This window comes from Corvus moneduloides, chromosome 9 (genome assembly GCF_009650955.1).
Source record: "Corvus moneduloides isolate bCorMon1 chromosome 9, bCorMon1.pri, whole genome shotgun sequence".
In the NCBI taxonomy this organism is placed as follows: domain Eukaryota; kingdom Metazoa; phylum Chordata; class Aves; order Passeriformes; family Corvidae; genus Corvus; species Corvus moneduloides.
The window spans coordinates 3,102,233-3,174,321 of NC_045484.1; the positions used below are offsets into that span (position 1 = coordinate 3,102,233).

At 44.3% G+C, this 72,089-nt stretch overlaps 1 long non-coding RNA gene across 1 annotated transcript; it reads right to left on the bottom strand.

The window, feature by feature from the left end:
- Positions 1-21,932: 21,932 nt before the first annotated feature.
- On the bottom strand, positions 21,933-37,464 carry LOC116448384. The gene is made up of 3 exons (XR_004241919.1): positions 36,924-37,464; positions 34,044-34,190; positions 21,933-25,143 (listed from the first exon to the last, which is right to left on the bottom strand). It is a non-coding gene; the product is annotated as an uncharacterized LOC116448384 (long non-coding RNA).
- Positions 37,465-72,089: the final 34,625 nt, after the last annotated feature.

Consider the following 72,089-nt stretch of genomic DNA (forward strand, 5'->3'; position numbering starts at 1 on the left):
TTTCTTACCTGTTCCAGCGCTTTTCTGGAAATTTCTTCCCTTTTTTCTCCATGTCATCGGTAAGTATTTCTTTACATCTCAACAGCCCCTGTCAGGACTCAAGTAAAGACCAAGTAGACAAAATTCTGCTGAAAAGCTTCAAAATCACTGAAATCACTGTTTATTACTTGATATCACCCAGCTGTGAATTGAACTCAAAGTGCCATTAGAAATTTTGTACTAGTATCTGCCTTGCTTTGGGGCAGAACAAAGGACTATCCCTAAAATAAGTAAAAAATCCCCATTATCCCTTGGGGTTGCATGTTTATCCTTTCACCCTCCTTTTCAATCCAAATAAATTAACTTGTGAAACACAACCAAGACACCACAGACACCCTTCTGTCCTGGCTGCCTGGAAATACAACCCTTGACAGGCTGGAATTTTTAACACATGACATCTAAAGCCGAGTAATACCATGGATTATGTCAAAGAGGAGAGTTAAGCAGGAATAGACATTAGACCTGGAGTGGCTGCTGTTAAGAAAAAAGCCTGCAATGGATAACTGAGGAAATAATAACAACATATCTTCAATTAAAATATGTGGGCTGAATTGAGCATTTTGATGTTAATTCATTGTCACAAAAGAGTGGTTTCTGCTTCTTAAAAAATCGCCATCAAAGGTATTGGCAAAAAGCAGATTTTAATGGAGTTCAGTGGCAAGGTTCACTCTACTACTGACTACATCAAGGAAGTGTATATAGGAAAATGGGATTGGAGTCAATTTAGAGTGATTTACAAGGTGACTGGAGGTGGAAAAGGGTCAGAGGGCAAAGGATACAGATACAAAAGAGTGCAAGAGGATTTAGCAGCCCTTAATCATGCACCATTTAAGATTAAAAAAGAGTGATGCACCATCACACTCAACTGACTTTATTAAAAAAAAAAATAAAGAATAAATAAAAATACAATAAAGAATTGATACTGCTTTTAATGTTGAAGATGTTTTTTACATTAGCCAACATCTGGCACTTGTTTTTCTGCAAAATGAAGGCATTTAGCAAATTTAAATGTTTATTTACAGACATATTTCTAAAGCATAAAGAATGGCAGGGGGCTGGAGTGAGATGATCTGAAAGATCCCTTGGAACCCAAACCATTCCATGTTTTTTGAGTAACAGGCATTTGCAGGTTTTCAAACTCTAATATAAAACTTAGATGAAGGTACAGATGGGTGGAAGACAACACTGAATGTGAGGAAAGTAGCACTGGGTGCTATTTTCCTGTTCATTAGAAAATGCTACTGATTTTTGCCAGGTCATGGAATGAGATAAAGGAATTCTCTAATACACCCACTTTATTTTTTTTTCCTAGTAAATACTTAGGATTTTTTTTTTTTTTTTGTGGGATATAGGGAGGGAGAAATTCAAGCCCATCTTTTCAAGAGATCTGGGGTAAAAGACTGTGCTACAAAGTTCTTATTGAGCATTTAACAACATGAGACAGGTCTAACCCTGTACTTTCATGAAAAATACCTAATTCTGGTGTCAGAGGGTGAAAATAAACTTCCTGCCAGCCAAACTGGATGCTGTCTCTAATTCTCATTTCTCCAGTGAACTTTGTAGATGTGAAGGTGAAGGATTTCCTGGGGTGCTGCACAACCTGCTCAGGCCAAGGAGGGAGTTTTCATGGTTCTCGTAAAATGGAGCCTGCTGGAAGTTTCTCAGTCTGCACAAACCAAGTCTTGAAAACCTTGAAAAAACTGTGGGGCCGTTGGAATTTCCTTTCCCATGTTGAGCACACACTAGGAATCCAACAGGAATGCCATCGGTGTAAATCGCCCCAATGAATCATTCCATTTGCAGTGGGGATTGATCTTTTGCTCTTTACAATTCTAAATCAAAACCCCTCAGGGGTCTGGTGGGGAAGAAAATCACCACAGACTCGAAGGACAACCCCACATCCATCACCATCTTTATTTTATCCAGGTCAGACCTCAGATAAATACAAGATATGAAGGACTTTAGGAAGGCAGGTGGAAGGTATATCTGCAAGGAGATGCATAGGGTATAAAGGATATTGGGAAGGAATTGTTCCCTGTGAGGGTGGGCAGGCCCTGGCACAGGTTGCCCAGAGAAGCTGTGGCTGCCCCTGGATCCCTGGAAGTGTCCAAGGCCAGGTTGGATGGGCTTGGAGCCACCTGGGCTAGTGGAAGGTGTCCCTGGGGTAGCACTGGATGGACTTTAAGGTTCCTTCCAAACAAAACATTCCACATGTCTGTGATAAAGGATAAGAGGTAGATAAACTGTATATGCAGGGGACAGTTGGCTAAATCTGTCTAACCTATATGTAAAGATTTTAAGGTCTCTCGGGCATACAAATGTTAACTATGATTTCAGTGTTCCCATTTAAAACAGTGAAAGTGAACTTCTCTTTCCTGTTCTAGCTGTGTACAGGGAAGTGGGGCTAATTCCTTTAATTTTTTATTTGTTTCTGTTGTTTTTATCAAGTAGATGAGTAATGATGCAGCCTTTCTATTTCTTACAGACCTCCAGAGAAGTGTATATGTCATTACTGGTTCATACTCTTTGTTTTCCTGTAACTGGGAATAATTACAGTTTAATCCTTTCTTGTCGATACAGCCAAAACCAATGGTAGAATCCTCACAGGAAAACTCTTTGGAAAACAATTTGCAATTAAACAGAAGTAGAAACAAGGCAGGTGGTTAAAATGAGAAATAACAAAAATAGAGTGTAATGACCCTAAGAAGATGAGACTGTGGAAGAATAAATTCATTGTAATGACGATATCTAAATTGGGGGGCGGGGGGGGGGGGGTTTGGTTTATTTATTTAATTTTGAATAAAAGGAGCAGACCTTCAGTCACTGTAAGGCTTCGTTGACTTCAGTATCAGCTAATATACAGATACCACTCAACATTGTATCTGGCATTAATCCAGTCAAGAAACTCCTCAGATAAAAGATATTTTCTAGCCATTTAGGAGGAATGTCACAAGGAACTTCTTCATTCTGACATTCAGGTTCATTTACAGGCAGCATTTTTTCAGAGCCTGACAAGTTTTGTCCAGGAGCGAACGTTCTCTTGTGGTATAGTAGATCTGGTTTGAGAGCTGGGTGAGTTTCTACTTTTATTGGCAAGTTTGCCCCTATTAGAACATAACTTGCCAAGCCATGTTTCCTTGAATTCAGAGGGAAAACCAAGAACTAAATCTCCTGTCAGGTTATGGCTGGACAAGCCTAGTGAAGGTGAGGAATGTTGAAAGGAACCCAGAAAGCTCCACGCGTTTGAAGACAGGATGCAGAAATATTAAAGTGGGAGTTCTGAGATGTTTTTCGCACTGAGGGAAATCTCCATTTCCATTTGGATCTTAGTGGTCCTGACTCAACTCTTGTTGATAATAAAACAGCAACAAACATGTTTGACAAGATTTTTAAAGGTTTGGAGCTACGAGTTTGATGAGAAAACATTCACCGGGGTTGAAATGTGCCACTGAGATCATCCAGAAAAGCAGAATTTTACTTAAAAGTGCATTCAGAAAACACAGAGAGCAGCTTGGGGAGCTTGAGCAGACGTGTCCCTTCCAGCTGGGAAATGTGGCATCACACATTCCAGTGTCCACAGAAAGTCTCCCTTGCAGATTTTTGGAGCCACAGCTAAGGGCTCTGCACCACTGTGACCCCAAATACACCAGACACAGGGAGAAAGACAACATGTTGGAATGGGAATGCGGTGGGATTTCTGGATGTGGGATTTCTGAGCACCCTTTATCTGCAGCAGAAATGCACAAAAGAAAAAAAAGCAGGGATGCACGAAGAAACTGAGGAGGTGTATCATTCCTGCAGAACTGAACCGATCCAGACCTTTGTCTGTAGAAATTCGTATCCCATGAAAATAAGGCAGAATGCACAAAGTGCTTTGAAAAGGGAAACAGTAGGAGAGAAGTTTCTGGGATGTTCATTTTCCTTGAGATTTTGCCAGGAACAAAATGCAAGGTAGTCCTTCCCTATCAGAAACTGAGATGGAAACAAGCAAATAAATTTGTCCCAAAGAAAATGAGCACCACCAGGTGAATTCCAGCCTTTGACAGCAAATTTTTGAATCACTCTGTTGACACATCAAGAATCCACCTGTCAATTAATTAACACAACCTAATGGCTGAATATTAAAATGCCTGATTTGATCTTTCTTAATCTCTTTGAGGTTCACTCACTTCATGATGAAAATATATGGGTGTAAGCACAGCAAAACTTGTCCCACTGCAGCAATTTGGTGGATGGGCTGTGAGGCTTGTGCAGGCACCACTTTGGACAAACGTGTTTGTTCCGGTTTGGAAGGAAAACAACATTTTCACAGTAAAAACAGAAGGTGAAAATCTCCTTCAGTATCTGTCCAGAAAATGCTGAAGAGGAAAAAACAACTTCAGTTTAAATGGTATTTCTACAATATCTCACTCACCAGCGAAAAGTTCTGTAGATCATAACGTTATTAATAATGAGATTAATATGTTGCATGTATGCTATTGAACTCACTCTGACAGATAAAGAAGCATTAAATAGTGACCTTTAAATGATAATTGCTGATGTGCTAGAGGTTTTAAACTGCTTAAATGGAGTTCATGTGCACAAATCTTAAAGAAACAAAGGATGCGCTCATTTGGAATATTAAAGGAAACAATTTGCCAAAGCTTCAACTTATATTTACTGTAACAGTTTGAGGAACTAAATTTGACACTAGAAGTGTAGCAAAATAATAAAACAACATTATTAGATGTCCAAAGGTCAAATTTCTGAAGCCAAAGCCACCACCACATGTAAAAAGCCCAGTTGTTTGAAAGGTGTTGAAGATATTTAAAGCACCTTCCCATGGCCAAATGTTAACTGTAGAGAAGGAATGGAAATGACACAGGCAAAAAAAGTCAGTAATGGATTTATAAGGTAGTTTCCTGTGATGGTTTTGCATGACCTGGTTTTGGGTAACAGGAGGGCCACAGAGGTGGCTTCTGTGAGAAGCTCCTGGAAGCTTCCACCATGTCCAGCAGAGCCAATCCCTGATGGCTCTGAAGATGGAAATGCTGCTGGCCAAGGCTGCGCCAATTAGATATGGTAACACCTCTGTGATAACAGATTGTCTTGGTGTGAAAGACAAGTGTCTGCCAAGGGAGGCAGGAAACTCTCTTGGAATGGAGAATATGACCCCCTTCCCTCCAAATTATTATAACTTTGAAATTAAGGGGCTTTTGGGCAAAGATATGGGAAAAGGAATAACAGTTCTCTCCTAATGTGTGTATGTAAAGGCAACCAACCAACAACAACGGCAGCAACAACAAACAGAACCAGAAAACCCAGTGAACGGTCTCCTGCCGCTCTTTAGGCCCTTTCCCCCCGGTGCAGTTGCGGTCGCGGCCGCCAGGGGCGCTGGTGGCTCCCGGCCGGGCAGGGTGGGTGCGGTGACTCCCCATCGCCTGCAGGGGGCGCTGTGGGGCGGGGCTGGCCGTCCCTCCGCGCGGTGATGGCGGACGCAGCCGGCGAACAGGGATGGAAAGGGGGCTCTCTTTACGGACCCCCAGAGGCAGCCGATCCCGGTGCGCCCTCTGGATAGCAAAGAGAGCTGCGGCAGGGACCTCGGAGGCAGCAAGCTGAGAATGCAGGAATGAGCAAAGTCCTGGAGTGGTAGATCAGATGTATCAGAAACCCGGCAGTTGTGGCTGGAACCATGCCGGCAGGGCAGGGGGCGTGAGTTACAGTGTAGCACAAAAACCGGAGCAGTGCTGAAGAAACGGTGGGGACTGGGAACCCTGAGGCACCTGAGCAGATGGTGAAAGGGTCCTTTGTTTGGTGAGGTAGGGTGATAACAAGGCCCCACTGCAACGGCCACTCTTACGAGCAGAGCTCCACTCCCGACAGAAGAAAGGCAGCAGAAGGCAGAACCCTGCAGTGGTGATGAATTCTCCCCAGAGCAACCGCAGCTTGTCTTCCCTCCGAATGCCGAGAGGGCAAAGAGAGACCTCAGAGAGCACCAAAACCCTTCCCCCAGCCCAAATCTCACAGTATATCTGCCCCTCACGAGAAAATTCTGCGTAAAAGAGAGTAGCCACCAGGACCCCTCCCATAAGCTGGGGTCACTTCTTTTGTCTCTCTTCACTACCGGTAGTTAATGTCTCCTTGCAACATGTATGGGGAAAATTCCTTAAGGGAAAAAGAAAACAGAGAATTCCTAAAATGCCAGCACATATTTAAAAAGATAATCAAAACAAAGTGGACAATTTTTTTTCTTGTAGCCAGAGAAGAGGAGGAGGTAAGAACACCTGAGTGAAACAACACGGAGGCACCGGAGTCAGTGGAGAAGGAGGGACACGAGGTGCTCCAGGCACCAGAGCCGAGATTCCTCTGCAGGCCGTGGTGAAGACCGTGGTGAAGCAGCTGTGCCACTGCAGCCCCTGGGGATCCACCGGAGATGCAGAGATCCACCCACAGCCCCTGGGGATCCACGGGGGATGCAGAGATCCACCCACAGCCCCTGGGGATCCACGGGGGAATGCAGACATACATCCGCAGCCCACGGGGGAGGTGTCCATGCCAGAGCAGGTGGATGCCTGGAGGAGGCTGTGCTCCAGTGGGAGACCCGATGGAGAGAGGGTGCCCCGCTCCCAGGCTGGAGCAGCCTGGCCTTGGAGGAGTGCACCCCGTGGAAGAGTGACCCACGCCGCAGCAGTTTTGGGAGGACTGTGTGCCCGTGGGAGGGACTCACGCTGCAGCAGGTTTGGCAGCACCGCTGCTCGTGAGAGTGGACCCACGCTGGAGAAGGTCACGGAGAACTGTCTCCCGTGGCAGGGACCCCACGGTGCAGCAGGGGAAGGGCTCCTCTCCGTGAGCAGTGGAAGAAAACCTCGTGTGGCAAACTGAGCAAACCCCCACGCCCTTTCCCCTGCGCTGTCGCTGGGAAGGAGGGAGGGCTTGGGGGAAAAAGGTGCTTTTCTTAAGGACTTCTTTTACTTCTCCTTATCCTCCTCTACTTTGTCAGCAATAAACTCACTTTGTACCTCTAAGCTGAGCCTGTTTTGCCCTTGGAGTGTTTTCTCCCGGTCCTTAACTCAACTTCATTACATTTTTCTCTCCTCTGCCCAGCTGTGGCAGGGGAGGGTCAGTGAGTGACGCTTGTGGGTGCCTGGCGTAGGGCCAGTGCCAAACCACGACAGGCACTCATGGCCCTGCTGTGCCCAGAGCCCTGCGTGGGACCTGGATTGACTCCAGGTTTATTCCAAACCCAGGGAAAGGGTTGTGTTTTCCACGGCAAAGCCCGGCCTGGAAGCATCCCACCGTGTGCAGCTCCCATTGCTCCAGGACCCCATTGAAACCCATGCCTGGGCTGGAAAACCCTTTCCAGGCATTAATTGTTGCCAGTATCCAACCTGACCCTTGCCTGGCACAGCTGGAGGCCATTCCCTCTCATCCCATCCCTCGTTCCCTGGGAGCAGAGCCCCATCCCAGCTGGCTCCAAGCTTTCCGGGTTCCAGCTGGGGACTCTCCCGCGGGCGCTGGGGCTGAGCAGTCGCTGCTCCCAGGGCACTCCCTGGGACTGAGGTGGGAAATGCATCAATGGCTCAGAGAGAGGAGAAAGGAAATCTGGAGACTCTGCTCTTGTGCCTCAAAAATTTTATTGGAAAATGGGAAAATATCTTCAGGAGTTGGAACTCTGTCCTATTCAACCTACTGTGCATTCATGTTTTTATATCCTACACTGCAATGTAAATGTACAATATGGAACAAAGAGAAAATATTTGCTAATTTTATTTATTTACTAGATTTTATCTTCATTTATGGAATTTGAAATTATTCTTCTTATTCTCCTTATTCTTTCACTATCCTGCTTCTTTCTTTAGTTCTTCTACGTATTTCTACATTCTTCTTCTACTTATACCTCTTCTTCTCCTATGGATTTTAAAATTCTTATTCCTATTACTGTCCTTCTTCTATAGATTTTTAAATTCTTATTCCTCTTCTTCCAGAGATACTTAAATTGCTATTCTTATTCCTCTTCTGCTATGTATTGCTTAATTCTTATTCCTATTCTTACTCTTCTATGTATCTTTAAATTATTCTTCTTCCTCTTCTTCTTTGTCGTCTGTCATCGTCTTCATCTTCTTTGTCTCCGTCTTCTTCATCGTCTTTGTTGTCTTCTTTGTCATCATCCTCTTCATCATCTTCGTCGTGGTCTTTGTCGTCGTCTTCTTCATCTTCTCTTTGTCATCTCCGTCTTCTCCATGCTTCTGCTCCCGTTGCCGTTGGTTCCCGATGCCGTGGGTTGGGAGCCCCGTGGGTGCCGCAGCCCCGCAGGGAGGGCGGCTCTGGAGCAATGGGTGCCGTGTGCTGGCTGCTGTGGGTGCCGTGTCGCTCCTACTCCTCGGGCGGTGCCGCCAGGCAGGGACAGCGGAGCAGCCCCCGCAGCGCCCACAGCGCCCGCCTGAAGCGGGAGGGACGTTTCCTGGGGGCAGCCGGCTGCTCACGGAGGGCCTGGGCTCCCAGCCGGGCAGGCGAGGGGCTGGGGAGGCTGCACGGCTCCGGGGCCGGGCCCTCAGCCCAGGCCTCACGAGGCACAGGCACTGGGAGCCCGTCTGCCGCAAAAGCCCTCTGTTTTTGCTCTTTGTCTTCCTCCAGGGGCAGCTCCAGGACGCTCAGCTCGTCCCACTCGTCCTCCTCCGGGGCCAAGGGCTTCATGCAGCTGCCAGATTCGGTGCCGACTTCCCAGGGCTCTTGCGCGAGCTCCTGGTCGCTGTCATTCTCCCAGCTGGAGTGCACGGAGGGACTGTGGCCGTTCCCTGGCGTCACGTCCTGGCCGAGGGACACTTCCTGTTGGGAAAGGGCTGTGCCAATGTGTTCTTCCCAATCGGAAACTTCTTCCCAGCTCTTGATGTCCCCCTGGGACAGCTCTTTCTCCAGGTGTTCTTCCCAGTCTGAGCGTTCCTGGGAGCTGTTGGCTTCTCCGAGGGACATCTCTTCCTCCGTGCACTCTTCCCTGTTTGACACTGCCCTGGACAGCTCCTGCTCCGAACACTCTTCCCCCTGGGACACCCTTGGGGAGCAGCTGTTCCTTTCTCCCTGGGACAGCTCTGCCTCGTGCTCACTCTCTGGGGAACAACGCTGCAGCTCCTCCTCCTCCTCCTCCTCCTCCTCCATCACTGGACTCAAGGGTGTCTTCAGAGGGTTGTGAATGACAGGGACCCAGCGGGAACACATGTTGGACGCCGGTGTGAAATAAGGCTGCGGCACCACATCCCCCTCCATCTCTGGGCTCGAGCCTCTGTCCTCAGGGCTGAAGGTGACACCAAACTGAGACAGGTCTTCGTCGTCTGTGTCACATTCCCCCTGGGACAGGTCTGTGTCGCTGCTGGAGTCCCAGGCCCTGTCCCAGTCCAAGGTTTCCTCATCGCCGCCTTCCTCTGACCACGTGGCTGACCCTTCCTGCTGCTCCCTGAGGGCTTCCAGCTGGGCGGGCAAGGGCCTGGAGGGTCTCACCAGGTCCGGCACCGGGCTCTGCTCCCTTTCAGCCGTGGCTGTTTCTCCCATTTCCACAGCCAGTCTTTGCTCCAGGTCCCGCAGTCCCTCTGGCTCCCACCCAGATCGCTGGATCTCCAGCGGGATGGGCCACTCATACTCACGGCTGAGGGGCCAGGCCAATTCAAGAACCAGGTTGCGGCCCGCGGGGGGGCTCCCTGGGGCAGGAACCCGGCTCTGTGCCCTTGCTGAGGGCAGCTCCCAGCTGGGCACAGGAGGCTGCGGGGCCTTTTGCTCCTGCTGGGCAGCGAGAGGCTCGCGGGGCTCCTCCTGCCCAGCAGCTCCGGCCGGGGCAGCAGCTGCCGGCTCGGCCTCCGTGGCACGGCCCGGGCCAGGAGAGGCGCAGGGCGGGGCAGGCGCTGCCTCTGCTGCCGCCGCTGTGCCCGCGGGGCTGGGGGAGCCGGGCCCCGCCGGGACACAAGGCTGGGGCCCCTCCTCCATCCCTGGGCCCAAGGCTTTGTCCCCAGTGCTGCAGGTGACATCGTCCTGCTGCTGGGACAGCTCTTGGGCTCCATCCTCTGCCCCTCGGGACAGCTCCTTGGCGCTGCTGCCCTTCACTGGGTGCACTTCTGGCCCTGTCTGCTGTTCCCGCAGGGAGATTTTGGACATCTCCTGCTTTGTCTCAGCTCCCCACCGGGAAAGCTCTTGGCCCATCTCAGCAAAGCTCCCCTCGTCCTCCCCTCGATGTGTGACAGTGGCAGGCCTGACCTGCTCCCTGCCCCTACTCACTGCCTGCTGCGGGCCTGGCCGTGCGGCCAGCTGGCTACGGGGCTGGGGCACCGGGACTCGGGGGTGGCTTCGCTGCCTCTGTCCGCGTCCGTCGCTCTCGGCCTCTGGCGCAGACGGATCCCGGGAGTTGCTTCCTCCTTCTGGAGTGGCTCTCCTGGGACTGGGCACCCCGAGCCCTGCGGTGCCCCTAGAAACCCCTCAGCCAGGGTGGGGCTCTCTGATGTCACAAAGGTCTCTGGCCACCATCATGTCCCGTGTCACAAAGGGTCCCAACAGCAGCGGGGCAGCCGGGAACGGGCCCGGAGCAGCCCCGGACCAGGGGACTGTGTTGGTTTTGCAGGGCCTGGTTTTGGGTAGCGGGGGGGCCACAGAGGTGGCTGCTGTGAGAAGCTGCTGGAAACTTTCCCCATGTCCAACAGAGCCAATCCCTGATGGCTCTGAAGATGGACAAGCTGCTGGCCAAGGCTGGGCCAATTGCAGAGGCTGGTAACACCTCTGTGATAACAGATTGAAGAAGAAAATCAGAACAGTGTGCACAGACAGTTTTTTCCTGGCCAGAGAAGAGGAGCAGGTGAGAACACCTGAGGGGCACAACACAGAGGCACCAGAGTCAGTGGAGAAGGAGGGACACGAGGTGCCCTGGGCACCGGAGCCCAGATTCCTCTGCAGGCTTTGGTGAAGATCGTGGTGAAGCAGCTGTGCCACTGCAGCCCCTGGGGATCCACCGGAGATGCAGAGATCCACCCACAGCCCCTGGGGATCCACCGGGGATGCAGAGATCCACCCACAGCCCCTGGGGATCCACGGGGGATGCAGAGATCCACCCACAGCCCCTGGGGATTCACGGGGGATGCAGAGATCCACCCACAGCCCCTGGGGATCCACGGGGGATGCAGAGATCCACCCACAGCCCCTGGGGATCCACGGGGGATGCAGAGATCCACCCACAGCCCCTGGGGATCCACGGGGGATGCAGAGATCCACCCGCAGCCCCTGGGGATCCACGGGAGAATGCAGACATACATCCGCAGCCCACGGGGGAGGTGTCCATGCCAGAGCAGGTGGATGCCTGGAGGAGGCTGTGCTCCAGTGGGAGACCCGATGGAGAGAGGGTGCCCCGCTCCCAGGCTGGAGCAGCCTGGCCTTGGAGGAGTGCACCCCGTGGAAGAGTGACCCACGCTGCAGCAGTTTTGGGAGGACTGTGTGCCCGTGGGAGGGACTCACGCTGCAGCAGGTTTGGCAGCACCGCTGCTCGTGAGAGTGGACCCACGCTGGAGAAGGTCACGGAGAGCTGTCTCCCGTGGCAGGGACCCCACGGTGCAGCAGGGGAAGGGCTCCTCTCCGTGAGCAGTGGAAGAAAACCTCGTGTGGCAAACTGAGCAAACCCCCACGCCCTTTCCCCTGCACTGTCGCTGGGAAGGAGGGAGGGCTTGGGGGAAAAAGGTGCTTTTCTTAAGGACTTCTTTTACTTCTCCTTATCCTCCTCTATTTTGTCAGCAATAAACTCACTTTGTACCTCTAAGCTGAGCCTGTTTTGCCCTTGGAGTGTTTTCTCCCGGTCCTTAACTCAACTTCATTACATTTTTCTCTCCTCTGCCCAGCTGCGGCAGGGGAGGGTCAGTGAGTGACGCTCGTGGGTGCCTGGCGTAGGGCCAGCGCCAAACCACGACAGGCACTCATGGCCCTGCTGTGCCCAGAGCCCTGCGTGGGACCTGGATTGACTCCAGGTTTATTCCAAACCCAGGGAAAGGGTTGTGTTTTCCACGGCAAAGCCCGGCCTGGAAGCATCCCACCGTGTGCAGCTCCCATTGCTCCAGGACCCCATTGAAACCCATGCCTGGGCTGGAAAACCCTTTCCAGGCATTAATTGTTGCCAGTATCCAACCTGACCCTTGCCTGGCACAGCTGGAGGCCGTTCCCTCTCATCCCATCCCTCGTTCCCTGGGAGCAGAGCCCCATCCCAGCTGGCTCCAAGCTTTCCGGGTTCCAGCTGGGGACTCTCCCGCGGGCGCTGGGGCTGAGCAGTCGCTGCTCCCAGGGCACTCCCTGGGACTGAGGTGGGAAATGCATCAATGGCTCAGAGAGAGGAGAAAGGAAATCTGGAGACTCTGCTCTTGTGCCTCAAAAATTTTATTGGAAAATGGGAAAATATCTTCAGGAGTTGGAACTCTGTCCTATTCAACCTACTGTGCATTCATGTTTTTATATCCTACACTGCAATGTAAATGTACAATATGGAACAAAGAGAAAATATTTGCTAATTTTATTTATTTACTAGATTTTATCTTCATTTATGGAATTTGAAATTATTCTTCTTATTCTCCTTATTCTTTCACTATCCTGCTTCTTTCTTTAGTTCTTCTACGTATTTCTACATTCTTCTTCTACTTATACCTCTTCTTCTCCTATGGATTTTAAAATTCTTATTCCTATTACTGTCCTTCTTCTATAGATTTTTAAATTCTTATTCCTCTTCTTCCAGAGATACTTAAATTGCTATTCTTATTCCTCTTCTGCTATGTATTGCTTAATTCTTATTCCTATTCTTACTCTTCTATGTATCTTTAAATTATTCTTCTTCCTCTTCTTCTTTGTCTTGGTCATCTTTGTCATCGTCTTCATCTTCTTCATCTCCGTCTTCTTCATCATCTTTGTTGTCTTCTTTGTCATCATCCTCTTCATCATCTTCGTCTTTGTCTCTGTCTTTGTCGTCTTCGTCGTCGTCTTTGTCGTCGTCTTCTTCATCCTCTCTTTGTCATCTCCGTCTTCTCCATGCTCCTGCTCCCGTTGCCGTTGGTTCCCGATGCCGTGGGTTGGGAGCCCCGTGGGTGCCGCAGCCCCGCAGGGAGGGCGGCTCTGGAGCAATGGGTGCCGTGTGCTGGCTGCTGTGGGTGCCGTGTCGCTCCTACTCCTCGGGCGGTGCCGCCAGGCAGGGACAGCGGAGCAGCCCCCGCAGCGCCCGCAGCGCCCGCCTGAAGCGGGAGGGACGTTTCCTGGGGGCAGCCGGCTGCTCACGGAGGGCCTGGGCTCCCAGCCGGGCAGGCGAGGGGCTGGGGAGGCTGCACGGCTCCGGGGCCGGGCCCTCAGCCCAGGCCTCACGAGGCACAGGCACTGGGAGCCCGTCTGCCGCAAAAGCCCTCTGTTTTTGCTCTTTGTCTTCCTCCAGGGGCAGCTCCAGGACGCTCAGCTCGTCCCACTCGTCCTCCTCCGGGGCCAAGGGCTTCACGCAGCTGCCAGATTCGGTGCCGACTTCCCAGGGCTCTTGCGCGAGCTCCTGGTCGCTGTCATTCTCCCAGCTGGAGTGCACGGAGGGACTGTGGCCGTTCCCTGGGATCACGTCCTGGCCAAGGGACACTTCCTGTTGGGAAAGGGCTGTGCCAATGTGTTCTTCCCAATCGGAAACTTCTTCCCAGCTCTTGATGTCCCCCTGGGACAGCTCTTTCTCCAGGTGTTCTTCCCAGTCTGAGCGTTCCTGGGAGCTGCTGGCTTCTCCGAGGGACATCTCTTCCTCCGTGCACTCTTCCCTGTTTGACACTGCCCTGGACAGCTCCTGCTCCGAACACTCTTCCCCCTGGGACACCCTTGGGGAGCAGCTGTTCCTTTCTCCCTGGGACAGCTCTGCCTCGTGCTCACTCTCTGGGGAACAACGCTGCAGCTCCTCCTCCTCCTCCTCCTCCTCCTCCATCACTGGACTCAAGGGTGTCTTCAGAGGGTTGTGAATGACAGGGACCCAGCGGGAACACATGTTGGACGCCGGTGTGAAATAAGGCTGCGGCACCACATCCCCCTCCATCTCTGGGCTCGAGCCTCTGTCCTCAGGGCTGAAGGTGACACCAAACTGAGACAGGTCTTCGTCGTCTGTGTCACATTCCCCCTGGGACAGGTCTGTGTCGCTGCTGGAGTCCCAGGCCCTGTCCCAGTCCAAGGTTTCCTCATTGCTGCCTTCCTCTGACCACGTGGCTGACCCTTCCTGCTGCTCCCTGAGGGCTTCCAGCTGGGCGGGCAAGGGCCTGGAGGGTCTCACCAGGTCCGGCACCGGGCTCTGCTCCCTTTCAGCCGTGGCTGTTTCTCCCATTTCCACAGCCAGTCTTTGCTCCATGTCCCACACTCCCTCCAGCTCCCACTTGGAGCGCAGGATGGGCCACTCATACTCAAGGCTGAGGGGCCAGGCCAATTCAAGAACCAGGTTGCGGCCCGCGGGGGGGCTCCCTGGGGCAGGAACCCGGCTCTGTGCCCTTGCTGAGGGCAGCTCCCAGCTGGGCACAGGAGGCTGCGGGGCCTTTTGCTCCTGCTGGGCAGCGAGAGGCTCGCGGGGCTCCTCCTGCCCAGCAGCTCCGGCCGGGGCAGCAGCTGCCGGCTCGGCCTCCGTGGCACGGCCCGGGCCAGGAGAGGCGCAGGGCGGGGCAGGCGCTGCCTCTGCTGCCGCCGCTGTGCCCGCGGGGCTGGGGGAGCCGGGCCCCGCCGGGACACAAGGCTGGGGCCCCTCCTCCATCCCTGGGCCCAAGGCTTTGTCCCCAGTGCTGCAGGTGACATCGTCCTGCTGCTGGGACAGCTCTTGGGCTCCATCCTCTGCCCCTCGGGACAGCTCCTTGGCGCTGCTGCCCTTCACTGGGTGCACTTCTGGCCCTGTCTGCTGTTCCCGCAGGGAGATTTTGGACATCTCCTGCTTTGTCTCAGCTCCCCACCGGGAAAGCTCTTGGCCCATCTCAGCAAAGCTCCCCTCGTCCTCCCCTCGATGTGTGACAGTGGCAGGCCTGACCTGCTCCCTGCCCCTACTCACTGCCTGCTGCGGGCCTGGCCGTGCGGCCAGCTGGCTACGGGGCTGGGGCACCGGGACTCGGGGGTGGCTTCGCTGCCTCTGTCCGCGTCCGTCGCTCTCGGCCTCTGGCGCAGACGGATCCCGGGAGTTGCTTCCTCCTTCTGGAGTGGCTCTCCTGGGACTGGGCACCCCGAGCCCTGCGGTGCCCCTAGAAACCCCTCAGCCAGGGTGGGGCTCTCTGATGTCACAAAGGTCTCTGGCCACCATCATGTCCCGTGTCACAAAGGGTCCCAACAGCAGCGGGGCAGCCGGGAACGGGTCCGGAGCAGCCCCGGACCAGGGGACTGTGTTGGTTTTGCAGGGCCTGGTTTTGGGTAGCGGGGGGGCCACAGAGGTGGCTGCTGTGAGAAGCTGCTGGAAACTTTCCCCATGTCCAACAGAGCCAATCCCTGATGGCTCTGAAGATGGACAAGCTGCTGGCCAAGGCTGGGCCAATTGCAGAGGCTGGTAACACCTCTGTGATAACAGATTGAAGAAGAAAATCAGAACAGTGTGCACAGACAGTTTTTTCCTGGCCAGAGAAGAGGAGCAGGTGAGAACACCTGAGGGGCACAACACAGAGGCGCCAGAGTCAGTGGAGAAGGAGGGACACGAGGTGCCCTGGGCACCGGAGCCCAGATTCCTCTGCAGGCTTTAGTGAAGACCGTGGTGAAGCAGCTGTGCCACTGCAGCCCCTGGGGATCCACCGGAGATGCAGAGATCCACCCACAGCCCCTGGGGATCCACGGGGGATGCAGAGATCCACCCACAGCCCCTGGGGATCCACAGGGGATGCAGAGATCCACCCACAGCCCGTGGGGATCCACGGGGGATGCAGAGATCCACCCACAGCCCCTGGGGATCCACGGGGGATGCAGAGATCCACCCACAGCCCCTGGGGATCCACAGGGAATGCAGACATACATCCGCAGCCCACGGGGGAGGTGTCCGTGCCAGAGCAGGTGGATGCCTGGAGGAGGCTGTGCTCCAGTGGGAGACCCGATGGAGAGAGGGTGCCCCGCTCCCAGGCTGGAGCAGCCTGGCCTTGGAGGAGTGCACCCCGTGGAAGAGTGACCCACGCCGCAGCAGTTTTGGGAGGACTGTGTGCCCGTGGGAGGGACTCACGCTGCAGCAGGTTTGGCAGGACCGCTGCTCATGAGAGTGGACCCACGCTGGAGAAGGTCACGGAGAACTGTCTCCTGTGGCAGGGACCCCACGGTGCAGCAGGGGAAGGGCTCCTCTCCGTGAGCAGTGGAAGAAAACCTCGTGTGGCAAACTGAGCAAACCCCCACGCCCTTTCCCCTGCACTGTCGCTGGGAAGGAGGGAGGGCTTGGGGGAAAAAGGTGCTTTTCTTAAGGACTTCTTTTACTTCTCCTTATCCTCCTCTATTTTGTCAGCAATAAACTCACTTTGTACCTCTAAGCTGAGCCTGTTTTGCCCTTGGAGTGTTTTCTCCCGGTCCTTAACTCAACTTCATTACATTTTTCTCTCCTCTGCCCAGCTGTGGCAGGGGAGGGTCAGTGAGTGACGCTCGTGGGTGCCTGGCGTAGGGCCAGCGCCAAACCACGACTTCTCACTAATTTTGTTGTTGGTTTTAAGTGTTAAAAACCTTACCTTCATCTCTGGAAGTCTACTGTCTCCATTAAAAACTGATGAATTTCTCAGGTGAATTAATTTCCTCTTACATTAACCATGAAATTTTTTTCCTTCAAGGTAGAGGGACCTCTTGTGACTGTTACAAACCACATCTCGCTAAATTGGAAAATTTGGCAGTGAGTCTTTGGAGAGGGAGGTGACTGGAATGTCTCAAATATAACCTGCCTCTTTTCTCATGCACAGCTGAGTAGGATTCATTTTTTATTTTAGTTATTTTAGGTTTGTCTCCTGACTAAAGGCTGGTCGTGGTCAAAGCAAAGGCTTCTTGAAGAGTAGGAGACCAGCGATGGCTGGGGGAACCTTAGTGACCCAATCACTGAAAATTCCTTACTCCCAAGGCTGTCAAAGGAGAGAGATTCATCCATCCACCCTCTGGGGCACAGACCCAGAGAGGAGTCAAGGGGGAAAATCTCTTACCCCAAACCATTGCAGGATTCTGTGATTCTTACTGTGATCCAGACCAAACCCTTGCACTACTGCAGTACCTTAACTAGAAATATTTTACTTTTCTCTTGATACAGTTACTTGCATTATTTCAGAGTCTTTTCTTTTTCAGTTAAATTCGGAAATTAAAATACCTAAGCCTTCCTTTGAAATTATTTTTAATAGCATTCTAGAAACAGTTCTGTGTAGTCTTGAATTCAAACATTTCTCTTTATTCCATCTTCACTGATAGATGTGAACAACAGACTTGGAAGTTTGGGTTAAAATCTTCGCCGTTTAGGTGAGAACAGGCAGTATTTTAAAATTTTTTCAGTTATGTTCTGGAATTAAAATATTAATCCTCTTTTGAAGGTTTTGTTGGAAACAGTTTTTTTACAGAAAGTTACTTATGGTGACTCTTTTATTCCAAAGCACAGAGAGTATTTATTTTTTCTATATCCATAATTATAAACCTAATGAGCCTATGCCAGGCTTCTTCTCCCTCGGTTTATCAAGGACATTGAAAGCAAGAAGAAAGGGCATGAAACCCTCTCTGTAACTCTGCAGTGAAAACCATGGAGTTCACCACTGTTGCTGACCTGTGCTGGCCAATCCAGGGAATGGCACTTTCCTGGCGCTTCAGGAAGGATATCAGTCTTTCCAAGCACACAATAAACCTTTCCCAATATCGCCAGCAGGCTGGATCTGTTACTGCAATCCTTGCAGACATCCCTGAATTCGGCACTTTGTCGTTTTTTGTCTGCAGTGCATCCACTGAATTTTGTAAATGACACTTGGATTTCAATCTGTTCAGCATAGGATTGGGGAGCTGTTGTACCAGGAGCCTTCTGAGTACAAATCACATACATTTGACGCAGGCGTTTCTCGTAAAATTCATAAAGATCCATCAGACAAGCAGAAATTCCAAAACTCCTTGCATTTCATTGCAAGTTGCACATCTGAAGTACATGGATATAATTAAAATAGAACAGTTTAAAGCGGAAGTATTGGAGAGTCTATTCAGAAAATACAGAATATTCCATTAGAAGATGAAAAACTCTCTTTGAATTTCTTTAGGCAGATGGAAGATTTAAAATACAGGTCTCCTACTCCCTGGGAAAATCCTGCTCCTCTCACCCTGTAGGAATTAGCTGTGATGAATCCTTTTCTGGTGGACTTCATGAGCACAATCTCTCTTTCTCCTGTTTACTTCTCCCTGAAATTCAGGGAATTTGGCATAAAATCACAGTGTGTAGGGAGGGAAGGGGCTGATGGATGGACTTATTTTGCTGCAAGAATTAAAGTAACTTAGCCCAGGGCCTAAGTCTGTGTTCCAGACTTGCAATGAAACCTCCTTGTGGGGCTAAAAGAGAGCTCAAGTTTTAATATATTTTTTCCCATTTTTTAGTAGTTTTCAATTGCTTGCCTCATCTTTCTCCTCCACATAGACATTTGGAAGGAAAAACACCGAATCCATGTGTTTATGGATACTGTGTTTCTGCTTTTTGCCAACAGTCCCATTTTGCATAACAAGATTTATGCTGTTAGAAAGCCCCAAAATGCACTCAGCAGCTCTTCTGTGCCTGTTCTTTTAGCTCTCCTGGTGTCAAGCACAACCATTTGTTTTCTTGAATTTTAACCCAATTGTAGAAATGCACCTCAGGGTCCAGCAAGAATACGATTATTTTTGTCCTATTTACAATGTCTCCAGTCACTTTTAGGTTGCAAAACTGCAAACAAGGAAAACACAGTTGTTTAACCCACTGTTAAAACCGGGTGTTTTTTACAGTTTTGAACAAAAAAACAGAGCCTAGCATTAAATAATACCTTAATGTTATGTTCAGTTTTCAACCTGGGCTCAGGGAGATGTAGGAGGGGGCAGATGTGCTGGCAAAACATTTGCCTTGTTCCTTCTCAGCTTGCATTCTACAGGACATAATCCCTGGGAGTGTAACCCCATCCCTGGGAGTGTAACCCCATCCCTGGAAGTGTCCAAGGCCAGGTTGGATGGGGCTTGGAGCAACCTGGGACAGTGGAAGGTGTCCCTGTGGCAGGGAGTAGCACTGGATGGGCTTTAAGGTTCCTTCCAACCCAAATCAGTCTGGGATTCTGGGATTCCATGAAAATCTTTACGCATTTAAAACTGTTTCACTTGCAGTTTGCTCTCTATTCTTATTCTAAAAGAACTTTGAAGTCAGCAGGAAATACATTTATGTTTGGTCAAGTCGATCAAGTTCAAGTGAAGATGTTGCTAGTTTGAAAAATACATAGGCATAAAAATATATATGTTTATAGCCCCCTCTTTATAAAGTTCTAAGAAATTCTAGTATTTGCATAGGATTGTTCTATTTTATTTATCTAAATAGCAATGCAACAGAAGGATTTAGATAATTGGGGGGAAATAATGAAGACAAAAATGGAAAGAGATTATAGTGATCAATAGATTGTTGCTCTTTTTCTTTCATCCTTCCCAAAGTTATGCAGCCATGCTAAATGATTTAGCCCTGCATTAATGGGAAGCAATGCAGAAATATGTCAGCCATGTACCTTGTTTTCCTAATAACAAAACCCAACAATTGCTGGAACAAAATACTCTGCTGTCAGTGAAGAACAATAGAGAAAAAGCAACAAATCAAAGTTTTTGCTCAGTTTTATCCTCCAGAAGGAAAGAGAAGGCAGAGCTTTGCTGTGATCCAGTGGCACTTCTGTAGTTCCGCTCCTGCTTTTGATGTTCTGTGAGGTTGCTGCAGCATCTCCCCATCTTTTAAAGGGAAGCCAAACACTTACATCCCTCATAACTATTTTGATCATTATCCACACACTTGAAGGATCAGGAGAAAAGATCAGATGCTTGCTTTTGCTCCTGAAAAAGGAGAGAGAAAGCCCCCCCTGAATGAGATTGCTGATGCCACTCCAGTATTGATTGCTGCACATCAGCCAGCTCGGGGCACGCTGCTGGACTCCTCAGCACAGGCAGCTCGCTGGGAAAGATTAAAATGTGGCTGGGGGGCTCTTCAGAATTGGGAAACTCAAAGCAGGATCTACACTGTTTGAAGCGGAGGGGAAGAGGGTGAGGGAGAAGTGTCACTTGCCAAGCTCAGCCTCTCCAGCTGAACAGACAAAGCCTCAGTTTGGCACATCCACACAGGGAAACATCAGGCACTGGGCCACCTTTTGCCCTGCACCAAAACTTAAAAGCTTAAAAGCTTTTTTTTCCTGAAGAAGAATCTGCAGGCGGCTGTAAACTTTGTGTTTCAGGCACAACAGATACTGCAATGTCATTAATCTTAAAGGAACATACGATTTTTTAGACAGAAACTATAATATTCAGGACATTAATCCAGGTATAGTTGTTTTTCACAAATAATTTAATAATTATTCATAACAATGATGGCATAACTGCTACAGTAACTGTTTTCATTGCTGTCTCAGTTTACCATTATCATTTGAAGTTTTAAACCTTTCCTTAATGAAATAACATCCTTTAACAGATCCCAGTTTTCTCCAGCTTTATAAGAAGTGTCAGACTCTGTGATATCATTGACATCACCACGTCTTTGCTCACAATTTGTTTTGCATTTGAAAGCAGGTATTACTGCAGAGATGTTTTTAGGGGCTCATTTCACAACTGTCCATGAAAACCATGAAGTAAATTGTTTTTCAGCAGTGACATTTAATAGAAGCCTGTAGTTTTACTTTCCTGAGTGCAACAAGCACAAGCAGTGCTGCGTTTTCTTTGGCCAGTGCGGGGGAGGTGGTTTGGCAGGTGAGGAAAACAGGGACCGTGCCTGCACACCCTCGGTGCAGAACACAGTTCACAAACACAAGAAATGGAATAATTAATCCTAAAATGAGTCCAAAGTGAGACTGAAAGGTCAGCTGAGCTGATGGGCATGTTTTGCAGCACAACAATTTTGGAAATGGTATTGAACGTGTGCAGGTTACGCGGGGCTGGAAATGCCACCCATCTGCTTGTGCTGAGGTTTGGCTCTGGGTGCTGGAGTTACACAGATGAGGATCAGCCACGCGTGGAAAGGAACAGCAAAGATAATTTTGTGAGGGTGGGGGGAAGCTGAAAGTTTAAGTTCTCCCTGTTGTAGAGGTCTTAATCATTCATGCTGCTGCTAATAGTAAATTAAGTCTTTAAATGTCAGACCATTGTTGTGCATCTTTTCTGCATCAGAACCAAGGAAAATCTCTTGTTACTGGCATTCAACCTCTAGGAAAGGAGTCTTCAAGAACAGTTTTCCCTGTTGCTGGTCTGGAAAAGATGGAAAGCTGCGCCCCTGCCAGCCTCATTCCTCTGGGATGAATGCTGCATTCCATGCTACTTGGGTATAATATAAATTAACATATAATTGACATAATATAAATTAATATATAATTCATTCATATTTTGGTCAAAACCAGTATCCAAAACTAATCTGACCACAAACTTTAAACCACTGGCACTGGAGATGGAATTTTTCCAGGTTAGAAATTAAGTGCATTAACAAGACAAAAGAGAAAAAGCTGAAAATAAATATTCTTAGTGTTTTCAATGTCAGTAACGTACAATGGCTTTAAGCTGAAGGAGGGGAGATTTAGACGGGATATTGGGAAGAAATTGTTCCCTGTGAGGGTGGGGAGGCCCTGGCACAGGGTGCCCAGAGAAGCTGTGGCTGCCTCTGGATCCCTGGAAGTGTCCCAAGGCCAGGTTGGATGGGCCTTGGAGCCACCTGGGCTAGTGGAAGGTGTCCCTGCCCATGGCAGGGGGTGGAATGAGATGAGCTTTAAGGTCCCTTCCAACCCAAACCATTCCATGATTCCGTGACTTTATCAACAACAAATTCCCTGGCAACAAAAAACCCCAGAGAATCAGCAGTTCTCATAATGACTACAACTGTCACTTAAAAATACTTACCCTATAAAATATTTACACCTTAAAATGAGATGTGAGACTAAACACAAAATCCAGACAGAAGGAAACATTAATTTTAAATATGTGCTGTATATAATTGTAGATTAAAATATTACAGCTCGTCATTTTTTCTTGATGGGAGACACTGTTCTCCAAGCAGGCTTGTGAGGAAATATGACAGTTTTGACAGAACACATTTTGCAAACACAGGTAGCAATTTTGATAAAAATACACAGAATTCTAGTTTTATTCTTGTCAAATAAAGATATGTTGAATTTTCATTTAAAAATTACAGCTGTGTTGGTATAATTTGGTTCCTGTTAAATAAGTAAAACCAATCCAAGAATTAAATATTTAGATTTTATTAAAATAGACTACCATTTCTGGAGAATGTATTCTGGCCTCTTAAAACACATATTTATTTAGAGATTTTGTAGGTTTTCCTAGTTTTTCTTTGGACAGAAGCATTGATCTATCAGCATTGCACCACTTTTGTCCCGAATTCAGTATGTTTAATATCAGTGTCAAGGCTGAAGCCAAAGATTTCATACTTCAAACACTTAATGATGTCACAGTCCAGCTTTAGAAGCCCCATCACTACAAACTCTCCTTAGATCAAGCAAAATAATAAAACATCAGTGAGATTAGTTCATCCCTTTTGTCCGATTCACGTATTTTTTCCATGAATTGTTAAATGCTAATATTTTACTCATTCTTTGGGCCAGCAACAATTCTTTAGTGTGACGCAGAGTTTATTTTGGGCCTTGATGCAGCTCAAACAAAAATCCTGCAGAATAATAATGTTATTTAATTGTATTCATCACCTGAATGAGTCAGTGTTTAATAAACCTAATCAGCTCCCCCTTCCTTCCTGCAATCAGGTGTGGCAGCGTGGTTTTCCTCCCACCACAGAGAGCTGGATCTCAATTAATCAGAGCACTGCAGCTTCACCTCACTCCATTTAAACCCTGTGCTGAGCGCTGCCTCTGCTGTGTCCTGGGATTTACTGCCACGAATCAACTGCAGCTCATTCCCATTGAACTGGACCTGTTCCCACGTTCACACCTTGGCCCCAGCACAGGGGCGTGGGGATTCAGCTTCCCTGAGGCTGGAGGTTGGTTATGGCAGCACTGGGGTATTTTGGGAGTGCTCCCAGGCACGGAGTGGCCTTGTTGGGGTGTCTGTGCAGGGGCAGGAGTTGGACTCCACAATCCCTTCCAGCTCAGGACATTCTGTGATCCCCTAATTCCATCGCAGCAGCAGCTCCTAATGACATTTTTGTTCCTGCCATTTGCCAAAGGAATGGTTTCAGTTCTCAGCACACAAGGAGGGGTAAAGAGACATTCTTTGGTTACAACCACGACAGAGCCATGGAGCTCTATCACTAAAATATCTATATACATTTATCTATAAGCTGCAACATCATAAATGGAATTTCATAAAACCTTGTTGCATATAACTTCATCCTTCTGGGGAGCAGCAAAGTCACATTAACACACCCACGACGAGGAGGGGTAAAAGGGAGTTTCTCCCACTTAACCATGTAAGAAGGATGGACTTTGTCAGGTGAAGAATGCTTCAGGAAGGGCTAAAGCTGAAGTGATTTTAAACTGTAAATTAGTAAAATCATTACTCTGCCTTCTCGGAACAAATTGATATTAATGTTGTAGCACTGTGACTCATCTGACCACGCTTCAGGAGCAGCAGCCATGTCCAGAGGGGATTTTTGTTAGGTTCTATATTTGTTTTCTCGGGTTTTAGGATAGAAGCGTGCTTACAAGCTGTTCAGGGTCTGTATTCCATGTTTAGACAGTATAATCTGCTTTGTACCTATTGACTCTCTTTCCTTGGGACATCAAATTTCCTCTCTGGGACATAAAAACAAGCATGCATTCATGGTATAGACAGGATAGAGATGTCCCTGTGTGTACCAGGCAAGCATCCTGATTTTATAATTTCTATATCCTTTGAAAAATAGGTTTATGTGCCTGTGGTGATATCACCAATTCCTGACTTTTAATGGAAGATTTGGGGACTGACAAACACTGCACATGTAGCAGCCCTTCTCTGAAATAAAGATGTTCTTCTCTCAATTCCAATGAAAACATGATGCACAACAGCAGCAACAGCAATAACTGAGGTACCTTCCAATAATAATATCATTAAGAAAGCTAATACTTGATAAGAAAAATGAAATGAAGGAAAATTAATAGCAGTATTATCAACAGACTGAATCGTGACCTATTGTTGCGCAGACACCTGACTTTTACATGGCTATTCCAGGAAAATCACAAGTTTTATTTTCAAGCTGGCTTGTCTTGGACATCATCTTCATTTTGTAAGCAGCAGGGAAAAATTTCAAAGAAATGCTGTTCTACTTATGAGCACTTAATAATATAGCCTCAATATTTAACATTATTTACAGAAAACGACTCTCTCTGTCAAATTCAGCCGGGCATGGTTTTATAGATGGTTTCAGAGCACTAACTAGAAAAAAGAAGGTGAAAGGCAAAGTAAATTGTAATTATGTCTTGCCATATGGCCCTTGTATAAGGAGGAAGAGGTTTCTCACTGTATATTTTTAATTCAAAATGAGCTACCCTTTGTAATACAGCAGCAACAACATCTTGAAGAAAATGTGTGACCCTAAAATTCAGGTGGGTCACTTCTGCCTGGGACATCCATTAATAATTACCTTGATCAGACAGTGGTGATTAATGGACCTCAGGTGTTCCAACAGGACAAAGTGAAAACATTTGAGGCTTGGCTGAACCTCAGAGGGAGAGGAGGGGTTGCTCTGAAACTCAATTATACAAGGTTAAAGTTCCAGTGAAGATTATTCCTGTAAAACTTGGGACAGGCTTCCAGCTCCTCAGCAGCCACCACAGCACACAGAGGGGCTGGATTTTGTCTGTTAACCTGTTCTAGTTCTGAAAGAGAGAGATTTCCTGGGAACTTTGGCAGCAATCTGGGCAGTGTTCTGTGCAGCTCAGCAGCCAAAGTGACTGCTTCCCAGCAGGATAGGAAGGATAGTGAAGGAGTGTCACTTTGGGAAATGCACTGCCAGTGATCCTTGGACAACATGAGCTGTGGAGAAGAGGGGAAAAAAGAGAGAAGAAATAAAAGTAAGTCACATTTTTATTTCTGTCCACAGCCTAGCATAACAAAAGGTAAATCTGGTGTGACTCAGTGGGCTTTGGGGAGATGGTGTAAACTGCAGGCACCTCTCCCATGCAGGGGTTCCCCAGAGCCAAAGGTTTTCAGCATGATGGTTATGGTGGTAGGAAACCTTGTTCCATGTTATTTCCCTTTGGCATCTACTTGAGGTCAGCCTGATATTCCCCAGCTGGAAGATAATTCCCTCCCACCTTTTCCCCATGAAGAACAAAGGCATCTGGAGTTACTCTCGCAATGTTAAATACCCACATATTGATTCCATGAAAAGCACCGAGGAACAAGTTTTACCCTTCTGAGAGTTGATAGCTTCTTTCCATGAGAATTCTCTCCTCTTCAAAGCAGAAAAGAGAAGAGATTGCCCTTCTGTGTCCTTGGAAGTCTTCCCCTTGGGCTTTTTCCTTCAGCCTCCCCAGCCTCTGTGAAGCTCCCCTCATGCTGGGGGATGTGCTGAAGCTCCCCTGTGCTGCACACTGACACTTCTGGCCAGCCTTTTCCTCCAAAATCTCTATTTTTTCTGGGATTGAAACCAAACATAGAGCCCAGCTCTCCTTTCCCTTGGCAGCTCAATGCCAGGTGCCTCAGCAGGGTTAATTCCAGTACCCTGATTGCAGATTTTATTTATATATTGTGATACTACTTCCAAGGAAATGTCTGGAATATAAGAAATTCCTGCAATTGGGGCTGCAATACAAGAGCAAAGTAATTCTTTCAATTTCCTGTTACAGATTTCTGTTAAAACCTGCCTGGCTGAGAAAGAGAAACATTTAAATGAACAATTTTCTGTTTGTGCAATTTGTGTACAAACAAGTCCTTTAAAACAAAGTTTAAGGTTCTTTTTTTCTTATATTGATAAGGTTCATTTTCCTCACACACCAACAGTCTTTTCCTTTATTTTCCCAACAAAGTATTTGATTTCTGCTGCTTGAGTTTCTTGACTTGCCTCTGTAAGTGGCCCTCATGAGGTTCATCAAGTGCTATAATCTTTAACAATAAAATTCAATGGGTGTTGCCTTTTTTCCTTACAAAGTGTTTTTTGCACATAATTCCAGTGAAATTTAAGGAAATATTCCAGCAACACTATTTTTCAAAGAATTCAGTCTGACTCATTTTCAAGGTTCAGAAAGGCATTTCCCCATATAACATTGCCTTGACATTTGCAATCTAAGGAATGTTAGACTAAAAAAAAAATCAATAACAATATTATTCAATGAAATGAGTGATATTTCTGGGAAGAAAATGATAAAGTTCAAATTTATTTATTTTTAAAAGTGTATTGAGTTAAAAGTTTTCCTCGCCCCACTGTAAACCTGATACTCGTGATAACAAAAAGTGGGGCTTCATAACCACTGTTTAGTGGGTCAGTCACATGTTAATATTAGGAGATATAATTTTGTGGGCTGACAAAGTCTTTTTTTCTGTAGAAGACTGAAAATTTTTGTGTGTCCTCCACAGAGAGCTCATTTTCTCCTCCTTTTGCTGGAAGTTTTCTGATGGGATCCAGCACAGCCTGAAAATGTGGCTTATTTTTTTGCTTTTTTTGCACTGAGCTTGGTACATCTTGGAATTCCAGTGCCAATTACACAGGTTTTTATGGGTTCTTGGAAGGAGAAAAGGAAAACTGGCAAAGTTAATAAGTGCGAGGCTGGTACAATAGTGAGAAGACAAATAACAATCCAGTGCAAATATAAGTCAGAGTTCTAAGATTGTGGTACTGCTGGAGGATAATTTTTATGAAACAATAAAGTTAAAGGCATCAGAAAAAGGCTTTGTTCCTCATATGAAAGGTTTAGATGCTCAACAAAAATTGGGCAATATATATCCTAAGTAATAACATCTTGGAAAAAGAACCAGTTTTAAAGTAAAAGCAAAACAAAATTAACAAAAAAAGGGGGGGGGGGGGGAGGAGAAGAAACAACATCTTTGGTATGAGCAGGGTTAAGATTTCTCCCTGTTTCCTTATTCATTTTCAGAGTTGTTTTAGAAGTACATGAAACATGGGGTTGCAGAAAAATCCATCCCAAGAAAGACAAATGCCAAGTTTTTGTTGGGTGTGACATGGGCAGCAGGCTGGAATGTTAACTTTTGCCCTGGTCACCAATCAGCAGATAATGGGATTTCTAGTTGGAGTGTATCTATTTTTCTCCTTTATTTTTGTATGGGAACGTGTTTGCTTTTCAGTGCCTAACATTTACCTAATGCATTGTGTCTCACAACAAAATAAATTGTCTGGTTTTCCTAGCACTGAGTGGTTCCTAACATTGTGTAGCAGAGGAGTCTCAGGAACACTGAGGTCATCTGGAAATACTCCCCTGGCTGTGGTTAGTTACAAATATATGGGCTGAAGTGGAGGAAAATCGTCCTTTTTTGATCACAAGACTTGCTTCTTATGTCAAAGAGCAAAATTGATGTTGATCATAAAGATTAAGTAAGGAGGACTTCCACTGCCAAGTCTCAGGGTTGAATCTTTCCTGGAGATGTGATTCGCTTATGGAGTCAGTGGGAAATCATAAATACCAATATTATGGTTTATGGAAGACTTGAGACTGTTCCCTACACACCTAAAGCAGAATATGGAATGACACTGGGAAGATTGCTGTGAACTTATTTTATGCAAATGGTTGTGAGCGGAACGGATTGAAATTCATTCCAAACTGGAAAATATAAGACTTTTCCTATGATTCCTGGGGATGTTCTGTGCAGGGCTAAGATTTGGACTCAATGATCCTTGTGGATCCCTTCCAACTCAGCAGTTTCTGTGATTTCTGTGTTGTTATTCCCTCCGAGATTTTTCTTCCTTCATCACTGGGAACAAGCCAGAAGCTGTTGGACAATAAACAGATGAAGTGAAATATCTGTGTGGTTCCTCAAGAGCCTGGCTGAAATTACGAAATTATCCAGTGTGTAACTAAATGTGAATTTTCGCATAAAACACTTGAGTTTCCTGAGTTTATTGTTGGGAGAGTGACAGCCCCATCTATTATTTAGACCTCAACAGGCACTATCAGTGCACAAAACCCTCACATCCCTCGCTGCTGGCTCATTCTAGGTTAACTAAATTCATATTCATGATTTTTAGTAAGAACAAAGAAGTTGTTGAACAGTAGGAAAGAGAATTTTTTTAAGAGAAACCCATGGAGAAGAGAAGTGGAGGGGTGAGCAGCTTCAAGAGAAACTGGAGATTGCACCTGGTTCAGCACTGAGCTGCTCGAATTCTATCACCAAGGTGACACCAAGCCCTGTGATGGTGAAAAGGGAGGAAAAAAGTCTCTTTTGTCATCTTCTGTAGATAAACTTCAGATAATGATGTGCAGTTAATGCAAGAATACATAGAATTTCAATATTTCTGTAACGAATTTGGTGCCTCTGTGTTTGAAGGAACTTTCCCAGAGATGCTCTGAAGAAAAAATATTTTGATTTGTAATGAAATTGATAAAATAGCTACTTATTTCCATTCTTGTTCCCAAAATGTTCACATTAACAAGTTGCAGGTAAACATTTGTTTTGAATGTGTGTCATCAGTGCAAATATTGAAAGGAGCAACCTCTGCATTTGTTCTAAACCCAGAGCTTTACCAAAAGCACTAAACTCACAGCACCTGTTGACCATATATCACATTTGTATAGGTTTAAAGCGTAGAATCATGGAATATCCTAAGTTGAAAGGGACCCACAAGGATCCAGTCCAAGCCCTGGCCCTGCACAGACACCCCAACAATCCCAGCCTGTGCCTCCCTGAGAGCATTGTGGAGATTTTTAGCTCCTTGATTTTACCAGGCCTTGACATTTCCTGATGAAAAATTCAGGTAAGACATAACCAAAAGCTTAGTGGAAAATAACCCATCAAAACTAAAAAGGCTTTAAATATTAAATAGTTTTTACTTGAAGTTCTTGAAGTGAATTCCCTACAGGATGAGGAATCTGTGTCCTTGAGCTGTCTTTTTAACTCCTTCATTCACCTTCTCCTACAGCCTTTCTCTACACTCTGCTTTTTAGTATATGCAATTGTTTCTTCATTTGTATGGATTCATGCTCTATGATAAGTGATTCCTGTACATTTGGCTTTTTTTGAGCTATATTTAGATCTAGCAAAACTTCTCTTTCTGCTGGAAAAATCACAAGAACATAAAAATCAGATAGCCGGAAGCCTCCACAGATCTCTCATGTTTAATTTTTCCAAGTTGCTATAGTAACTTATGACAAAAAAACCATCATGTTGTTTAAAAAACATACCCTAGGTAAGATAAGAAAACTTGACAGAAAACCAAATTAAATTCCACTCCAAGAGAGGAGATTGAGACACATTAAAATAAAACAGATACCACCATATTTCAGATCTATGTAAAAGAGAGCATTTAAAAATCTACAGATGGCAACCAGTCTTTAATCTGCAGCAATATAAGTAAACAGCATGAACTTTGTTTTAAATTTTCTTTGTCTGTCCCAAGGGGTTGGTTGGTGACGTTTATCTTCCTGTTCATTCCAACTTCTTTGTATGAACTCATGGAGTTAGAGAGGAATTCAGCTGTGAAAGTGTAAAGGGATTTTAAAAAAATCAAATCCCACTCAAATCCACCCCCAAGAGAATCTGTGGCTGCCCCTGGATCCCTGGCAGTGTCCAAGGCCAGGTTGGACGGGGCTTGGAGCACCCTGGGACAGTGGAAGGTGTCCCTGCCCATGGCAAGGGGTGGCACTGGATGAGATTTAAGGTCCTTTCCAGCCCAAACCTGTCTGGGATCCAATAAAGTCAACACAAAACCTCTTAACAAATGGGACTTCCCAAAATTCAGGAGAATTTCATAGTGAACAAGTGTGCCTTAATCTCTGCTCAGATTATCTGTGTCCTTTAAAGCAACATGTTCCCAGCTCTTGGAAGGCTGATGATAATCTGCTTAAAGCAGAGGAATTAGCATCTCTTTATTAATACAAAACCACCAAAATTCCCATTGCGCTTCCACCTCCCTGTCATATAATCCCTTGCAATAAATGATATGCAAAGAATATTCCACTTCTCTGAAGATGAAGTTCAGTTGACTTAGTCAAAATCCACAATCTACAAAGTACATCAAATATTCTCTGCATCCATTAATAGCTGATTAAACAGTGACACTGAAATACTGCATCAAATTGTTTCCCCTATAAAAACTTTGAAGAGGCTCCTTGAAGAGTCTATTCCTATGTGGAAATCTGAAACATTCTCAAGGACAAAATGAAGGGATAAAGGCAGGCTCAGAGATGCCCTGTAGGCGACCTTTTGGTGGACTAAAAACTGCATGTTCCTTGCCATTTTACAGGCTCCTGTCACCAAGCATCTCAGCCCATCTTCAAATATTATGGTCCTTTTTAGTTTACTTGTTTCGATAATAAAATAGTAAAAAATGTTATTGCTCATTTCATGGTCTTAATTACATTTAAATTGCACTGACTTACTATGGTGAGGCTTGCAAAGATGAAAGAACAACCTGGGGTCAGTTTTGAGGCCCTCAGGATGAGACAGACACTGAGGGGCTGGAGCGTGTCCAGGGAAGGGAACGGAGCTGGGAAGGGGCTGGAGCCCCAGGAGCAGCTGAGGGAGCTGGGAAAGGGGCTCAGCCTGGAGCAAAGGAGGCTCAGGGGGGACCTTGTGGCTCTGCACAACTCCCTGACAGGAGGGGGCAGCCGGGGGGGGGTCGGGCTCTGCTCGCAGGGAACAGGGACAGGAGGAGAGGGAACGGCCTCAGGCTGGGCCAGGGGAGGCTCAGGTTGGACACCAGGAGGAATTTCTTCACTGAAAGAGTGGTCAGACATTGGCACAGGCTGTCCAGGGCAGTGCTGGAGTCCCCATCCCTGGAGGGATTTAAAGCCTTGTCAGAGTGGTACTTGGGGATGTGGGTCAGTGGTGGCCTTGGCAGTGCTGGGAGATTGCTGGACTCGATGATCTCGGAGGGCTTTTCCAACTTGAACGGTTCTAGGATTCTATTTTGGAGCAGTGAGGAACAATTAGAAAAGGACCGAGAGGAATATTTTGAGGGAGATAAGAAAGATGTGCTGACATAGCTTTGGATGGTGGAAAGGATCCCATGCTGGTTAAGATGAAAGCTGAAGAAAGCAGACATCTTCTGAGGAGAAATTGAACTTGGAGATGAGGGAGAATAGTTGCACATTAAACTCACTAATCAGAGACCAGCCAGGAGAAATTAGCATGATACAGAAAATCAGATTCTAACATTAAATTAATGTTGATTAAAAAGTGAGAAACTGATTGCAATGGAAATAGAAGCCCCTTCTTCATCCATGGAGCATAAGCACCACAAAAATTAATTACTAAAAAAAGTTCAGCTACTGAAGTATTTAATATTCCATAAATGAGCTCCTGGCTCGGAGCAAAAGAGTGGCTTCCTTTGTCAGTTTGCTTTGCTTGTGGAATCACTAAGAACAATATTGATGGCACTGAGAAATGTGCAACTGGGCTTTTTTCACAATGCTGAGCCTACTTAGTCCTGACAAACTGGAACACAGAGCTCCAGGATGAATGCAAACTATCAAACACTGGATCTTTACTCCAAGTAGTGGAAATGTGGGCAGTCTATTCAAAGAGTGCAGCTACTACACTACAGCTAATTTATTAATCATAATTGAGGTGCAATATCCTGCATTATTTAAGGCTTTCCTACATTTCCACTTGCACAGTTATTTCAGGGAGATTCATAACTGTTGGCATGTGGAGCAGTCATTATTCTAATTAGGAGGGAAAATACCGATGGCTCAGTTCATCCTCCAACAAATCAATATTTAATTAACAATATGTCACTACCCAAATGTGTGGAATTAAATTTTGTGAGGGTAAGACGACAATACTGGTCTTTACCCACATTGCTCTATGCTTTAAAATACTTGGACACATAAGTGAAAATGTACAAAAAGGCTGTCACAAAGCATTCAGGCAGCCATGGCCTCTTTCAACCCAGCCTCAGTATAGTAATAGATTTGGATTTTTTTTTAATCTAGATTTCTCCCTTAACTTAGATCCTTCCGAGCTGTATGAAAAACCAAAAGTCCTCCAAAATATCAGTGTGCAGAGAGCTCTGGCTGCAAGTCAGGCACATTAAGTACCTGGGCTCTGTGAAACTTGGAGGGGAGTTAAACTTCCTTTCCATCACCATTCTTCTGCTGGGGTCTTTCCAACAGCTGGTACCTAAATGTAACCTGGAATATTTAGTGCAGAGGATAGCAGTGTTCCTAAGGGAACTTTGGAAAATCTTCTGCAAATGCTTCACCTCTATTGAAATTGTTTGCCAGAGTTTTACTGGACAAAATACAGAGCTAAAAATTGAAGTGGGGCAATCTTTGGCACATCGTGAATAATCTCAAATAACCCAGCAACATTCCTCTGGTTTTCTTCAATTTCGTGCTGGTGGTAATGAGGGATAATGTTTAGGAATATTTCTTTTTTAGGAATGTGATTCTGTAATGTCTGACAGGCAAAAGGACACGGAAGATGAGAGAGAAGACGGGATTGAAAAAGGCACACAAATGGTCACAACAATATTCTCAACATAGAAAATACCTTAATATTTTTATGTTAAGAATGTCTAGAACATTACTAAATATTAGAAATACTAATTTTCCATATGCCCACTTCCCTGGGGACAAACAACAAACAGTACTTTCTTGAGCATCATTTCAGGGTAAATTAATTCTGTGACGAAAGGTAAATGATTCTTTTTTTCAAGGCTAATAGCTGCCCTTATATTAATTTAGAGATCACAGATTTGTTATTCATTTATGGTTTCTTGTATTTATTCTTCTTAAAAGAGAAGAGAATCTTGCTCCTATGGTACATTCACAGTCTTTCCCAGTCTTGAATGAATTGTCACAGCTTGGTTTTAACCCTTTTGAAATATTAAACTTGTAAGCCCTGGAGACTTTTAACTTTCCAGGTGGTAGCAAGTTAAGCCTCGTCTCAGGCCTCTGCTTTTCCCTGGTACATGACCACCAGGCAGGATATAATCGCTGTAATTCCTTCAAAGGCAGGGAAGGAGATCAAACAGTGCCTTTTCCTGCAATAACTCGGCAAATCCCAGGTGTGAATGTTGAAGCTTTCCCAAGGCCATGTGTGCACCAGGGTCAAACCAGTGCCAAGTCAGAGCTCTGGAGCAAGGATTACCCTTGGCAAAAACAGGGAAGGGGCAACTTTATTGCCACGGAGCTTTTCCTTCGTTACTACAAGGAAATTAGATTTATTCTTTAGGAATATATATGAATATCTGTAGGAAGATACTACACCAGTTGTTGTCCTGAGAAATAAAACCATTTAGGGCTTATTATTGCATAGAACTGCTCTGCCTATGGGTCCAGTTCTGAAGTCCAAATCAGTTCTTCAGCAGAGCTCTAAAATTCTAGGATTTTCCAATCTGAACTGAGGTGGGAAAAGACCTCCAAGATCACCAAGTCTAGCCTTGAATGAGCACAACCACACCCACTACAGCATACCCGTGTTACAATAATCTCTTTGTAGGAAGGGCATAGAGAAACCTATTCCACAGATACATTTTCAAGACTGTTTTACCCAGCTTTGCAAATTGCTTTCTTTGAAATTTTTAAGTCATTTAAATCAGTTGACATGATTTCCTCAGCTTTCTTCACTTGTAACTCCGTAAGTCATGCTCAGATTGAGGTTTCCTGTGCAAATAAAACCCCATGCCGCTGTGGAAACCCTGTGTTCGTGTGGAAACCATGCCCACCATGCATCTGTCTATTTTCAGAGAATTTCTACATTTTGATGTATTTCCAACTCTTCTTTTGACCCTAGAATACAGAAACTGGAAAAATTACCAGGTAACCTTCAGCTTGGCTGTCCTGCAATCTGGATGTGAACTTCTCATGCAATGAGTTATTTGTGTCCTTCTGCTTGAGTGCTTCTGTTCCTGCTTCTTTTTCCTTCCACTTTCAGCATGGTATTTAGGAGTGGAGTCAGAAAATCTGGAAAAAACATAGGAATCAGAGAAACAGGACCACATTTCAATCCATCATCATATGTATGAGAGAAACAGCCTGTAAGAGATTATTTTGTCCTTTTATTCACAACGCACTGCTTGCAAAAGAGAGAAGAAGAGATTTTTAATTTCATTTGAGACACAAACCAAGATCAGAATCAGGTTCCAAACATGCTAATTGTTATCCCACAGGCTGACTGGAAACACCATCTGATTACAGTTCCATTTTGCTCTACTAATTAATATACATAAAAGTCACTTATTTATCTTTTTGCCTTGGAAACAAAAGAGTGAAGCAACAAAACCAGGTCTTTCATCATGAGGGAAAGAGCCAGAAACAGAAGAATAGGCTCCAGAACCTGATCAGCTTGTCTTCCAGGAGAGAAAACTATGATCAAAACCAGGACTTGCTCTCTATATTCCTGACCTGAAAAATCAACTGCATGTGACAGTTTTCTCTCTGTTGTCAAGGTGGAAGTTGTTACCGCACCTTGCTGGGTGAAACTCAAGCTGCAAAGTAAGAAATGCACAGTAATTTAAGGATTTTAAAAATCCTGTGCATTAATTAGAAAAAGATATGCTTTGTGTTCCTACTGTTCTCCCACATTCTCCATGTGACACCCCAAATTACCATCCACCTCATTTAACTTGTTAGGGATATAAGATACCTGGATGTGACCGTGGCATAGTCTCACATCACAAAAATAAAGGTCCTTTGATATCTGCCTCCCTAAACCCAAACAGAACAAAGCAAATGCTGTCTGCAAATAATTTACATTTCTTTAGGTAGCATATTCCTTAATGTCTTTGGAAACTGCACAAAGCGAGGAAACGTTTAAGTGGGAATCCTGATAGATTTGGGGAGACTCCCTGGGGTGGGTTCCATCCTGCTAGGCCTACTGAAGATGCTGATTCTGCTGCCTGAAACACAACTTCTGCCTGACCCCAGAGACCAGACTGGGACAAAACTCTGACTGGCCCCTGGCATGAGTGCGTAGGAGTAAAAATTCACCTTTTTTTTTTTCTTAATTCCTCCAAATGCCCTTTTTTCTGAGCTAAGGATACACAATGAAGGTGCCTCTAAAGACCTAAAGAAGCAGGGTGCCTTGGCTCTGGCTGGAACCAAAGCAGAAATGCTGATCTAGAAAGGGAGACCTTCCTTGGGCAGGCAGGTTTTATTGTCAATTCCCTTGCAGCTGTGCTGAGCCAGTGATGAAAATCTGCCTTGCTCCAGTTAAATATGAGGGACAGCTGAACAGAAGGGATATCATTTTCAATTCCCTGTTTATTTATGCACATGCAATGCGGGATGGTGGTGGATCTGCACCACCACACAGGAATTTGTTAGAGATTCCTCCCCCAGCAGCAGAGCTGAACTCTGTGAAATCCTGGTGCCTGAGGCTGGAGCCCGGCTTTTCTCCATGCAGGATTTTTATCAGTGAACCTGTGATACTCACTCTCTGGCATTCAGGAAAAAAGGGAACTGTGCTGTTACCACCTAGAGGAATTTTATTGCAAGTGGAATGATTAAAGCCTGTGCTTCTGGGAGTGTGGGACAGGCCTTTATTCTTCCTGTGCCAATTACTGTGTGATTTGTCCAGCTATTGTTCCAGTTGTCTATGGAATACGACTCCACTCCTTATGGATTGGATTACAGGGAATGCTCGTGTTTGTGAGCTCTTAATTAAAAAGACAGCTCTGTCTAATTTACAGATAAGTCTAAGCTATAAAAGTCAGCTCTAGATTTCAACACCTTCCTTCCCTTTAAAGAAACAAAAGCATTTTTTAGGATTCAGGCTTTGGATTGGCCAATTAAATAGAGAAGGGCCAACTGTGAAATTCAAATCTGACTTCATCCCACAGAAACCTTTGCCTGGCAGACCTGATTTTGTCTTGGATGAAGCAGTGCAGATTTTGTACAAATAAACCCCACCTCCCCCTATTATTTAGATACTGCATTAGCAATAAATCCAGTCTTAATTATAGAATAGAATCACACAATGTTTCATCCTCATGGAAATAGCCCCACTTCATCATTCATGATTCCAAGGGGTGTGGTTATACCTTCCACATACTGGGAATACAGTCATGGTGAAAATGTTCTGTGTCTACACAGATAATTGCCCTAGATGGCTCAGATAAGATCTTCATTATCAGATAATTAATAACCAGAGCTTAGGTGAAAAATATTCAATTTATGTGGAAAATAACCATCTGAGAATGCTGAAGAGCTAGAAGATGCTCAACTGAATGCAAAAGGGTAAAAAAACCCATTAGGATTAAAAAAGATGTGTATGGAAAAATATTTGGATATTTGGGGTTTCAGCTTTGAAGTTTTTATGACTTTTTTTAATATATTTCTTATCTACCTATCTCACAGCTTATCAATATATAAAAGTATTCCATTAATGTTCCATATATTCAGTATCAGTTGAGTGTACGTCATAAATATAAAAACACTGTAAATTCCAAACATGATTTCTGTATTAAATCAGACACCTTTTCTTCTTATCTTTCTGTTCCTTTTCGCCCCAAGGATATTCCTTGACTGCTGTTGATCATTCCAGATTTATTTGAGTGAATGCCTTGCATTATTTAATACACTCTCTATTGCTCTCCTCTGGTAGCTGCTATTGAACAACAGCTTTTAAAACTTTTTTCCCCTCGTTATTTTGGTGTTTGTAGAAACTTTACAAAACAAATGTGAAGTCCTGTATACCTGTTTCATGTCAGAAAATTATTCCAGGCTGTTGCAGGCAGTCTTTCTTCTTTTGAGAAATGAAAGCTCTGCAAACTCTAGGGAAAAAAAAACATATCCTAAGGCAAATAAAAATAGTATCTTTTCAAAAGGGAGTTTGGAAGATGACTGACTTAATTTTTTAATTTTTTTTCAGCTATTAACCTTTCTGCCATTTCCTATCTCCCTCCCTCACATGTACATGATAAAACTACATTTCCAACATGATCAGGGGAGTCCCCACCAATTAATTTTCTGTTAGGAAATGCAGCTATATGATTTCTCCACTTCCATAATGATTTCAAGAGTTAACACACTCATCTCCACAGCCAAGATGCTCTGCATGAAAAAGAAAGTGGCAACGGTCAAAACCACGGAAAAGGGAGGTAAATGAGAAAACAAACTCGTCTGCCTCTTAATTTTACCTCGTTTATCCACAGCTGGGGGCACTCGTATGTCCATGTCCTTGCTCACAGAATCATGGAGTGGTTTGGTTGGAAGGGACCTCAAAGCCCATCCAGTGCCACCCCCTGCCATGGGCAGGGACACCTTCCACTGGCCCAGGTGCTCCAAGCCTCATCTAAGCTGGCCTTGGACACTTCCAGGGATCCAGGGGCAGCCACAGCTGCTCTGGGCTGGGCTGAAAATCCTTAAAAGTGTTGAGTTTGCTACAGACAAAGCAGCCCAAAGTGATTTCAAATGTTTTCAGTTAAAGCCAAGATCACCAATTGTGGCATAAATTATACTGAAAGTACAAATTCAACATCCATTGAATCTGGGTTTCATTGAGAAGAAAAGTGGCACCTGGCAGGTCAATGCATGAACACCTGGGAGTTTCATAAGGAATTTTATGTTTAATATTGAGTGACCAAGACTTTTCCAAGTATGCCTCTGGAGTATCATATCCAGGATTTAGTGGGATCAGTAGTTGTTAAATTATCCAATTCCTGCCTTAAAAATGGTAAAACTTGCAAAAACCAAACAGAAAAAATGAGTTAAATAAAAAGGGTTCTGGCTTTTGACATTGCTCAGTTTCTCTCTTTACTCAAAACCGAAGTTGAATATTTATTTTCTCATTCTCATGGCTCTTTATAATAGGATTAGTACACATTATATGTATCATTATTCTGTATTGTACTACAGATGTGAAAATAACATTTAATGCATTAGAATATTATACACTTAACTCTTATGCATGAATATTTCCCTAGAGAGGGAAGAGACTAGAGAGTGCTGGGAAGAGATTTTGGGGTTATTCATGGCATTCCCAGCATGGTTGCAGCCATGGACCTGGATTCAGTCTTACGGTCCTAATTTAGGTGAAAGCAGAAAAAGTTTGTAGATATACATAAGATTAAAAAAATGTTTTAAGTTTTAGGAGATAATAACAAATTCTGCTGCTTAGTGGGGTTGAATTTGTTTTATGTATTATAAAACTTCCCATTTCTCATGCTATTTGTTATTTCTAATAGTAAGTACTCAAAGAATCACAGACTCATGGGTGCCCAAAAATTGTGACACCTGTTTAGAAAATATAATTGGGAACTTTATTTGTATTTTCACTGACCTTTCTACTTTGAAACTTTATTTTATATATATAAATATAGATATGTAATATATGTAAATCTTCAATGAGTGAAATATAACAGCCCTATTTACCAGGCTAGGAGATGTTTCACATGCAATTATGACAAACCAATTCATTACAATTCTTCATCTTCCACACTGAAAGTATTTCCTTCTACAGGATTTTACAGAACTTTTACAGAAATTCTTTTAGGCTTTTAATTTATTTTCCTTTTTACAAGTGCTGCAGCTCCCTTTAAAAATGTTCTTTCTCCGGAACAAACAGGTAATATAAAAATGAGGAAATTCTCTTAGTAAGACTTTACCCTTAGTTGTACAAAGGTTGTGTTTCTCCAGAGAATTGTTAACAGTGGGATATAAAAAGGGTCTGAGATCTTAAAAGTAACTTAAGAGCACCTGTACCATGCAGCCAAACCTGATGCTACTTTGCTACAATGAAAGTTGTTTTTCCCCCACCATTTTTCTCTTCAGATATTCCACCAGCAGCAATATTTCCCTGCTGGAGCCTGGGGCTCTTTAGAAAATGTATTTATTATTGCTGTGTTTATTGTTTATTTATTATCCTAATAAACATTTCTTTATGATTCAGCTTTGTTCCTCTTTTGCTTTACCCACAAGACTGTGCTGTAGCATCTCGCAGTAGGAATTGACCTTGAAATTCTTCACTTCATGAATGAAGTTAACATTTTTTGCATAGGAAGAAGGAAAATAAAATATTTCTTAATTACAGTAGCAAAACATTTGTTCTTGTCAAATGTTTTCCTTTTTTTTTCCTTTCTTCTTCTTTTCCTGGAAACATTTAAGAATAAATTTGCCCAACAATTAACAACAGTCTGGGGGTAGTTTGTATGTTAATGAACAGAACTGCATGAATCTGTAGGAACTCTCACTTTGCCTGTTCACTCCATGAATTTTAAAAGCTATAAAAACTTCACCTTGGAAGATATCCAAGCCTTTACTAATAGCCAACTCGGCAAGAAGTATTTTTCCCTGTTCAAAATTAATTATTTTTGCTAGTTTTTCATTTACCTATCAAGGAGAGGTTGTATTTTTTTTTTTTTTTAACAAAGATTTCCTGACATTTCCCTAGTTTCTACTGGAGATTTTTAGCAAAATAATCCTCAAGAGATGGTTTTTTTTTTTAATATTTTTTCCCCAGGGAGAGATTCTCCTGGAGTTTTCTCACTTTCAATTAGAGAAACTTCTTGATGATGCAATATTTTTGTCTGGATTGAGCCACCCTTTATGCATGCACTCCGTATTTCAGTACGCAGGCTGTAAATTTAGGAGTGCATAATTCACCTCAAACCAGAGGCTGACAGCATTTTATGGGTCTTACATTGCGTGCCACATCTTCCAGGCTCTTTCCCATCCTTCCCATCCTTCCCATCCCACTGCACTTCCCCACAACAGTTTATGAGAGGAAATGAAGACATTTTAGGAGTGGGAAAGCTTCCTGGAGTAGGAGAGTGTAATTATCTCCCTGGGGATTTAGCAAGGACAGCAGGCTAAAACACTCCTGGTCAAGGTGCCATATTATCTTTAACAACTTCATGTGGCCAGATCCACAACATACTTTTCTGCTGGATGAACAGTTTGTTGGAATGTCCGACCCAAGTGAACTGGCAGAACAACACTGGAGTGCTCCTGGTGATTTCACAATGCACAGCTCAATAAAAACAAAGCAGAGCCCTTGGATATTGCCTGCAGGTTACATCCTGATATTGCTGTAGGATAAAAATAATTCCACAGGGGAAAACAGATCCAAAGAAGGTCAGATGGGCATCAATTCTGTCTAATTCTGTCAGGACTCTTCACCATAGACAGCAGGGACACATGGAAGTGGGGGCAGCAGGTGGAAGGGGCGAATCCTCTCCCTCTACTCTGCTCAGGTGAGATCCCAACTGCTGCATCCAGGCCTGGGGTCATCAGCACAGGAAAGACATGGAGCTACTGAAGCAAGTCCAGAGGAGACCAGTAGGATGTTCCAAGGGCTGGAGCACCTTTGCTATGGAGACAGGCTGGAAGAGTTGTTCAGTCTGGAGAAGAGAAGTTTCTGGGGAGACCTGAAAGCCCCTTCCAGTGTCTGAAGGAGCTACAAGAAAGATGGAGAGAGACAATTTACACGGGATGGAGTGACAGGACAATGGGGAATGGCCTCAGACTCACAGAGAATAGGGTTGGACTGGATGTACAGAAGAAATTCCTGAGGGTGGGGAGGCCCTGGCACAGGGTGTCCAGAGAAGCTGTGGCTGCCCCTGGATCCCTGGAAGGTTGGAAGGATCCCAAGGTCAGGTTGGAAAGGGCTTGGAGGAACCTGGGCTAGTGGAAGGTGTCCCTGACCAAGGCAGGGGGTGGGACTGGATGGGCTTTAAGGTTCTTTCCACCCCAAACCAGGCTGGGATTCTGGGATTCCGGGACTCCGCTTCTTAGCACTGGATTGGTGCAGGAGGTGCTCAGCAGCCGCCTCAGTGGGCTGCAGGTCCCCTTTGCCTGAGTTCAGGAGGATTCTCCCTTTCCTTTGCAACAGCCTGGCAAGCACGGAGCCTTTCAGCCCACACCATTCCCCCTCTGGGCGAGCACCAAGACATTCACAGCCTCGCAAGGCTGCGCTGCCACCCCACGTGCTGCAGCCCCTGCCAGGCCTGCTCAGGGAGCCCAGGCAGCTCTGCACACATCTCCTGGCAATTGCTGATTTGGGAGCAAGCAGGAGCCGCACCCTGCACAGACACACCAAGCATCTGCTTTGCTCTGAACCCCAAGGACAGGCAGTGTCCAGCGTGGCACTCTGGGCCATCCTGGAGGTTTCAGCTGCACACTGGCTGTTGCCAAGCACGTGTCCTGCCAGGCTCCTTGTCTCAGGAGATTTTCACCGAGGCAGCAAGAGCTGCACTGGCAACTGCATTTTAGTGCTGCAGCACCTCTGGGGGCACCTGCCCCAGTGAGTGGGACCCAATGTCCTGGCAGCAAAATGCCTGTGTGCCTCACAAGGAGTTCCACAAAACGGCCTGGGAGCTGCTCCCCTGCACAACACGGACAAAGGCTTCGGGCTTCAGGATTTCCTCCCCAAATCAATGACTACAGTGCAGTGAAAACAAGAAGCGCTTCTGATTTATCAATTCAATCCTTTTATTTCAATAAAAGCATCTTATCTAACTTCTTCTAAAGTAGCAACAGCTACAGCTCCACTGCCTAAGGAACATATTCCAGAGGAACAGATTCCAGAACAAGTGCTCAATAAGACTATCAGGAACAAAAAGAGCTTCCTACCATTTTTCTTTACAAATGAATGCCTAGTTTAAACCTTCAGAGCTCTTTAGCTTAAACACTTGGCTTTCTTATATCACTGCCTAGGCTGAGCCCCAGTTTGTAATTTATTAATTAAACAGGAATAGAAGGCATGAGATTGGCCTTTATTCCATTATCTAAAACACTAGCAGGGAGCTCTACTAACATTTACCCCTACTTTCCCCTACAGACTTTAACTCTATTCCTTCTCCTAGTTTTGCTCCTCCAATCCTTGGGGCAGCAGCTACAATGGCCCCTCAGTCAGGAGCCTCCTGGCCCTCCAGCAGATCGACACTGCCACTGAGCTTGGTGTCATCTGCCAAATGACTGAGGGTGCCCTCGATCGTCTTGTCCAGGCCGTTGATGAAAATGTCGATGCCATAGTCAGGGTTTTGGCTACTCAGACCAGAACCCTGACTTGCTTTTGGCATTTGCTTTGCCACATCTGGTTTACTGTTAAGGTCCATGTCACAAAGAAGGGATAACAGGGTCCTTGACTGGGACCTTGCCAGGGTGGCGAAGGGGCCTTTAAAGCACATTGGTTGGGGAAGGGCACTGATCCATCCCAAGCCTGCCAGTCAGGTGCCAACACCACCCTCCTGAAGGGGACGGCCGCAGCACGGGGACAGCTGCAGCTGAGCGCAGGCCTTGCAGACGCTCGCACGTGCACCTGTCCCACTCCAGCAACTTCCTCCCACCAAATGGCCCCCAGGACAGCCTCCATTTCCCTGCAAGCTCTCCCTGCATCTTCCATTCAGTACAGACCTCCTTCCTCTGACTCTGTGCCCGTGCCCATGTAGAACACCAGTGTGTTCACATCATGTGGATACGTCTGGGCTGCCTCCAGCTGATCCAGCTTGAGAGTCCCAGCTCTCTGCCTATGGCTTGCATGGGGGTCCACTGAGCCCTTCTCTTCTTCAGTCCTCCTGGTTAGGTCTGTGTTTTCTGACCATAAGTCACTTGGGACACACACTGAGGCGCTCTCTTCTGCAGCACTCCAGCTCAGATTTAAGTCTGCTGCCCACTCTGTGGACAGCCCTGGCATGCTGCAGACAGACGTGAGCTCCTTGGAGAGGGACCCCTCCCCAGCTGGTGACACTGACGGGAATGGCTCTGCTTCTGCCCCTGCCCCCTGCCCCCCAAGATCTTCCAGCTCCTTTGGCGAAGGCCTGCGGGGGCAGCGCTCAGGAATCAGTTCCGGAGTTGAGGCCTTTTCCCTGCTATGAGGGGCTCTGCTGGGCAGAGCTGGGCCGTGGCCCGTGGCTGTCCCGTGCTCTGCCCGTGCCTCGCGTGGCCTCACAGGGGGCCTCTCTTCTCCACGACGCTGGCTTGGCTCTGTTCCACGTTCTTCTTGGGACAGCTCTTTGGGGCTGTCCACTTCCCAGCCTTCCTCCAGCTTGGAGAAGGGCTGCTCCTCACCGTCTGCTATTGGCAGGACAGCCCCCACTGCTGCCCCTGCCCCCTGCCCACCGACAGCTTCCAGCTGGCCGGGCCAGGGGCTGGGGGCGCAGCAGGGGCTGTGCGGGGCAGCTGCCCGGCTCTGTGCCCCTGCTGCGGGGGCCGCTGCCGCCGTCCCTGAGCCCGTGCCCTGGTCCAGGTGCCGCTGTGTCCCCGGCTGCTGGCCGCGTCGCCGGATCACAGCCGCCACCCTGCTCAGCATGGCCCGGGAGCCGCGCCGCAGCGAGTGCAGCAGAGCCTGCCCGCAGCCCCTGGGGCTGTGCGGGGCCGCTGCCCGGCTCTCTGCTGCTGCCGCCTGCGCGCCAGGGGCAGCACAGGAGTCACGGTGCTCCTCAGCTTCCTGCGGGGCTGCCCGTGCCTCGCAGCTGCGCCCCTGCACGGAGGAGGCCGAGGCTGAGCACCCGGCACTCGGACAGCGGGGCAGGGGGCTCAGAACCAGCTGCAAACCGGCTGGAACCAGCTGGAACCGGCGGGGACAGGAGTGTGTAAAGAGTGCGGTGACAGAGCTGTCACACAGCTCCTCGCAGTGACAAATCAGCCACTGCCAATGGAAGCCGTGGATGTGCCACAGCTTTAGAAAAGCTTGTTTTCACATCATGCACAGCTCTAAAGATGTAGAAGGCATTGCTGCAGGCTGAAATTTATTTATAAATAATTACAAGTTACAAAGAATTTTGAAAAATGTTCAAAACAGTCGAAGAACATCATTTTGTTGGTGTCTATTACGTGTGATAATTGCACACTCAGCTGAGAATTCCCTTCTAAAATCAGAACAGAGGGCCCACTGAAAAATGCAGAGGCTCTTGCACGAGGAACATGGGCAACACCAAGTTTAGGATCGAGACCTGGGATGTGAAAATCCTGGGCTCATTGGGAAAAGGGGTTTCCTTCCACCACAGTTAAGAATTCCATCATTTGCCCCTTTATAATGCAGAGTAAACCACAGGAGAACTCAGATGGTTCAGGAGGCAAAGGAAAAAACTCCAGAGATGAGCTGTTGGAAGAGAATTTCAAGCACGGCTGAAATGTTGACGTAGCTCTTATTTAACCTGGGAAAGTACAAGAGGAAATAAGGGGGAATCGTCCAATTTAGGAGGATTTAGATGGGATATTGGGAGGGAATTGTTCCCTGGGAGGGTGGGGAGGCCTTGGCACAGGGTGCCCAGAGAAGCTGTGGCTGCCCCTGGGTCCCTGGAATTGTCCAAGGCCAGGTTGGACAGGGTTTGGAGCAACCTGGGATGGTGGAAGGTGTCCCTGCCCATGGCAGGGGTTGGGACTGAATAAGCTTTGATGTCCCTTCCAACCCAAACCATTCCAGAATCCTGTGATTTGTCTTTCTGGGCTATTACCAACTTACTGCATCCTGTGCTTAGCAGTGGCCTGTAGAAAATGGTAGATCTGTGCTAATTAAAGCCAAATAAAAGATTAGAAGGCAGCACAAAACTGTTTGATGGAGAGGACTCTGCAGGCACAGAGCTAAGGGTCCTCAAATTATTCAGCATTCCTACAAGAATTTCTACCACATGGAACTCCTGGGGTTAAGAAAGCAGCCGGCGTCTATCAGCTCCCAGGATTCCAAGCCCGTCCTGTGTGCCCCAAATCAATATGTATGATCATCAATTAGAGGTAATGTGATAACAAGGCATCTGAAAGATCAGAAACAGTGTTTTCCCTCTCTGTGGCACTGTGGGATTTGTCATTTGTGACTCTGTAAGGATGTAGGATTTGGGGAGCTGCGACAATCTGGATGCATTTTGACATCTGTTTTATTTCATTTATTGGTCCATGCAGGTCTGTCCAAACAAACAAAACAAAGCCCTTTAGCAACATTTTGCCAACTTTAATGATGATAATTTTAAGGTACTGATAGCTAAGAGCATCTTGCATGGATGTCCATTAATTTTTCATTAATTTCATTGCACAAAGGGATTAGGCAGACAAAAAAAAAAAAAAGTGGTAATTAAATATATTATATGTGACATTTTTCACATGCTTTTTTTAAAGTTCAAAGTTACCACAACGTAGTACCTATCTGGATTACTAATGGCTGAAACTTTTTTAGGGAAAAATGAAAGCATTTACTTTTTAAATGATTAATAATATCTCATTTTGATATTATTACAGATTTAGAGTATGAAATTATAGTTTGATCCAGATAAGCTGAAATGAGATATAACAGCTGCTCACTATTTGCTACATAGTGTTCTATCAACATCTATTATTTACAAGTTGAATTTTGTAGTCTTTTTTTGTCCCATTATAATTAAGACTGATCTTTTAATCATACATTTAATTAAATGCATTATATCTAGATGTCTTTATAACTGCATTTTGAGAATATTATTTTTTAGCTGCAAATATGCCTTGCTATTCATAATAAAATTTGGACTTGACTGTGGTCAAGTGGAAGTAACAATTTTTCATACCATTCTTAGCTCAAAGTAAATGGTGCAGAAAACAAAAATATCAACAACCGATGGTTTATTTGTGTCCTGGGGTGATGTTATGAAGCTGCTTTCCTCCTTAACCGTCCGCTCAATGCCCAAGGACAGTGGCTTTAAGATGGACCCGGGGGGCGAGGCCGGAGCCACCGACCGGAGTGCGGGGCTGTTGAACGGCTCGGCCCAAGGGCTCCAGGGTCTGGGCGGGGCTCGGGAGGAAGTGCACCGGGAGCACTGTTTCTGGGCTTCCTTTGTGTTCCAGCTAGCTGGGAAAAGGTTCTGTTGGTTTTTTTTCCCTTGTTCTTTTTTCCCTTTCCTTCCCCTTGCCTCACTGCCTCCCTTCCCTCCTCGATGGTCTGGGGAGCCTGCGGGGGCGGCCCCAGGGGGCCCACGGGGTGACCCCAGCTGGTCCGAGCCCTCGAGTCTGTTCCCTCTCTGGGAATGTGTTGTATTTTGAGGGGTTTTTTTTATCCTGTTCTACCCTGTTTTGTTCGTGTGTTAATAAACAGTTTGGTTTCTTTTTCCCACTTTCACTTCTTATGACCCATTTGTCTCATTGATGGAGGAAAAGGGGAGGCCCTTTCCCCTTCGGAGGAATCACTCACTCCGGAGTGTTTCCTCCTGAAGTTTTGTCTCAAAAACTGAGACAATTTGCTTCACTTTGTCTTTTATACTTCTCCTGTTGAGGTCTGAAAGGTACAATTTCAGAAGCTTGAAAACCAAGTGCAGGGAGGGAGACAGACCATACTGTTATAGTGTAATTTCAATCAAGTTCTCAGATAAAAATATTCTCAAGTTGACTTTTCCTGTTTAATTTTTTTGGTTGTTTTGTTTAATTTTAGTCAAAATTTAATTATTTCCCACTAATCCTTGATGTCTGAATTAAGTAAATGGTGTTTTCAGTATGTTTAATAATTATTGGGGTGTTTTCTACTGAGTTCCCAGGCAGGGCCAAAAAATAAAGCAATCAATCCAGGTGAAGCAAAGTCTCCTGAGTTTGTGTGAGTCCTTTAACAGCAAAATCTGCTGGTCATGACCCTGAATCTTGGCGCTTTTCTGAGATCCTGTGTCTTGAGCTGCTTTTAATCCCGAATTTTGGTCTTACTGCTTAAATAAGTGGCCTTTGTGATGGTTGCAACTAAAGCTTCACTTGTCTGTCACTGGAGGAAGGGTTCACCATCACGCAGGAGGTTTTGTTAAGAGTTTCTTGCAGCATCACCACCCTGGGTGTTGTTGGCTCTTCCTTGTAAGTTGTGGGGGAACAGGACGCATTTCCCTTGGTGCTGCCACTTGGATCATCCCACACCTCAAGTCCTGTGCTTGGTTTTGGGCCCTCACTAAAAGAGGGACGTTGAGGAGCTGGGGAAAGGTCTGGAGCATCAGGAGCAGCTGGGGAGGCTCAGGCTGGAGCAAAGGAGGCTCAGGGGGGACCTTGTGGCTCTGCACAAGTCCCTGACAGGAGGGGGCAGCCGGGGGGGTCGGGCTCTGCTCCCAGGGAACAGGGACAGGAGGAGAGAGAATGGCCTCGAGCTGGGCCAGGGGAGGTTTAGATTGGATTTTAGGGAAAATTTCTTTACAGAAAGAGGGAAGCACTGGCCCAGGCTGCCCAGGGCAGAAGGTTACGCTTGATAATCCTGGAGGTCCTTTCCAACCCTGATGGTTCCATGATCTCAGTATCCCACATGGATTCACTCATGAAGAAACACCTCTGGTGTCCAAGTCATCTGGGGCAAGGATGAATCCCGCTTTGCAGCCCTTCCTGTGGAAAATCCCCCTCATGCCTCATGTTTAGAAGACTGAGCCCACCGTTGATGAACAAAGTGCCATTGGAATGACATCAGCATGGTGGATTTCCTGGATGTCAGAGGGAGTGGGACCTCAGTTATTTATCCTCTGGCACAATATTGCTTATAGCAAGCAAAGTGATATTGTGGAAAAAAAAATTCCACATTTCTGCATTAATTTTCTTCATTACCTTCGATTTATATTAACTAATTTCCACGTGCTCCTTTCTCACCTTAGCTGGTTGCAGTCTTCAATTACCTTAATTTAACCAGAAATCTCCAGATAGGTCACAGCTCTCATGTTTAATGAAAAATGAGTGAAAGAGGCTTAATAGAAATTCATAAGTTCCTGATGTTCTTTGGAGTAACACATACATTATTTAGTTCTGAGTGATGCTCTACACATTTAACCATATTTAGGCTGCTAATTGTACTGGATTTAATGTCCCTGTGGGAGTATCCTTCACAACACAAGACAGCTTCTCACTGAACTCCCTGCATTGCTCACCAAAGCAAAAACCACTCCTGGATATTGATTACTCCTAATATTCAGAGTTTTAATGACGGAAGAATGCTTTGTAGAATAAACCAGAAAATCCTTAATTACTTTTAGTGTTCCCTGAACTGCTCTAAGTCAAGGTAAAGAGATAAGGAGACAATTTCTATAATGTTTCAAAGCATGGTGAAATATCTAATTTTTTTTGTTCAGTCATTGTGGATATTTGTCTTCAACACTTGGGGTCACTAATTCCAGTAGGAGTTGAAGGTGCTTCCCTGCTGAAAATAAGATCCTCTCCCTTTTTTTGGTCTTTTCTGACTTATTTTACCCTGGGAAGACTCTAATAACAAACACTCTGCAAACTCACTGGTGGACTAAATCAGGCAAAGAAATGTTATTTATTCCAGACTGCCTGATCCAAATTGGCTTCAAAAAGGGATGTTCTTCCTTTGGAATTTTGCTTCTTTTCCCCCCAGTACGTGATTGTGTTTGACGTTGTTCAGGGCTTTGAACTGGAGAGGAGAAATATTGATATTCCAAGGGAAGAAAAAAGAGCCAACAGGACGAAACAGAAAAGTGAAAAAAGAGAAAGGCTGAACTTTCCCTTCAGTCATTAAATTATGTTAAAAAAAATTGAAGCATAGTATGTGGCTTGGCTACAAATAATAGTTTTTTAAAAGAAAAATATCTGTGAAATATTGAATTCGTTCTGCAAAATCCATATGGTAGCAAACATTCAGCAAAAATTATGGAAGAGCTTTTTTGAAACCATTTTCAAAGGCCAAAAATTTTCAACAACTTGCCTTTTGTAAAATCCTGGTGACCTACTTATAAAAACAAACATAGAGGCTTCTTTTAGGTAACAAACTCCATTTTCATCCATCAGTTTGGATGATTTTCGGAGTTTTGCACCACTGAAATAATCAGTGTTGTACAACTTAACCACTATGGATTTCTAAGCTAATTTCTAAGCTAATAGATGAAAACATTTAATTCTGTTTAAGGGAATTTGCTTTCTACCTAAAACATACTCAAAATTCAAGTGTTTGCTATCATCTTGTGGAGAAGCTAAGAATTCAAGTAATTTAAAATTGCATATTTTGTTTGATCCTGTTAATTGCCACACAACTGAGACCTTAGGCCAAGAGAAAATGATATTATGAAAGAGTTCTGAAGACCCCTAAAATCAAAATGGCTCTTCTCACTAATAACTTACTTCTCCTGCTATTAAAACTTTGGGACACAGAAATACCAGAAGAGTAGCTGATCCATTAAAACTTGTGGGGCTTTTTCCAAGGGTTTCTTAAAACCAGCTCTAGACACCACCTTGGTTCAAACAGATCACACAGAAAACACGGGAAAAAAATGATTTATCTTCTTCCCAGTGGGAAATGGAAGTAATTGGCTTATAAGGCATCAGAGAAGGTCACTACTTTAGGTTTAGTGGCCTAGAGGAGGTCAGCAATAGAACCAGGAAAGCTGTTCACATCATCAGATCCTAAATTTGATGCTGGAAATACAAATTGATTCTGGTCACCAATTAACACCACTTCGCTCTTTTCATTTTCACCTGCTCCTTGTAAGAAATCCTAACTTGGAATTTTCTTCCTGAACATGAGAAATGACTCGGATTTTCTTTTCTAAAATACATTGAAGATTCTAATAATAACGTAGTGATTGTACATTTAGATTTCCTGGAATTTCTGTCTTCTTGGGGGAATTTAAGGTGGAATTCATGTTGCCTATCTTCAGATGTCTTCAAAGTGGACTTTAATGACTGAGTCAGCTGTTTCAGGCTGTATCTGCATTAATGCCTTAATTCAAAACAATTGAGGTTAGGTTGTTTTTTTTTCAGAGAGACCCTTGTGAAACACTAATTAACCCTAACCCAATGTTATAAAGCGTTGCAGAGCAGGTTCAGAAATTCCACAGAAATTCAGTGGCACTACCAGTAGGAAACTGGGATGTGTTTTGAATCATGTGAAGGTACTCAAAACACTAAACAAGTACCTAAAAAAAAAAGTACCTAAAAAAAAAAATCTACTAAAAATCTATTCTTCCTGCTGCTTTATGATAATATTAAAATATTTGTTTACATCTTTACCATTTATATTCTACTCTTTATAAATCTTTCTCGTCTAAGAACACCACGAAAAGAATAAGTTACTGAAAACATCTGTTTTAGATGTCAAAACTGAAAATGAAGCTCTGACCTGAAGCTTCACCTGTGCAGATTCCTCCTCTTCATTTAGAATAAAATATTTTATCCCAAAGATTAGGATGTTTCTGTGAATATTGAGGCTGATACATACACTGAAATCAAAGGGATTCATGGATGGGCATCCCGAAAATCCTGAGCACAACAGCAGCTGAGGAGATTTGGCACATCTCATAAATCACTCAGTCAACACCAGACAGGATTATACCTTCATTGCAAACCTCTGACACATTTCTTTATGGAATCTGTATCCTACACCGGATCATCCCTGGATATTTATATCATTACAGAGCCTGGGAAAAACGATGCCATGTTCTGATAGTGTCATTTTAGTTCTGGCAAAGAAGAAATCTAGACAGGCTGGTGAAGCAATACAGGATTTCTCATGTAGTTCTAAGTTTGGTGCTTGTTTATCTGCAAAACTTCTGCCATAAATAAAGCTAAAATGTCACGTGACAATGGAAATTTTCAAGAGGGGTGCCTGAATGTGCATAGAGATACTGACAAATGAAATAGCTGTGAAATAACAGAATTTCTTACAGAAATCATGATGTTGTTTTTCCTGCTGCGAATGAGGCCTGTGTCAGTGGAAGAATTTTTTCAATGTGGTACAGAGAATGTTTAGTACAAAGGAAATTCTTTTAAAAATACCTATTGGATATAATAGTTACTCCATTACTCCAAATGTCTGTAGAGTAATTAATTAAATACAATCCAGTCGTATCACTCAATCCCTTCATAGATCAGCTAAGTTTGCTCTTGGAACAAGCCCCTTTTTCCCCCCTTTGGCTAAATACTCACAATTTTCTAACTCAACTTACTGTTAGAAACCATCTGGGTTTTCGCAGAACTGATAAATAATCATGGTTAATTTAAATTTCTGCTCTTGTGCCGTTGTTGTCATTCCACAGGAGACTGTGCTCCTTCTCCAGTGGCCATCCTTTAATTATTGCATCTCTGGAAAACAACTGCATCTCCTCTAAGAATTTGGTTTGCTTGGATGAAAAAAAAAAAAAAAGCCAAACCCATCTGTCACCTACATTTCACAAGGGAAGGGACTCCAGTTCCTAACACTCCTGTGACCTCTCCTCTGCATCCACTCCAGCTGGAATTAATCCTGAATGCAAGGACTGTATGAAATGCTCAGTGCAAGGTTTAAATAGTGCCTGGCAGAACATTAATAATTCCCAGGAATTGGACAGAATGCTCTTCCTGATACATCCTAACATTTGCCTTTTCCATGGCTTCACCAAAGAGGTGGATTGTCACATAATCATCAAAACAGGAGATAGGAAAAGTCCTATAAATCCTTTCAACTTGGCTCTTCAAATGTACAAATCCCTTCTGTTTCTTTCTTTATTAATTTTTAAGTGAATAATACAATATTTATTAAATTAAGGGCAAGAGAAGTATAAAGGTTAATACTCCTGGAGGTTCTGTAGGACATGGCAAAATGAGTTGAGAATGTCCAGAACCAGGACTGAGCAAATCTTTGGAATCAGGGTTCTGCAGGTCAGCAGCAAACTCAAAAAATGGGGAAAAACCCTGGGAAAATTTGAATAATGTTCAGTCCGGAATAAAGAATAAAATGTTCCTAAATGCAAAATAGGATTCCTTTTGATGGTCCAGGAAAAGCTTTCTGCTTTTTGCCGCTTAAAAAGAGCTAAGTTTATTCTTTTATCTACATTTCAGATTTTTTCCAGCCAAAGTGATGCTACCAGTTCTGTGAGTAAACAAAGAAACCAAAGAGAAAGAGGGAAAAAGAAGAGAAGAAAATAAAGAAACTTTAAGAAACCAAATTTGCCCAGGGAAAATGGCTCCTGGACAGAACTTTATGGAGGCTCTAAAAAGCATCCTTAACATTCAGACGCCTTATCTTCATTCATAAACACCAACCAAACTGTGGATTTGAACACTTAAAATGACCCTACCGGTTAAATTAAGAAATTCAGCTTAACAACATTAGTAGAGTTAAGTTCACTTTACATTGAAATTAAAATCTATATTGGTGTTGCAAGTTGGGAAACTGAAAAACGTTCCAAAACACTCAGTTTGGGGTGGGGATTTTTTAAAATCATGTGTTAGGAGCATAAATATTGTAATAACTTTCTTCTCTTGTTCAGAATTTGGCTATGCCACCAAAAAATCCCCTCCTTTGGAGGTTATGTTAGAGGACAACCCAGGCTGATATTGATCTGCACAAGCTATTTATATTTTTCAGGCTTTCTGGAAAGGCAGAGGGCTTTTTAGCAGAGCACAGAAGCAAGAAAAAAATCCCAAATTGTTTGTATTTGTAGCAATAAGAATGATCACTGGAGCAATATCAAACACTTACAATCCCCCTTGCTGTCTAGTCTTTTATCAAGTGATTTAAAAATGACTCATGTAATTTAAATTCTCCATTATAGAAGCGAGTTGTGTTGTTCTCTGAAGCTTCCAGCTGCAAGATATGATTGCAACATGATTTGTTACATGCAGGAAAATAATTGATCAAACCCCGAGTTCCACAGAGCCATCAGTCACGCCAGCACCTGAGTGGGAAAAAACTCCATGAATTCACAGGTTCTGAGTTATGTCTGTGCCTTGGTGTGGGATGAACAAGCTGCTGATAAAAACAGCTGCAAACAAAACTGTATCTCAAAAAATAGAGGGTATTAATCCATGACAATGTCTGGAGGGTGCAGAGAAGACAATTAACGGAAAGGATACTGCTGAATTCAGGCAAATCCGTACAAATTATGCAGAATCATCACTTATCAATTGAAAATTAACCCAGAATTTCTGACAACCAGCAGAAAACACAGCCCAGCAATTCAGCGTTCTCGTGACAGCTGCAGTTTTTAGTGATTGCTTGCGCAGAATGTCCTAAATTCTTGTTGTCTGCTGCAGTGGCTCCATCATTTCCCACAGATTTGGGAGACTTTCTCAGAAAATGTGTGGCTGCCCCTGAATCCCTGGAAGAGCCCAAGGCCAGGTTGGATGGGGCTCGGAGCACCCTGGGCTAGTGGAAGGTGTCCCTGCCCATGGCAGGGGTGGGACTGGATGGGCTTTAAGGTGCCTCCTGATGAATTGTCCCTTTCCACCCTCTCTGGAGCCCCTTCAGACCCTGGAAGGGGCTCTGAGGTCTCCCCACAGCCTTCCCTTCTCCAGGCTGAATACTCCCAGCTCTCGCAGCCTGGCTCCAGAGGAGAGGTGTTCCAGCCCCCTCAGCAGCTTGGTGGCCTCTTCTGGACTCTCTGTGACAACCCCTGTACCTGTTGGATGGCTTTGTCCTTTCCCTTTTCACTCAGGAGAAGTGCTCTGTTCTGCTGATGCCACCAAGAGGTGGAATGCTACACAGTTAAGGCCTAAATTTTCTATTTACACCCCATTTCCTGCAGCTCCAGGATTCCTCCCAGCCTTGACTCTGGGGGCTGCGGGCCCTCCAACACTGGCAACCAGCAAGGTCTCCTTATATCCACAGCCTTGCAACCTTGGCAGAGTTCTTTTTCCAAGTGCCCTATCCTTCATTTTCATAATTGCTAGTGCAGAGGAGACTAAATGCAAAGTCGGGGGATTAATTTGGGTGTGCTGCCCTCATCTGCATGTCCTTAATTCAGGCTGTGCACTGCACTCAATTATGGGTCATTTCTAGGGAGATGGGACCAGAAGTGGGGAACGAAGGAGGGCAAGAGCTGAGTCTCAGGAAGAAATAGACTGACCTGCTGAAACAGCAGAAATTATTCTGAAGGATTTGTATTCATACATGGCGTTCAGTCACAGAAAGCACAGAATACATATATTTATATCTGTATAACTATGTTAATATATAGACATTGATATCTCCTAATTCCAGGCAAGGAGATGAAGTAGACACAAGTTTTTAACATTCAGTTCTGAAAGTGTATAACCAGGGCTTAGTGTTAAATGGAAGATAAAAATCTTGCCTGAATTTGAGCCCTAACTGGGATGAAAAAGTTGATTTTACCTTTAATACCTCATGGCCTGGGAAAACAAATAGTCCTTGTTCTGTCCTGGAAGATGCTCAGGTGCAGAGGAGTTTCAGAATATGGGGAAGATTCCGGAAGAGATGCTTCCATAGTCCCTCCTCTTCCTGAACCAGGATGCTCTGAGCCTGGGCTTCACCTCATCCCCAGAAGAAAAGGGGTGAACCCACCAGTCTCAACACACTTCACCTAATTTGGCTTATCAGAGAACTTGGAGCCAAAACAAATGAGTTTTAATTATACCTTCCTTAATCTCTTTCTCCTTTGTGACATCAAAGTGCTCAGAACACTGCATTAAACAATTATTTATGTGCATACTGGATGCGCTCCAACTTCCTTTCTTAAATGTATATATTCTAGAGTAACAATAAAATACATCTGGTGAACAAGATATATTTTTCACCAATGGTTATGCCAACAACAGAGGAAAAAAAGTAGATGAGTCTGTGAATAATTTATAAATTGGATAGGAAAAAGGCAGATTGATCTGTGAATTTATTAAATATTAATAATCCCACGAGCCTGACATGATAACATAATTCAGGATAATGGTGAAGTTAAACCAAGTCATCTGTGGTAGGTGTTTAGAGCAGAAATGTTGAATGGAGACCACGATGTTCCTCTAGGTGAAGATTTGACATCATCAGATCTTCGAGTATCTTCTAAAATTATGAAATATCCTTCTGCTTGTGCCTTCTTTTGTGTCTGTAAAAGTGACTGTTAAAGAAAGCTGAAGGAATTCTTAATAACCATCGGTTCTCTTATTCTGGTGGTCTTAAAGCAGCTTTTATAAAGGCTCATTATTGGGTTCCTGAGAGGTAGGAACATGTAGATCCATTGGAACCCAAAGGGTTTGAGGGTGGGATTATCTTCCCAGATATCAAAAATCGCACCCTGGGCAGCAAAATCCCCAAACTGAACGAGAGCTCCCAGTTTAACAATGTCTAAAGAGAGAAAAAAGGAAACAAACAAATAAACAAACAAAAAACCCGAACCAAAAAATCCCCAAAACTCTGTTATTTCTGCAGTTAATGCAAACACATTAATAGGATGAAATTCCATCCTTATCCCATGGTGCCCCCAGAGCTCATTTGCAGAGCCTGGGATCTGAGACAGATAAGCACTAATTTCTGAGCAGTGCTCATATGGCAACTGCTAAAGTGGCAGCTCCCTGACTCGGGTGTTCTGCTAATAACATTTAGTGGGGTTGGCAATCCCATTGATTTCCCATATGTATTAAGGAGAGTGCATTGCTACCTTCCTACTTAAGGTTTATTAAGCAGGCAGGATATTAGAAGTCAGAACTGATTAATTCAGGGCATAAACAATCAATTTGGTCTTTTTTTTTAGCCTTCTTTTTCTTTTTTTTTCCCCCACAGTCTTGTCCCCAAACACATCCCTATCTATTAGTGCTCCCATTTCTGGTGACACTTGGTTTTTACTTTCCTTAGTGAGTTTTCACCTTTATGTTAAAAAATGTATTAAACACTCATGGTTTTGTCTTGATGTGTGTCATCAGAGTCACTTTGAGCTCAAGGGTTTGGTGGCAGAGCCTGAAAGGGCTGGAGCAGATAAGCCTTGTCATGTCTAGTTCACGCCAATAGTGAAAGTATTCAAATTGTGATATAATAATAATAATAATAATAATAATAATAATAATAAAGGTGTGTGTTCTATAGACTCAAATTAGGGATTTTTACAACAGACATAAAGGGAACATTTATTCTCTTTTTTTTGCATCTATTTTAAGGTCAAGAGCAGCCAGGGAGTAGCCTGTAATTTAGGTAAGCCCATTCCAGGGTCCTCGGGGGGAAATTTGTATCTAAGTAGAAAGCGCCTTTCTAACTCTCCTAATTTAAACAGAACTCTCCTAATGTCCTCCTTGCTCAATAAACTTCTACTGGAAATGCAGCATTCTCTTCTCCTTATTACTTTATGGGAAATCAAGGGAATTGCTAACTCCTGGATATGGCATCGCCACAGCCACAGGAGCAGGGATGTGCCAGCACAGCAGTTGCAGTAGGAGCACTCTTCAGAATCCCTAATTTGTCACAGGATTGGAGTGGGAATGAGCACCTGGAGTGTGACTTGATAATGATGGAGCTCTGTTCCAATAATGAGCCTGCAGCCTTAGAGGAGCTCATTTTTATAACTTCAGGTGACTTCAAAAGAACCCACTCACTGTCAATGTTGAAAACATAAATAGAGATATTTACATTTATTCAAGGTTTTTATGGGTATACATCTATTGCATAAATAAGAGATTTTACTACTTCAAGACAGCAGTGAAACAACAGAAAGATCACAAGAAGGGTAAAAAGAGGGCAAATCTGCCCCATAGCAATTTTCTTTGCCATGTTCGTAAGAGAAAAACAAAAGTAAAGGCACAATCATACTAAAGGTGATTAAATAGAAAAACACATTGTGACATGACAGTGCAGAGCCAGGCTGGGGTGCAATGGGCCACTGTGGCCTGGTCATGTCACAGGTCACCAGGTGTTCCTTCCCTGTGCCCATCTCTCAAACGCTGCATTAAACACCCCGGGGCACTGTGATAACCCCATCAACTGCTGAGCGAGCCATGATTCTCAGTTTCTGCTTTCTTTCAACAGCTCCCAAAATATCTTCTTGCCTTGGACCAGCTGACAGGTTGTTTGACTCCAGCTGACAGCTACTCTTGAAGTCCCAAGGGATTTTACAGTAATTTCATTCTTGAGATGCCTCTCTGTCCACCTATACAATTTTTGCCTTCAGACTGTGTAGATCCTTCTTTCTCTGCATGCTGCACGACAAGACATCCCTCTCTTGGTGTTACATTTTCTGTTACGCTTTCTCTAGGAGAATCTTTTGTTGCCAGCTAGTACAGGAATCCCATTCCTGTTCTCTTCCTAGGGGATTCCTTGCACTCATTTCAGACAACTGTATTTGTCCATGGCAGTGGGTAAAGGGATTATGTCAGGCTACTTCTCCAATAACTTGGGGTTTATTCCTCTCTGACTCAAGCAATCAAGGAGTGCATCTTCTTTTTATGCAGAGGCAGTTAGAATTTCTATGGAATAAATAGTGGCAAAGGAATGGAGCTTATAATGACAGGAGGAAAGAAATGTGTTTAAAACAAGAACCACAACAAAAGATTGAAACATTTAATTACACACTGCAAAAGATACCACGGTTAGGTGGGGCTGGTGGGATGATATAATAAAGAAACAAAGACTGGGTATTTATTATATGGCTTATCGACCCGGGAACATCCTGAGCTGCTTTCTGGCAGAACTAGAACAAGGCTTGAGGTTTACAGTTAAATCCCTGGGTGATATTTGTGACATTTTCTATTATCTTCACAAGCTTCCTTCCAATTACAGCTTGTGATTCTCTGTGTTCAATGTACAAGTCCATCCTTTACACCGTCCAGCTCCCCAAAGGCTTCATTCTCTTGTTGTGCTCAGATATTATGTTTTAAACCATTAACTTCTTCAAGGCATCCCAAAATCACAGAGTCATTTTTTTCTTCCTCTTTACTCTGCCTGAGTGGAAGGAGATCGTTCCTGTGTCATGATGTTCTTCACATCCGGGTTCAGAAGTTAAACCTGTGGGTTTGTTTGAGATTTTGGGGTAGAAGGGGGAGGAAGGTCCTGTCTCCTCCTCACATCAGGGTTTCCATCTCTTTTTATGATATTTAACTTTATTAAATGAACTGAATCTGTGGTTCTCCTGAGATAAAAACACTCTCTGATGTCACAACAAAGAAATCATTGTGACCTTTAGGAGAAAGGGGACACAAGGACTTTTGGCTCCCTGATCTGGACACTCCATCTCCCTATTCTTCAGCTCTTTTTAACCATCCTCAGCAGGTCAGTAAACATTCCTGTGTATTTCTGATGGAACTTTTCCTGAATTCCTAACCCCAAAGCATTCTTCCAGCCCTGGGGTAAGCCTTTAAAGTCCTTAAACGGGTCCCTTCCCTTGCAGAAAAAAAAAAAAAAAAGAAACCTGCACATTTAGAGTCAGAAAGAAACTGTAAAATCATATTTTTCCACACTCCTAATAAATCAAAATCACTTAATTGTAGCAGATGTCAACATCAATCATACTAATTAGAGTGCTACAGCAATAAGTGAATCAATGATGGCCTAAGAATAGTTGGATGAACACAGTTAATGAACTCTTTCCTGTTCTCCAGTAAGAGAAAGGCTCAAAAATTCACGAGATGCAATTCTCTGTTGAATTTTATGCATTGATTGCATTCCAAAAACAACGACCCAGTGATTGGCCTTTAGAGCTTTTCCTCAGGAACTACCCTGCACTGATCAGCCTTTGATATAAATGAGTTATAATGAGATAAAGAGTGCATTTAAGTGTCTAAAGTGGAGGTTCTGAGTCACTTTCTCTCACTTGTAAGTGCTATCACAGCTCTTGCTGATGACACTGTAGTGGGCTGACCATGGCTTGTCACCAGCTGTCTCTTTATCAATCCTCCATCAACAGGACAGGGAGGAAATATGATGAAAAGCTCTCCTGGGTCAAGATGAGGACAGGGACATCTCTCACCTATTAATGTCGCAAGCAGAAGTCTTGACTTGGGGAAATTTAATTTAATAAATTTAATAATTTTAATAATAATTAAATGAACTTAATTTATTGTCAATTACTTGTAACAGAGGAGGAGGGTGTGAAATACAACAAAACTAAAATTCCCTTCCTCCCACCCTCTCTTCTTCCCAGGCTCAGCTTCACACCTGACTCTTCTGCCTCCTCTGTCCAAGTGTCTCTTTCTTTGTCGTCCACACATTTCATCAGTGTCCTCCTACTGTTTGTGGCAGTGTCCTTGATGAAACTGTAAATCATTGCCCTTCTAAGATATAATCAATAGATTCCAGCAGCTTGTGTTCCCTTAAGGTACGACTTAAATGAGGTAAATGCATTACACAACTTTCCCAGAGGTCTGTACAGGTCATTTCCATATTGCTGTGTGACCGTGTGTATCTTTTTCATCAGCATGCATGTTTTTCTAAAGTTCAGAAATTATTACACAAAATAATAATAGTTACATCTTGTCTTAGGCAGTGTGACCATGTCTAAACTCCCCAGCAGACTCACACTGGCTACTCGAAACTGAAGATCCTGAAGATATAAATGGGATTTTGGTTCCTCTTTCTCTTGGGTTTCTATTTCAGTTCAGCCCACAAGTATTTATAGCATTTTTTAAAGATTACTTCTACACTTTTTTCCCTTTAAAGATTTTCTTTCAGCTTTAATGAACAGCGTGGAGACTGCTTCCTTTCACCAGGAAGGAAGGATGAAGCACCACACTGGCCCTGCCTCCTGCTCTGCCTCGCCCTTCTTGTTCTGCTATGCCCTAATTTCCCCCAAAATAAACAGCAAATAATGTCCATATACATATTTGTTCCTGGAGACTATTTCTACTGAAATTTTGGCTGTGAAGCTCAGCGATCCCAAAACACTCCGGCCTTTTAGAACAGTGTAGTGTAACAGCTTCAGAATTCCCCTGCGGTTAGGGGAAAGCCATAACTGAAATTAAGCCTAGTACATAATAGGCAATACTAAAACAGCTCACAATTACTGTAATTTTACATTTAACTCACTCTCAGCTTATAGAAAAAAAAAAATCAAGCAGTAGCTCCCTGTGCTGTATACCTTTGTGCAGCTTCCATTAGAAAATATACAAACAGCCTTGTTATGTGAGACACAAAACACTTCCCCAAATGTCATCTCAAGCTCATTACTGGGAGAATGAGAAAGCTCTCTAATGTGATTGCTCTTTCTTCATCACAAAGGCAAAAATCACCTGTTCCTTGGAGTCTGAAACGAGATGTGATTGGAGTCAGATGAAGCGCTGCTGATGAATATTCACTTGCACTGGCTGTGTGTGTGTAAGACTGTGTTAAAATGTGTAAATTTAATCTGAAGTGATCATTTTTATTCATCAGATGAAGAAAATCATAGAGTTATAAAGCCACAGAATGGTTTGGGTTGGAAGGGACCTCAAAGCCCATCCACTCCCACCCCCTGCCATGGGCAGGGACACCTTCCACCAGCCCAGGTGGCTCCGAGGCCCATCCAGCCTGGCCTTGGACACTGTCAGTGATCCAGGGGCAGCCACAGCTGCTCTGGGCACCCTGTGCCAGGGCCTCCCCACTCTCACAGGGAAGAATATCTCATCTATCCCTACTCTCTTTCAGTTTGAAGCCATTCCCCCTTCTTCTGTCCCTCCAGGCCCTTGTAAAAATTCCCTCCCCAGCTTTCTTGTAGGCTCCCTTCCATTCCACGCTTAGAGAGTCATCTGAAGTCAATGTCAAACTTACACAAAGCCATAGCCTGCCCCTGGTGACCATTTAAATAGAAAAACCCTTTTGTCACTCATAGCAATACTGGTTTTTATTCGTTTAGCTTGAGTCAATTGAACTGTTTCATAGATGGCTCATTCATCAATTATAATTTGAGAGTTTCCTTCAGTTTCCAGAAGGATTAGATCAGACTCACTGGGTTTGTCTCATGTGTGCACCTGCCATGGATGCACACACTGGGCCGCTTCAGAAATACTGAATTTGGGAGGCAGTCCAGATGGACCTTCCTGATTGCTGCCAGTGTGTCTGTGACATGTCACATTCATAGGTCCTAGAGAGAGTGCAGGAGTGGCCAAGTCCCACATAACTCTGGGGAAACTGGCGCGGCTCTGGTGTAAAAGTTATGCTGAAAACTGAAAGCCCACAGTGACCATGAGCTCACTGACCTCATTGTGGCCTTTCAGTGGCTTAAAGGGAACTCGTGTAAGGGAGGTGAGGGGAAACTTTTTACAGGATAGGACAAGAGGGAACAGTTTTAAGCCAAAAGAGGGGAGATTTTGATTAGAGGGCAGGCCCTGGCACAGGTTGCCCAGAGCTGTGGCTGCCCCTGGATCCCTGGAAGTGTCCAAGGCCAGGCTGGACAGGGCTTGGAGCACCCTGGGCTAGTGGAAGCTGTCCCTGCCCATGGCAGGGCGTGGCACTGGATGGGCTTTGAGGTCCTTTCCACCCCAAACCATTCCATGATTCTCTAAACACCATTGAGTGTCTTATTTATCTTTCATCATTCCTTTGTTCACTTTTGTCCAATTCTCTTTTTGGTGCTGTGCTGAGAGTGAAACGAGACCTGTTAGAGGGGATATTTAATGACTACTAAGCACCTAGGTCAGGGCTGCAGTGGCATGAATTTGCTTGATTTTAAGCAGGATTCTTCCTTTTCTGATGTTTGCCTTGGCATGAGGAGAAAAACCCACATTTATAAGAATATAAAAATACAAGAAAAGCAAACACACTGAATGCTTTAGAAGATGGAGCTGTATGAATTGTCAACAATTCCAAAGCTTTTCAGGCAAAACACAAAATCTTTGAAAGTCTTTGCTTGGTTGAGTTTTGCATGTTTTTCACATAATGCTCAAAAATATTTTCACAATATGGGACCTTCTAACTCAAAGCAGAAGGAATTCATCTGTGGCAATCAAAAATGCAGGGAAGTACAAACCCCACTCACAGTGTCTGATTCTAGAATCATCTATCACTTCAAGCTGCTGTGACTTCTCTTACTGGTGGCATAGTTTATAATAAGCTGAAAAGAATAAGTATCAAGCAGAGTCAGATGAAAATGTGGCCTAGGACAGAGCTATGGATCCCTGTATCCAATGTAATTAGGGCTGCAATGGAAATGAAACTGGTAATAAAATAGGAATGTTATTTTCCGTGACATAATGAGCAGCCTGCATACTTTAATAACCACTAACTTAATGAGTTTGGAAGCAATGAAATCCTTTACTAGTATTAAGAATATAGCAGAATTATATTTACCTCAGGTGTATTTCCCCTCCTGTGTTAATTAGAAAAATAAAAGGCAAACGATAGGAAAAAAAAATCTTAGGCTAATTTATCTATCTGAGAAACAAAAGTCATGGCATGTTTATTCTTGAGAAAGCTATAAAAAACCTTATTAAACAAATGTGACAAACACCATGCATTAAAATATTGTTTTGTTTGTATTCTGAATGAAAGCAAGAGATTAATGAGCTGTAATATAATTAGTGAGATGTGGTGTAACCACGCAGGGCAGGTCCCTCTGTACAACACAGCCTGGCCAGGATTCAGCAGTATTTTTACACTAAAAATCAATGCATCTCTACAGCCATTTCTCTTCATCAGAGAGCTGCTGAAGTATCCTATTCAAAAGCAGGGTTTTAAAAGGTGCCACTCTTTCTAGTTTGCTTCTTCCATGAAAGTGGAAAACACCCTGTTCTCACAGCTCCATCCTGCAAGCCAAGGACACGGGGGACAATCTGCCAGAGCCAAGTCTTTTGTACTCCCTACATTTTCCAAATCATTAAAATTCCCTTTTCTTAACTTAGAAAAAAAAAAAAAAAAAAAAAGTGTGGCTCATTCTCAACCCATGGGAATAAGGCATAGAGGTAATCTAGATACTTAAGTACTGCAAGAGAAAAAGATCTTTTTTTTTGGTGCTGGCAGTGCCCTGCCTTGGTCAGTGCCTGAATCCTGAGCTGCTGTATGTCAGCATAATACTCCACATCAGGTGAAGTTTTAACCCCAAATGTTTCAGTTTTCCAATTTTGTCTTTAATAACAAATAAGACTTTTTACAGTGATTAGCAATGCTGGGGTTGGATGTTCAAAATGCTTAGGAGTAAACAAGTTGCCATACAAATACAGTCGAGTGATAGATTCCCCTTTTCCCAGATTGATAACTAACGATTTTTCAGAGAACTCTTTCACTTTTTCTGTTCAATTTTTTCAGAGTAGGGTTCATGCACAGTGATGTTCAGGCATGTTTTGACTTGCTTGACTTCTCTGATCCTGGCAGTTGCACAAAAATGAGCTACATTCCCACTTTATCCTAAAATGAAGTAAAAAAGCTCTCTTTCGTTTCAGGGAGAGAAAATTCAAATTCTGACACTGACCCTTGCTCAACAAAACTCGTACAGACAGAGGGGTATCAGCCGTGCCAACTGCATTTGGATTGTGGTTTCTTCTTCTTTCCATAATAAAGAGATGTGCAACACGTTAACCTTGAAGTGTGACCCATTTTTCTCTCACACTTGCACGCCCCCAGAAAGTACCAGGTATTTGACCTTCTCTGGCTCTGGTGCTCCATTATTCCAGACGTAGCCTGTGACAACCAGAGTTTTCCATGAGATGGAGTGTGCTTTGACTCCTGCTACAGGAATCAGGTTTTGGGCTGAAATATTTCTCCAGAGAAGTGTCATGATACAATCTTGGCAGCTCATTTATTCTCCAGCAACTCCTCTTTCCAAGAGCATCTATGAATGTATTCATAGACAATATTTCACCCTGAAACTGCTTGAAAAGGATGCAGAACAGAGTGCCTTGTTTTCATGCTGAAAAATATGCAGCTAAAAGAGGCTCCCTCCTTTGTTCAGCACTTCCAGCAGTTGTACACCCTCTTCTGCATCGAGACTCTAATCCATGCTCTTGTCACTGAGTGCATCAGAGAAAAATAACTTTATCCATTAATTATGCTTTCATTCGCACTGGTCCCAATGTGGTTGCTTTGGACTAAGCCATCATCACAAATTAGCCCTTCTATCACATATTGCAAAGAATGAAGAGTTTTTTCAGTGGGAAAGAGAGATACTGATGTTTTTAATTTAGGAAAAAGAAAATGCACCTACAAGTCTGTTCTTTGGTCATTGTCTAAAGTGTGCGGCTGAGAGAAATTGTTTTTTCCAGCTGCTTTTTCTCATTTGTCCCTCTTTCAGAACTCCTATTGTATTAACTGCACAGGGCTTGCTTACTCAAGGGTCATACACTGTGAGTACAACTGAATGAATTCTGAGTAATAAAAGATGAGAGCCCCTCTGGACTTCATTTAAAGTTTGCTGCTCAAGAGGCTGGAAACTCGCTGTGTTTTCACTCCTTCCTCAAGTATTCCCAAAAGCTCCAGTCTCAACAGATCACTTGGGAGCCTGAAATGATATGTCTGTTGCCTACCAGCCTTGGAGCTGAGAGGAGGGAAATTGAGGTCTCGACCTGGACGTCCAAGTCTGTATGGGAAAGGCTACTCACCAAATGCCATCTATATTAGGATCTCTTCTCCTTATTTCAGCTTGTTGGGAAATTACGTGTTCAGTAAGTCTTGTCCTTGAAGTGTCTCCAAGACTGGCTGAACCTCAGCGTTAACCTTTTGCCAGCCTGAAAATCGACCGTTTATTTCTGCTCTTTGTTTTCCACCTCTTGCAGCTGGTTTCTAATCCAGGCAGACCTTCACCTCCCACCTCAGCACTGCTTCGTTCCCACAATCTCCTTCTGGGGAGGACTTTGCTGCAGACTTTTTGAAAGTCCACAAAAATCACTCCCAACTTTTCCCTTCATCCTCTCCTTCCCAGACATTCCAGGGATTGTAGAGGATTGGCAGCAAGGTGGGATGCGCAGTGTTGCGTTCTCAGTCAGCACAGCCAAACCATCAGCAATCTTTCAGGGGTTCAGACTGGGAAAATGTAGAATCATAGAATCATTAAGATTAAGGAAAAAAAATATCCAAAAATACAAAGTTCAACCTTTGACAAATCCCACTGAGCCCAGTAAACTGTTTCATAACGTGTCACTTCCACTCATTTTTTGGACACCTCCAGGCAGGGTGACTCCACCACTGTCCTGGGCAGCCTGTTCCAGTGCTCGTCCACTCTTCCAGTGAAGAAACTTTCCCTAATATCCAACTGGAACCTCCCCTGGTGCAACTTGAGGCTGTTTCCCCAGGAGGAAGCAGAGCTTAGAGTGAAAGTGTAATTTGGTACCTGATGAATGACCTTTTGTCCTGGTAAAATAAAACCTGGTGGTTTGGATCAGAGATGTTATTTTCTCTGAAAAAATAAGAAGTTGGAGTGGGTTTTGTGAATCCAGACACACCTAAAGGTTTCTTCTGCTTGATTATAGCACCAAGCCCCGTGAAGACACAAGAAACTAACAGAAAACATGAGGAGTCCTCTTGGAGTGAGAGTGGAACAGATTCATGGAAAAGCAATAGAACATTTAGATCAGATTAGTTATAAAAAAAAGTGTTTTAATGTCTTTAATTTTTCCAGTAAAGAATAAAAAAATAATTGCAAATATTCATCACCAAACCAGTGCTGTAGAAGAAAAAACCCAAAAACAAATAAAAGAATCACCACTGAAAAAAACCCCAAACACCAGTGACAAAAAAACAGATTAGAACAGACAAAAAGAATGAAAAAAAGTCATTTCTCTCCCCTCTTCTGCATTTGTCTCCATAAGCAGTCAAAATATTGTCCAGCATATTATGAAAATCTTTTGGGACAAGATGATGGAAATCCCCTAATTTCGTATTTTCCCTTTGCTTCCCACTTTGCTATGTCTGTACAGAAATTTGGTATTTCCAGTACCAATGCCAAGATAATCATGGCCTCAAGGGGTGTTACTTGGGTGTCCCTCAAGGTGCTGTTGGCCCTGCAAAACTTCACTGGCCAAAATATCCTTTCAGTTTTCTTTGAAGATTGCGACTGTCCCTTATGTGGCTGTGAAGATCCAAACACCTCCCAGCGTTCTGTTGGAAGTTTTTGTTGCCTTGTCCCACTTCTTTTCCACATTCAGCAGTTTCCCATGGCCTACCCAGTAGTTTCCCACCCCCTGCCTGGTCAGCTCAGCTGAGGGCAGGACCTGCTCAGCACTAACTTCTAGCTGGTAATTGTATTCAGGAAGCATTTGGTGAAAAAATTTGTAGGACTGCCTAAAGAACCTATTCCTGTTAAAGGGTGCGGCAAAAACACCTCCCGGTTTCTCCATTGGGATGAACTCATTGCTACCTTCTCAACATGGTTTAGTTTGGAGGAAAAAAATTCTTCTTTTCACTGGCAATGCAGCTAAAACAAGTAGATAGGGAGAAAGGTCTCAATTGTGGACATTTAGTCCACATATTCTTGATCCAACTTACGGATCTTTGCCAGGAGCAGAAATAGGTCAGTGTTATTTAGCCTCTAATCCAGACACTTTTTGTCTTGATGTTCTCTTACAGCTCCTCCTGAGGGGCAGCTCCGAGCTCTCCTCCCTGGGACCGGGCACAAGGCCCAGGGAATGGCCGGAGCTGTGCCAGGGCAGGGTCAGGCTGGAGATCAGGGAAAGGTTCTTCCCCCAGAGGGTGCTAGGCACTGCCCAGGCTCCCCAGGGAATGGGCACGGCCCCGAGGCTGCCAGAGCTCCAGCAGTGTTTGGACACCGCTCCCAGGGATGCACAGGGTGCATCTGTGCAGGGCCAGGGGTTGGACTGGGTGATCCTTGGGGTCCCTTCCCACTCTGGATATTCTGTGATTCCATGACTCAGCTTTCAGCCGGTGAATACATAGAACCCACCCTTCTGTTGGGTTACCCATTCGGGCACCATTAGCAGGGAACAGAAACTGTCAGCAGGACATGCAGGACTTCGAAATAAACTCGTTATTTATTATCTGACACACAAAAGGCAGGCCAAGGACTCTGAGACCCTTCACTACCCAGGCCCTGGTGTTGCCATCCTCCAGCAGCTCCATCCTGGACAGCCCCAAGGGCCCGAACTGAGACTCACACAGCTCCTGGTCCCCACTGGTCTCCCTGGTTTATCCCAAATAACCACTGAATCCCTCTTCAAGCAGGTGATTTTCCTCTTGAATCCTTCAGCTATTGCCATTCCCCACCTCGCTGTGCGACCTCTCCCCTCAATTTCACCTCTCTCCTCCTCCTGCAGGTTTCATAGTTGGGGGCTCTCAACTCAGCAGTTTTCTCAGTGGCCTGAGCCAAGGTTAAGCACCAGAGCAGGGCTCTGTGTCCTTGTCTTTGTGTCCCCCCTGCAGGGAGGACGTTTTGGCAGAACTCACCCAGTGAGTCACAGTTTTACTTCGGCAGGAGGCAGAGTAAGAAACACCATGGGGAAAGGTGGACAGGAGCCGTATTGTTGGAGATGTCAGAATATAAATCAAAATTATTGCCCTGAAATAGCCCAAGGAAATATACTTTAACTGTAAAGGCAAATGACTGAGAAAGTCAAAGGAGATGCTAAATGCATGCAAATGTTTACTTGAACATTAACTAGAAAAATCTTCCCCCAGGTTACATTTTAAAAAAGCAACTTAGTCCTAAAATATCATTACCCACATCCAAGTTTTTTGCTCATGTTATGACCATGCTGATTCTGAAGGTACTTAGTTAAAAAAAATTAAAAATTAATACTCTACTGTTATTCCAAATAACTAAAAATAGATCACTGGCATCAGGCTTTTTAGAAGGGTTGGGATGCCAGTCTAGAAATTTTGGAAGTGAGAAACAACTCCCAGTATTTGACTGCAAGGTCAAAGCTTGATCATTTCTTTAGGGAATTTAGATCTCTGCCCTGTATTTGGATGCAAATGTTATCCCTTAAAGCCAACAAGTCCTAGTGACAATAAACAAAACACTACCTCAATTTCATAACTTTTTTTAAAACCTTTCCTAAGACTTTGTCTTTAATTGATAAAGGTATGTTTGCACTGGGTTTGTTTTCACTGTATTTTGTATTTGTTTTCACTGCTCAACAGGGAATTATGAAAATTTTGCAGCAGAAAAAGATACAAACTCTTAAAGATGCCCTGTGACCAAGCTGAGGACACAAGATTACAAGAGGAATGATAATTTAACAGTAGCCTGCAAAAGAATAATGAATATTTGTTTTCTCTGCACAGATTAATTTGACTCAGATGGTTGGAGTGACTGATGTGCAGTGATGGGTCTGTACCCCAAGTTAAAAGGGCCAGGCAAGGAAATTCTTTGCCTCAAGGAGGAGCAGGATTCATAAGCATGATTGTTAAGGATGGCTGAAGTTATCTATCCTGATTCCCAACCTCATCCATGCATGTGAACTCCTTATTTGCAGGGATGGAGCACTCCCGAGCTTGCAGGAGCTGATCCTTGAATATCAACCAGCTTCCCTGGGCCCTTCTTCCTTCCAGAGCCTTATCCCGTTTTTGAACAGGTCCAAGTCTGCTCTCCTGAAACACAGGGTTGTATTCCTTCTTTGCTCTTTTGTCCCTCTCCTCAAGATCCTGAACTCTTTCCAGAACTCCAGACAAGGTGCTTGAAACCAGGAGAGAGAATAAAGAGCAAGCATAACATTCGACTTGGAAAAAACCCTCAGTTATTTCTTCTTCACAAATTATTTGAAAGGCTGTTCACCAGTAGTAATTATGGGAGTTTAACCTGTTGACCAATGGATATGTTTGGGAAAATCTTTTTCCAAGTAGGTTAATTGTAGTTTCCTTTTTTCCCTGATCACTGAACTCCTGCTTTGGTATCAAGAGGTGCTTTAGTCATGGAATCATTAAGGTTGGAAAATCCCTCTAAAATCATCAAGGCAAATAATTCCCAGCACTGCCATGTCCACCACTACCCCATATCCCCCAGTGTCACATCCACATCCTTTTTTAACACTTCCAGGGACAGTGATTCCACCTGCTGAGCCCCAGTGCTGTGCTGACTCATCCTTTCTCCCTGCTGCTGTTGGATTTTTGAGCTTTATTTAGAGAGGGAGTGGGGTGACTCCAACTCCTCACAAAGCATCCTCACAGCTGTACATCCTCAGTGAGTTTCCTCAGCTCCATCCCAAGCCCTGTGTGGAAAAACATCTCCCTTTCCTGCCTATTCCATTTGTTTGAGGAGAAAAGGGAGCAGAGAACTAAAGCCAGTGAAATTGTAGCCTCAAATAAATTTACGAGGTGGACATGGAAGCTGCTTATTTTTCAATCAGAAATTTGAAGCCATCATTGCACTTCCCTCGCTGGGGAGGGGAAAAAAGCAATCGTTGGTGCTCTGAAATTCCGCCTGAATTCATCCCGGCTTTGTTTTTATGGCCCTCTGAAAAATGACTCCGAGAGAGCAGAGAGAGAGAGGGGGTTACTTTTATGGTTTTCGATATATCCAAAGTGACACGGATGGTAAGTGGCAGGACTGTGATCAGAATGAAGAGTTCGGGAGACAGGGTCATCATAAAGTATTTATAACAGCAAGTTGTATATTTTCCCTGTCAGGGAACAATGGATGGGGAAGCAGTAAAGCTGAATTAAGTTAAAAATATGAAATGCCAGTTGGTGTTGAGAGTCCTTGGTGCTGCTTGAATAAACAAAAGGAAGGACAAAAGTGTTTGAGAAGAAAATATCATAGTCCCAGTGACTGGTGAATTTATTCTGAATTAAAAATTGCACTTTTTGACCTCTATTTTGCTGGTGGTTCAGCTAATCACCCCCTGAGCCTTAGTTCCCACAGGCTAAAGAAGTGTTTTGCTGAAAAAAAAACCAGATGTTGGGAGGGAGAAAAGTGAACACAAACTTTAAATGCTCCATGAAATATTCTTGTGCATAAAAAATTAGGAAGAGTAAATGAAAAATCATGATGGAAATGACTTAAGCATTGGAGCAAATAGCCCTGCAAGATCTTAAAATAATTTACTATTTCAAGGCTAGGCAGCTACACAGTAATTAAAAGTAAATATAGTGCATTAAATAATAATTCTGCAGTGCATTCCAGCACTCTTTAGATTGTAATTACTGGAACTGCAACATATGCTGCAGTATCTCAAATAATTGGGATAATGACCCCAGTTGCTCTCTTACCCATTTTTAGAGCTGCTCCTCTGAGACATGGAGACTTTTTTGTTTGTTTGTTTTTAACATTCACTGTCCATTTTCTTTGGAATATTTCTTTAGGAAAATACTTTTATTTTTTTAGGAAAAGAGTATTTTTTTAAAACACAAGTATAACCAACTTTCTTTTGCCTAAGGGAATGAAGTTCCCTTTCCATGAGAGCGACATGAGTTTCCCTGATTTCACTCTCTACCCCCTCCCCCTGAAATTGCAGGAGGCATGGGCACATCAGTGGGTTAAAAACAGGGAGAATACGAGATTATCAGTTTAATTGCCTTGAAAGATCTTTTTGAACAGCTCCATTCTCATGGAAAAGGTGTTGCTAAATGCTTGCTAAGGTTTGGAATAAAAGCCTTAAAATCTGTATGTCACTTGGACATTTCAAACTTCTCAGAAAAATTCTGGAACTATGAACACAAATATTGGAATCATTCAATGCTAAAACAATTCAGTTAGCTCAGGAGTTTCCCAAATTATTTTTTAATTGAATATTTTGATAATCAAGAAAGACATGCTCATGTTGATCACTCCTCAATGCATGATTTTGCATATTACTTGTACTGAATATATAATATTTTCTGAATATATTTCTATTGATCCATATTTGGGAAACTTTAGGTAGTTTGAAGATATTTGCAGGCTCACAAAAGAAATTACTCCCTCTGCAGCAAAATTTTGGAGGAGAAATGAGGCAAAAGTGTTTGGTGATCTCTAATGAATACTCAGACTTCTTTCAAAATATGTAAATCGCCAACCACAAAGCAGAAATGTGATATTATATCACAAATAGATTGCCAGAAATTATTGTACTGACACCCCAGGTGTCACTTCTTACAGGCTAAAAATGCCAGTTTTGATTAAAAGCTCTTCTCTAAAACAGTTCAGGGGAAACACAGAGGATGGAAACTCCCTCTAACCTTTGAGTGTTGTGTTTGAGGGAGTCAGAAATAAGTGACACAGCTTCCTCCAAAGTGATCAGTGGAGGATCAGGAATTACACTGTGAATATACCCCGGGTTCAATTGCTATTATTTTACTACATTACCAGGTATTAGATAATCTGCTTAGCTGGGAAATGTGTGTGCTTTGGACAAACCGAGTATTTTAACAGCAGTAAATTCCTTAATAAGGGCAAAACTGCAGTGAAATTAATTACATCCTGAACTTGTCAGGGATCTCTGCTCATATTCCCTAAAATACTTTGTCTTCTGACTTAATTTTCTTGAAAAATGTGTAGTCATTGGAGAGAGAAACTGTCGTGGCCAAGCAGAGAAAATGCTGAAGAGTACACAAGAATAAGATTTTATTCTTTACGCTGTCACCAAGCAAGTCATTTCATCCTTAATTTTATTCCTTTATTTCTTCCTGTCCTTTTTGCCTCTTAGATCCATCCACTCCTCTCTTGCCTATTTAGACTCCTTGGAGCTGGGAGTACCTCTTTGAACTGTGGAATTCACCCAAGGCCTGCCCCTTGCTACAGAGTTTTGCCTTGGCTTCACATCCAAAACTGAGAAACTGTGTCTCCAGGAATGCTCAGAATCCTGTTTCATCAAATTTCCTTTGCCAGAAGTCTCTTTTTCAGGACTGCTTTACCAAAATATATATCTGTATTTCCTTTACTTTGACTTCCATTGATTTTCCTGCCAGTGCTTCTCCTGGAGCTCATTTCCTTCCTCTTGCACTCCTAGCAGGGCACCTTCTTTTCCTTTTGGAAGCACAGATCTGTGCTTTTCCAGCAGTCACGGGGACAGATCTTCCAGCTGCCTCTCAGTGTCCACAGAAAAGGCCCGTGCAGGATTCCTGTGCTGCTGTGTGTGCTTGGTGCAGGCTCCTGCTGCTTCACACACTCTGTTCTATAAAACATCCTGAAAGGTTCTTAGAGCTTCCCCTGAGCCTTGTCCTTGGCAGCCAGGATTTCCCTGAGGGGTTTGGTACAAACCCCCCCCTCACACCCTTCAGTGCTGTTTATTGGGATAACTGGCAGGGTTCTGGCTGGTGAAATCATGTTCCTGGAAGTCTCTTGTGCTGTAACTGGAATTTTGCTGTTTATTGCTGGAGGTGTGGGGTTACAAGCATTGAGCAGTTTTATGGGTAATGTTTTGGTTTTCTTTTAATTTAATTCACCAATCACAGCAGCAGTACCTGAGCTAGGAAAAATGTCCCATGGAAATGAAAGATCTTATGTTGGAGCCCACAGAGTCCTTGAGGTTGGA